At 50.0% G+C, this 63,302-nt stretch overlaps 2 protein-coding genes across 2 annotated transcripts; one reads left to right on the top strand and one right to left on the bottom strand.

The window, feature by feature from the left end:
- Positions 1-19,366: 19,366 nt before the first annotated feature.
- LOC102460270 (guanylin-like) lies at positions 19,367-25,785 on the top strand. The gene is made up of 3 exons (XM_006123637.4): positions 19,367-19,581; positions 21,606-21,795; positions 24,025-25,785. Exons 1-3 carry the CDS (start codon positions 19,507-19,509, stop codon positions 24,090-24,092), a joined length of 333 nt encoding a protein of 110 aa, XP_006123699.1. The 5' UTR covers positions 19,367-19,506; the 3' UTR covers positions 24,093-25,785.
- Positions 25,786-35,023: 9,238 nt separating this feature from the next.
- On the bottom strand, positions 35,024-40,031 carry GUCA2A (guanylate cyclase activator 2A). Its single transcript, XM_006123636.4, has 3 exons — positions 39,875-40,031; positions 35,980-36,166; positions 35,024-35,295 (listed from the first exon to the last, which is right to left on the bottom strand). Exons 1-3 carry the CDS (start codon positions 39,944-39,946, stop codon positions 35,231-35,233), a joined length of 324 nt encoding a protein of 107 aa, XP_006123698.1. The 5' UTR covers positions 39,947-40,031; the 3' UTR covers positions 35,024-35,230.
- Positions 40,032-63,302: the final 23,271 nt, after the last annotated feature.

The raw sequence follows: 63,302 nt of genomic DNA, 5'->3' as shown, positions 1-63,302 counted from the left end.
CTACATTACCCCGCTAGTTCGAACTAGGGTGGTAGTGTAGACATACCCTAACAGAGTTTAAAGAGACATTAGATAAAGTCATGGAGGTTGGGTCCATGGAGTGCTATTAGCCAGGGGGTAGGAACGGTGTCCCTGGCCTCTGTTTGTGGAAGGCTGGAGATGGATGGCATGAGACAAATGGCTTGGTCATTGTCTTCGGTCCATCCTCTCTGGGGTAGCTGATATTGGCCGCTGTCGGCAGACAGGATACTGGGCTAGATGGACCTTTGGTCTCACCCAGTATGGCCGCTATTATGTGCTTATGTTCTAAGCTCAGGGCTCAGGGTCGGAGGGTTTCACTGGACCACCTTGATTTTCATGCAAACCTGCTTCTGGGTTTGCATGTGGCCCTTGGTGGCCAGGCTGGCAGCTATTCTGCCCTAAACGGCCACTTTCCTGTGCCTAGTGCGGAGGTTGTGGACGTTGGAGGCCTCGCCCCTAACTTGGATGAGGTCCACAATCTCTGCACTAGACCAGGCGGGCGCCCACCTCTTGCGGCCCCGGGCAGGCTCCTGGGAGCTGCCAGCCTGGTCTCGGGAAGAGGCGGAGGGCTGGGTGGCAGCGGGTGGCTGGCTCATGCCGTGCCAGGTGCAGGGTCTGCAGGCAGGGTGCTGGCAGGCTTGCACCTGGCACGGGCACCGTAGCCCCTTTAAGGGCCCCGGGGCCGGGAGGGGGGCAGAAGAGTTTCCCTGGTGGTGCCCAGAGTGGCCACCAGGGCAAGCTGGGGAGGGCTAGCCTCCCACTAGTTCGAATTAAGTGGCTACACAGCCCTTAATTCCAACTACTTAGTTCGAACTAGGCGTTAGTCCTCGTAGAATGAGGTTTCCCTAGTTCGAATTAAGCGCTCCGCTAGTTTGAATGAAGTTCGAACTAGCAGTTTGCATGTGTAGCGCCTATGAAAGTTAATTCGAACTAACGGCTGTTAGTTTGAATTAACTTTGTAGTGTAGACATACCCAGATTGATTATTTCCCCCCCTTTTTTCCCCTCTGGGGCTCCTCACCGCCCGGTCCTGCTGGGCCAGCTCTGCTGGTCTCCCCCAGCCAAGGTCCCGAGCTCAGGTCCCTGCCCCCACCGAGAAGCAGCACAGACACTGAACCTCCTCAGGTCCAAGGAGAGTGCAGTTCAGGGCCCAGCCTCCTGAGAGAGCTCTCCCCAGATGGGATCAGGCCCCAAAGAATTAGGTGAGCCTCTTTAACAATGACGGGGGATATGCACACTGGTTGCCCACCCCAAGTAACAATTATTATCTCTGGGTTTGATAGAAAATAAAAATGGTTTTATTACATGGAAGCAGTAGGATTTAAGTGGTAATAAGCGACAACAGGCAGAGCAAAGTAGGTTACAAATCAAAAGCATAAAAACCACTTGGCTAATTCTCCACTGAAACCTCAGTACAAACTCTTCAAACTCACCCTAAAACCTCTTTTCCAGCTGCCCCTCCAAACCAGCGCTGTCTCTCCATCCTGGGGTCTTCGGCTCTTTCCTTCAGGTGCAACCCAGCCAAAAGACCCAGGCCTCTCCTTCCCTATTCGTTTTGTTAAAGAATTGAGGCCCCTCCCTACCAACCACTGCTCAGACTTAAGGACAAAAAAGATTGTTTTACATTTGTGGGTAACACCCTTCATGTCTCTCAATTACACATTTGAAACCCACAAAGTATTCCCCACTCCACGTGTCTAATTTTACACCCAAAAATGATCAGTACATCAAAGAAAAATAAACAGGACCAGTGGAGTGTGACATGAAGATTGGTGGGTTACATGAAATACTTCGCTCTAAGCACCTTTGAGTTATGTATCCACACTGATTGGACGCAGGGGGGCATTTAAGGGCGGCTGAAACCAGTTCCAGCAGGGCATCAGGTCAGTAGTTGCTTTGTGTGGCTGCTGTCTGAGGCTATCTGAGGCTTGTGCTTAAAGGGACCCCCCTGGACAGCCCGTTCTCAGCTTTCCTGCTTGCTTGCCAACCTCGCCGAGGGACAGCAAAGCGTTTTCCTCTCTGCATGCTTTGGTCACTCTCATTTGGGACACCACAGCACTCGGCACCCTGGAGCCAGAGCCACCCCTGGGCATCTTGTGCTCATTCTGAATGTGTTGCTGCAAGCCTGGAAGCAATTGCTGGAGGCTTCGTGGCACCATCTGCAGAACACTTTCCTGGAGCTCAGTAAGTGGCTCGCCCCTGCTCTGTGGCAACGGGACACATGCATGAGGCCCACCATTCCCCTCCATAAGGGTCTGTCTACACTACAGCGCTAATTCGAACTAACTTCGTTCGAATTAGTTAATTCGAACTAAGCTAGTTCGAATTAGCGAATCTCGACGTAAAAACTAGTTCGAACTAGCGTTTTGCTAATTCGAACTAGCGCGTCCACACTGATTGGATGCAGGGGGGCACTTAAGGGCGGCTGAAACCGGTTCTGGCAGGGCATCAGGTCAGTAGTTGCTTTGTGTGGCTGCTGTCTGAGGCTATCTGAGGCTCGTGCTTAAAGGGACCCCCTTGGACAGCCGGTTCTCAGCTTTTATGCTTGCTTGCCAACCTCGCCGAGGGACAGCAAAGCGTTTTTGTCTGCGCCCATCTGTGTCGGTGCTTCCCTTCGGGGACACCGCTGCAGGTGGCAACATGGAGCCAGAGCTCACCCTGCACTTTCTGGTGCAGTTTCTGGACTTGCTGCTGCAAGCCTGCCAGCAATGGCTGGAGGCTGCCTGGCACCACCTGATGCACGTCAGCCCCCCTGCCTCTCTGCCTGGCCGCCCTGAGGGCCATGGAGCAGCTGCGGCGGTGCCCGGGCGCCGGCATGCCCGGCCGCATCTGGCGTCTGGACACCAGCAGCGACTGGTGGGACCGCATCGTCCTGAAGCGCTGGGGAGACAGACAGTGGACCCAGAACTTCAGGATGAAGAAGGACACCTTCCTGGAGCTCTGCAAGTGGCTCGCCCCTGCTCTGCGCAGAAGGGAAACTCGCATGAGGCCTACCATCCCCCTCCAGAAGCGTGTGGCCATCGCCCTCTGGAAGCTCTCCACGCCGGACAGCTACCGATCCGTCGGGAACCAGTTCAGCGTGGGGAGATCCACCGTCGGAGCAGTGCTCATGCAGGTACGGCACTCGCCGGCCACTGGGCCGGGGACGAGGGGGGCTGCAAGGAGGGGATGGGCCACCCCAGGGAAAACAGGGGGAGAGAAGGGAGGAGACGAAAGTGCCCCGCACCAGAGGGGCCGGTATCTCCCGGCCGTACTACTCGCTGCCCGGGGGGGTTGCTTCCGGGAGTGGGGCACAGGGCACTGCCAGGGTCCCGGGAAGAGGGGGAGGGCTGGGTGGCATCGGGTGGGTGGCTCATGTTGTGGCAGGTGCAGGGTCTGCTGGCTGGGTGCTGGCAGGCTTGCAACTGGCACAAACACTGTAGTCAGCCTGTGGCCCTTTAAGGGCTCCGGGGCCAGGAGGGGGGCAGAAGAGTTTCCCTGGTGTTGGCCAGAGTGGCCACCAGGGCAAGCTGGGGAGGGCTAGCCTCCCACTAGTTCGAATTAAGTGGCTACACAGCCCTTAATTCGAACTAGTTAATTCAAACTAGGCGTTAGTCCTCGTAGAATGAGGTTTACCTAGTTCGAATTAAGCACTTCGCTCGTTCGAATTAAGTCCGAACTAGTGTAGCGCCTATCAAAGTTATAGTTTGTATACGGCTGTTAGTTCAAATTAACTTTGTAGTGTAGACATACCCTAAGTGGGTTGCCATCACCCTATGGAAGTTCTCCACGCTGGACAGCTACCGATCCATGGGAACCAGTTCAGCATGGGGAGATCCACCGTCGGAGCAGTGCTCATACAGGTACAGTAGTCACCGGCAACTGGGCCAGGAGTGGGGGGCTGCAAGGAGGAGATGAGCTGCCCCAGGGAAAACGGAGGGGGAGGTGGTGTAAGTGCCCTCCCCAGGAGGGTTTGGTCTGTCCCGGCCATGCTACACGCCGCCCGCGGTGGCCAGGATCGCAGTGGGAGTTGCTCCTGGGAGTGGGGCGTGGGGCAGTGGCGGGGAACAAACACTCCTAGCCACCTGGGCACCCCAGTGACCCTCGGTTTGTGTGTCTCTCTGCAGGTGGTGAAGGCCATCAACAGGGTGCTGCTCCACAGAGTCATCCGCCTCACCAACCTGGACGCCGTCATTCTGAGGTTCGGCGGCCTGGGCTTCCCCAACTGCGGGGGGGAGGGGGCAATCGACAATATGCACATCCCCATCCGTGCCCTGGAACACTAGGCCTCCCAGTACATCAACCGCAAGGGGTACTTTGTGTTCCTGCAGGCCGTGTCTGACCACCGGGACCAGTTCACGGACATCAGTGTGGGCTGGTCTGGCAAGGCACATATGCCAGAGGCTGCACGCCGGGACGTTCTTCCCTGTGGAGGATGTGGCCTACCCCCTACAGCCCTGGCTGATGAAGCCCTACAAGGGACACCTGAACTCCTCCCGGCAGGCCTTCAATGCCAGGCTTAGCAGGGCCCACATTGTGGTCAAGGGGGCCTTTGGCCAGCTGCAGGCCTGGTTTAGATGCATCCTCACCCGCCTCGACCTCTTTGAACACAATATTCCGCACGTGGTGGCAGTGTGCTGTGTGCTCCACAATTTATGTAAGAGGAAGGGGAGGCTTTCCTGCTAGTCTGGATGGCAGAGGCTGACTACCTGGCTGGCCAGTACGCACAGCCCTGCATGGCTGCCATCTGGGAGGCCCTTCGGGGGGCTGTCCGCATCCGGGAAGCCCTGTGGGAGAGGAGGGGTGAAGTTCCCCGGCATGCCCCACTGGGGCCTTGTGCCTTACATTCCACCCCCACCTGCTTCCCCTTTCCCCTCCCTAACCCCCCTTCCTGATGTAAAATAAAAACACCCGTGTTGCCATGAAAAACTCTTTATTTAACATAACTGGGGTGGAGGGAGGGGGGGAATGAGGGCGGGAGAGGAGAGGGGGGAAACCTGGGAGGAGGGAGCTGGAAGGGGGAGGCAAGGGGGGAAAGGGGGAAGGGAAGCTCAGGGTTGGGGGGTCTTGCTGGCCCTCCTGTCTCTCAACACTGCGGGTGCGGGGGCCTTGGCGTCCCCGAGGGGGAGTGGGTATGGAGGGTGGGGCAGGAGGGGGGCAGGAAGAAGCAGGAGGGGTGGGAGGAGGAGCAATAGCTGGGGCAGCCGCAGGGGCTGGAGCAGCAGGAGGCAGCAGTCTTTGCACCAGGGTCTGCAGGTGCTCGCGGAGGGCACGGCCCTGCTCCCACAATTCCCGCAAGCTCTCCCGCCGCAGCTGCAGGTCTTCTTGCACCCAGTGCTCCTGGCTGTGGACCTGCCTTCCCAGTAACCCCAGGTGCTGCTGGTGGTACTCCTCCTGGTTCCTGGTGCGCCTGCTGGCCCGGGTGCGGGTGGATGTTCCAGGCGGGGTGGTGTGCGCTGCACTCGCAGGTGCTGCGGCTGTGGTGAAACGAGCAGTGGTCAGTTCTCCCTGGGGACACAGTGGGTGAAACCCAGCCCCCCTCTGCAAGGTGAGGACGGCAGGTCTCCACACCATCACGTCCTGCTGTCCCCGGGAGTGTGAGCTGGCCCAGGACTGCACCCCAGGCTCTGTGCTATCTACAGTGTGGTGTGTGTGTGGGGGGGGAGATGTGCCCTGCCTCTGTGTAGAGGGGGCATCTGGAAGGAGGGCAGTGAGCAGTGTCTCCCCCTGGGGTCAGGAGCCTGTCATGTGCCTTCATGCATAGACACGTGTGGGGAACAGGCCAGGGCCCCTGCATGGCACCCAGCTGGGGCCACATGTCCCGGCTGGCACGGCACATGCACGGGTTGCCGCCTGTTCTGTGCTCATCAAGGCCGACGCGCACTGTCCCTGGGCTTCACCTCCCCCACCCCACATAAGCGGACCATGATGGCACTCACATGTGGAGGCCTCCCTGGCCCTGGATGAGACCGCTGATGGGCTCTCTGGGATGGCTTGGGGGTCTTGGGTGCAGGGCACGCTCCATGCAGGCTCCTGTGGTTCCTGGCCATCGTCCTCCTCCTCTTCCCCTTCCCCTGTGTCAGGGGCAGGGCCCTCTGCCTCGGGGTCCATGACCAGTTCTGGTTCTGATCCACCAGGATGTGGTCCAGGGCCTCATAGAGTGGGCAGGTGTCCGGGTCGGCCCCTGGTTGGGAGCCCCTGGCATAGGCCTGCTGCAACTCCTTTATTGTCATCTGCACCTGCTCCTGGGTGCTCATGTGGCCTCTGGTGGCCAGGCTGGCAGCCATGCAGCTGTATAGGGCCGCATTCCTGCACCTAGTGTGGAGATCGTGGGCATTAGAGGCCTCCCCCCAAACCTCAATGAGGTCCACGATCTGTGCACTGGACCAGGAAGGCGCCCACCTTTTGCAGCCCCTGGCAGGCTCCTGGGAGGTGCCAGCCTGGTCCTGGGGAGCAGTGGAGGGCTGGGTGGCAGTGGGTGGCTGGCTCATGCCGTGCCAGGTGCACAGTCTGCTGGCTGTGTGCTGGCAGGCTTGCAACTGGCGCAGGCACTGTGGCCAGAGTCTGTCCCTTTAAGGGCTCCAGGGCTAGGGGGGAGCAGATGAGTTTTCCTGGTTGTGCCCAGAGTGGCCACCAGGGCTCCCTGGGAAGGGCTGGAGGCCCCCTATTTCGAATTAAGTGTCTACCCTGCACTTAATTCGAAATAGCTATTTTGAATTTGGCGTTACTCCTCATAGAATGAGGTTTACCAAATACGAATTAAGCACTCTGCTATTTTGAATTAATTTCAAAATAGAGGTTTGCATGTATAGACACTATTAAAGTTAATTCCAAATAACGGCTGTTATTTCGAATTAACTTTGCAGTGTAGACATACCCTGTTTTATTCTCTAACTCTTTTCCATAGAAGGATAAAACATTAGAACTGGAAGGGACCTTGAGAAGTCATCACGACCAGTGCCCTGCCCTCACGGCAGGACCCAGCACTGTCTAAAGCACTGTTTCCCAATTTTATTTCACTACGGAACCCTTTTAAACTTGGAAGAATTTCAAGGACCCCTGCCGCCAGGGGAAAAGTTTGTCGAGCAAAAAAACAACAACAAAAAACCCACCCATACACATGGACCAGAGGGTGACCTTGATTTTGACATAAGTCGCCCCAAAATGTAATCAGAGAAACTTCTTTAAATATTTCTATTAATTGTCCGTCTGAAGTGATTTCGATTAGGTTTTCATAATCTTGTGTAGAAAAACTGACTGGCTTTTCTGTTAAACTTAATGGATTTTGAATCTAGTTATTGTTGTCATTTATGGTTGGAAAATACTTAATGATGTTTGTGTATAAATCACAGAGATGATCTGCAATGTCGCTGCGAATATCTTCATCAAGTTTGCATCATTTTCTTCAAGGAAATCATTCAGGATTGGTAAACAATCCAAATTATTTTGTCCTACAGACGAGATCCAAAACTATAGCTTCCGTTACCAAGACAAAATTTTATCTTTCTCATTACAAATATTTACATTCTTTCCTTGCAGCGACAGATTTACTTCATTTCCTTTTGTAAAGATGTCTGCAAGATACGCAACTCTTGATAACCACAAAAAGTTTGTTAAATGATCAGACAGTTGGAATCAAATATGCAGAGAGCTCATGACACACCTCAAATAATCTAACCAGCACTTGGCCTCGCGATAGATACCTGACTTCTGTATGTAGAAGCAGGGATGTGCGCTGACTCCCCATATCTTCCAACAGTTTTGAACAGTCTTGATTGTAATGGTCGAGTTTTTATATAATTAATAATCTGTACTGCCTCGGTCAACAGTTTTAAGACAAGGAGAAATATTCTTAACTTCCAGAGCGTGTCTGTGGAGAATGCAGTGACTGCTGGTACACTTTGGTGCTACATTTTTTATTCGTGTTACAGAGCCAGCCACTGTTCTTACCATTGATTTGGTGCCATCACTGCACACATCACATTTCTTTCAGCTTATTTCATGTGTTTTCACAAAGATGTCGATACAATTGAATATATTCTCACCAGTCGCATTGGTTTGCAAAAATTCACATAAAAGTAAGTCTTCTTCAATAGAACTATTAAAATCATAATGGACAAACACAAGCAAAACTGCAAGACCTGCAACGTCAGGGAACTCGTCTAATTGTAATGCATATGCATCACATAAATGCAGCTGAAAAGTAAGCTCCTTCTCGATGTCAGCAGCAAGATCATGAATACGACATTTGACAATATTGTTTGATAGTGGCACAGCCTCAACTTTTTGACAAGACTCCTGATCCAACATACACATTACAATATCTTTTGCACATGGTTTTATGAGTGATTCCCCAATAGTGTGTGCTTCTCTGGCAAGCGATATATGATAGCTAACTTTGTAAGATACCTCTGTTGCATTTTCATTATCAGATTTGGCAATATTTGACATGAAGAGTTTACTTTTTTCAAGCAATTCAAGCTTCTGCTTAAAAAAAACTAATGTTTTGATCTCTGTATTCTGAATGATTTGTTTCAAAATGTCTTCGCAATTTATCAGGTACTAAACAATGATTAGATAATATTTTGTTGCGTGGTACACACTGGGCACCTGGAGCATTTTCATTTCCATTGCTTGTGAATCCAAATGACAAATAGTCCTCAGAATACTTGTGTTTCTTATTAGCTAGTTGTTATTTTTCATAATTAACTTGAACTGCCTCAGTATTTTCCTTTCTGGTTTCAGTAAAAATATGGGAGTTTGAAGTAATCACTTTTTTTCTGTAAAGTTCCTTCTTTTAACCAGAATAGTGATAGAAATGTAGCCGTGTTAGTCTGGAGTAGCTGAAACAAAATACAGGACTATGTAGCACTTTAAAGACTAACAAGATGGTTTATTAGATGATGAGCTTTCGTGGGCCAGCGTCTGGCCCACGAAAGCTCATCATCTAATAAACCATCTTGTTAGTCTTTAAAGTGCTACATAGTCCTGTCTTTTGTTTCTTTTAACCAATGATCCATGGGGAATTTTGATATTAACTTGTATTCTTAAAGTCACACACATGAGCCAAGCATCCTCACAGTGAGTATGGGGATTTCCGGTGTTATACACCATGGCATGTGATCACACCACGGACTGATAGCACCCTCCCCTCCACACACTCTGCCTTTACAAAGGGACCTAGCAGCGGCAACAGCTGCTGGTCCCGCTTCTATTGATCAGCACAAGATTTCTCATCCCCTGCTGCCGCTCTGCATTTACAAAGGAACCTAGTAGCAGCAGCAGCAGGAGCAGCTGGTCCCTTTGTAAATATAGAGCGGCAGCAGAGGACAGGGGGGAGAGAAATCTTGTGCTGATCAAAAGAAGCGGGACCAGCAGCAACAGCTGCTACTAGGTCCCTTTGCTTTTTGTCCTATCCTCAGAGCCCAAGGAGAACAATTTTTCTCCCTCCTCCTTATGACACCATTTTAGATACCTGAAAATCATGTCTCCTCTCAGCCTTCTCCTTTCCAAACTAAACAAGCCCAAGTCTTCATAGCTCATGTTCCAGTTTTCCTTCATAGGCCATGTTCTTTACACCGTTCATCATTCTTGTTACTCTTTTCTGGACCTCCTCCAATTTCTCCACATCTTTCTTGAAATGTGGTGCCCAGAACTGGAGACAATACAGCCTCTCTCTGAGTTACGAATGAGTTATGGACCAAACACTTGGCCATAACTCGATCTTTTCGTAACTCGGACCCCATTGAGTTACATAGTGGCCACGCTGTTTGTAAGCACGGGTCGCATTTGTAACTTGGGGACCACTTTTATGACCGCTCCCTGGGAGCTTTGGTCATAAATGTGAATGGTCGTAAGTCGACCATTCACAACTCAGGGACCAGCTGTACTTCAATTGAGGCCTAAACAGCGCAGAGTAGAATGGAAGAATGACTTCTCGTGTCTTGCTCACAAAACCCCTGTTAATGCATCCACAAATTATGTTTGCTTTTTTTGCAACAGCATCACATTGTTGACTCATAGTTAGCTTGTCATCCACTATGACCCCTAGATCCCTTTCTGCTGTACTCCTTCCTAGACAGTCGCTTCCCATTCTGTATGTGTGAAAGGGATTGTTCCTTCCTAAGTGGAGCACTTTGCATTTGTCCTTTTTAAACTTCATCCTATTTACCTCAGACCATTTCTCCAGGTTGCCCAGATCATTTGCAGTTGCATCCCCTCCCAGCTTCATAACATCTGCAAACTTAATAATCATACTCTCTATGCCAATATCTAAATCGTTGATGAAGATATTGAACAGAACCAGTCCAAAATCAGACTCCTGCGGAACCCCACTTGTTATGCCTTTCCAGCATGATTGTGAACTGTTAATAACTACTCTCTGAGGGTATGTCTACACTACCCCCCTAGTTCGAACTAGGGGGTAATGTATGCATACCGAACTTGCTAATGAAGCCCGGGATTTGAATTTCCCGGGCTTCATTAGCATAAAGCCGGCGCCGCCATTTTTAAAAGCCGGCTAGTGCGAACCCCGTGCCGCGCGGCTACACGCGGCACGGGCTAGATGTTAGTCCGAACTATCTAGCCCGTGCCGCGTGTAGCCGCGCGGCACGGGGTTCGCACTAGCCGGCTTTTAAAAATGGCGGCGCTGGCTTTATGCTAATGAAGCCCGGGAAATTCAAATCCCGGGCTTCATTAGCAAGTTCGGTATGCATACATTACCCCCCTAGTTCGAACTAGGGGGGTAGTGTAGACATACCCTGAGAATGGTTATCCAGACAGTTATGCACTCACCTTACAGTAGCCCTATCTAAGTTGTATTTGCCTAGTTTATTGATAAGAAGATCATGCAAGACCATATCAAATGCCTTACTAAAGTCTTGGTATACCACATCCACCACTTCTCCCTCATCCACAAGACTCATTATCCTATCAAAGAAAGCTATCAGATTGGTTTGACATGATTTGTTCTTTACAAATCCATGCTGGGTGTTATCTACCACCTTATTATCTTCCAGGTGTGTGCAGATTAATTCCTTAATTACTTACTCCATTATCTTTCCTGGCACAGAAGTTAAACTGACTAGTCTGTAGTTTCCTGGATTGTTTTCATTTACCTTTTTATAGATGGGCACTAGATTTTCCCTTTTCCAGTCTTCTGGAATCTCTCCAGTCTTCCATGATTTTTCAAAGATGATAGCTAAAGGCTCAGATACCTCTGTTACCAGCTCCTTGAGTATTCTAGGATACATTTCATCAGGTCTTGGTGACTTAGAAAAGTTAGATGTCTGTAAGTGATTTTTAACTTGTTCTTTTTTATTTTATCTTTCAAACCTACCTTTTCCCCCCCACTAGCATTCACTATGTTGGGCATTCCTTCATCATCACACTTCTTGGTGAAGACCAAAACGAAGAAGTCATTAAGCACCTCTTCCATTTTCAGGTTTCCAGTTACTGTTTCTCCCTGCTCACTGAGGAATGGACTAACCCTGTGCTTGGGCTTCCTCTTGCTTCTAATATATTTATAGAATGTCTTCGCATAACCCTTTTATATCTCTAGCTAGTCTGAGCTCGTTCTGTGCCTTTGCCTTTCTAATCTTGCCCCTGCATACCTGTATTGTTTGCTTATATTCATCCTTTGTAATTTGTCCCAGTTTCCACTTTTATATGACTCCTTTTTTGTTTTTAGATCACGCAAGATCTCCTGGTTAAGCCAAGGTGGTCTTTTGCCGTACTTTCTATCTTTCCTATGGAATGGAATAGCTTGCTTTCGGGCCCTTAATAATGTCCTTTTCAAAAACTGCCAACTCTCTTCAGTTGTTTTTCCCATGCTAAGCCCAGTGCTGATTCCCTGCCCTTCCCTTGAGTCCAGTGCTGGGTTCCTGGCACCTTCCTCCTCCTGCATCCCAGGTGAGCCCAGTGCCCTGCACCCTCCCCTTCCCCACCGGAGCCCATCCCTTCCTCTGCTCCCCCCTCCCTACGCCTCTGCCGGGAGCCCGGAACACCCCGGCAGCCATGCTGAGACCTGGTACTTTTTTCCAGCTGACTGGTACCAGGCCACAGCCCATAGTTTGGGAAATGCTGCTCCACACCACTCACGATTTTATAGACCTCTATCATGTCCCCCCTCAGTCTCCTCTTTTCCAAGCTGAAAAGTCCCAGGGTATGTCTACACTACCCTCCTAGTTCGAACTAGGAGGGTAATGTATGCATACCGCACTTGCTAATGAAGCCCGGGATTTGAATTTCCCGGGCTTCATTAGCATAAGCGGGGAGCCGCCATTTTTAAATCCCCGCTGCTTCGAACCCCGTGTAGCGCGGCTACACGGGGCTCGAACTAGGTAGTTCGGACTAGGGTCCTATTCCGAACTACCGGTACTCCTCGTTTCACGAGGAGTAACGGTAGTTCGGAATAGGACCCTAGTCCGAACTACCTAGTTCGAGCCCCGTGTAGCCGCGCTACACGGGGTTCGAAGCAGCGGGGATTTAAAAATGGCGGCTCCCCGCTTATGCTAATGAAGCCCGGGAAATTCAAATCCCGGGCTTCATTAGCAAGTGCGGTATGCATACATTACCCCGCTAGTTCGAACTAGCGGGGTAGTGTAGACATACCCCCAGTCTCTTTAGCCTCTCCTCAGATGGGCCCCATTCCAAACTCCTAATCATTTTAGTTGCTCTTTTCTGAACAGTGTTCTGGGTGGGGCCTGTGGCTGAGACAGGGGTTTGAGAAGATTTGGGAAGGGCTGAGGCTGGGGGGTGGGGTAGGGAGCAAATCTTTTAGGGTTACAAGGTTGGTTCCCAGAGACAACCGATACCAACCTCCATTTCCCACTTGTTACAGCTTCAAACAACCCTCTTTGTGCCTTCTCCCTAGTCGCCCCTCATATGGGGGGGGGGGTGCTCCCCACAAATATCTGCACAAGCTCCTTGGCTTCCTTCAGAGCCGTTCACAAAATGCCCCTGTGCCCTGAAGCCCACAGAAGCCCAGAGGGGCTCGGCTTCCAGTGTGCTGGGTCCATGGGGACTTTGCTTGCCCTCATCCCAGCCTTCCGGCTTTGTCCCTCTGTTTCTTGTCTTCTGGTCAGAGAGTCAGTTCCCAGGGTATGCACAGCACTGAGGGCTCCTGGAGGCCCCAGCCATAACATGTGTTGATGTGAGTTGTCAGTCTTGAGGTAGCCATTCAGGAGACTTTGCCTTTCATTTCAGAGATCACCATGGGCCCCTCCTATCCCCACAGGAACTGGCAGGACCCTGATGGGAATGCTCACCTTGTAGGGATTGTGGGGGTTGACTGTCGGCAGCAGCAGTCCTGCTGGATGGTCACAGCGGTGGAAGGAGGCTTGCCATGATCTCGTCCTTGATAGGGACCATGAGAAATTCCTGCACGAAGCCCTTTGAAGTCTTTACATCCTGTATCATTCCCACTGTCTAGGACCTGTTGGGCTCTTTTAATATCTAGAGTCTTCCCAAGACTGTGTTACAGTTTTAATTGTAATGGACTAGTGATGAACTGGGAGAAAAGAACTAGTTCATGCTTTTGACCAGCACAAAGAATGCCTGAGATACATTCAGCCAATTAACATCTGATTTCTGGCCCCCTAGTTTCCAGTGGCATAACAGTATTGCAGGACAAGTGCTCTACCTCGGGCTGAGCCAAAGTCCAGGCATGCTGGAGATCTCTTCAGAAGGTCTGGTCTCATCTACCATCTCAGCCCAGTTCCAGACCAAAGGGGCAGCAATGAGTGTGGCTACGAATCACACAGATTGTTCCCCAAACCAAGTCATTCATCTTGAAATTCTTCCATTTCTTTGGATCTCTGGTGCCTGAGAGTATGTCTACACTACCCTCCTATTTCGAACTAGGAGGGTAATGTAGGCATACCGCACTTGCAAATGGAGCCCGGGATTTGAATTTCCCAGGCTTCATTTGCATAAGCGGGGAGCCGCCATTTTTAAAACCCCACTGGTTCAAACCCCGTGGTTCGAACCTCATTCCACGAGGAGTAACGGTAGTTCAAATTAGGAAGCCTAGTTCGAACTACCTAGTTCGTGCCACGTGTAGCCGCACGGCACAGGGTTCGAACCAGCTGGGATTTAAAAATGGCAGCGCCCGGCTTATGCAAATGAAGCCCAGGAAATTCAAATCCCAGGCTTCATTTGCAAGTGCAGTATGCCTACATTACCCTCCTATTTCGAAATAGGAGGGTAGTGTAGACATACCCTGAGAGTCCAAAAAAGTGAGAGTCTCAGACTTACATGGGTCATAGAATCCTAGAATCCCAGGGCTGGCAGAGCCCTCAGGAGGTTATCAAGTTCAATCCCTGCCCAAAGCAGGACCAATCCCAACTCAATCATCCCAGCCAGGGCTTTCTCACTCTGAAATCTCTCTAGGGATGGAGATTCCACCCTCTCCCTAGGGAACCCAGCCCAGTGCTTCACCACCTCCTAGGGAAATCATTTTTCCTAATATCCAAGTGTGGGGGTGCATACTCACCACCTTGATCCACTGCCAGTCTTCATCTAGCCCATCTCAGGGCAAACTTCAGTCTGTACGGGCTGCTCATCACCAGCACAGGGTGTGGATCTGCTACCCTGCTTGCCAGGGACACCTCGCTACCACCCTCCAAGCCGCAGGCCCTACAGCCTGGGAACAAACTTGGCCAGAGCTCCCCTAGCTCTGCTTTGTTGCCCCAGTACTGCTCTAGCTCCTGGGCGCCTCCTGCTTCCTCAGCTGCCAACTCCTTACTGCTCTCCCCACACAGCAGCAAACTGTTCTTCTTTATATAGCCCCCAGCTGGGCCCTCATTAGCCCTAGTGGCCTCAGCTGGGTCTTTGCTTTCAGCCCTTGCTCGGAGCCTAGGTTTTCCCTTAAAGGGCCAGTGCAGGGCGTGTGCCCTGTCACACACCCTCCCTTTTGGTCCGGGCTTCCCTCCCCCAGCCTGCCCCCGTTCCAAGCCTCCGGTGTGCTTTCCCTCCAGACCTGGCTTTCCCGCAGGGCCCTAGCTACCCTCAGGTTCTCTCTAGTTGCCTCTGAGCATGCGCAGCAGAGTTGGCGTGACGGCCGGCAGGCTCCCCAGAGAGTTGTGCACAGCTGTCAGAGTGGGGCCACGGTGTCCCGTCACACCAACCCAGACCTCCCCCACTGTAACTTGAAGCCATTGCTCCTTGTTCTGCCACCAGTCACCACTGTGAACAGCCTCTCTCCAGCCTCTTTGGAACCTCCCTTCAGGAAGTTGAAGGCTGCTCTCAAATCCCCCCTCACTCTTCTCATCAATAGACTAAACAAACCCAAATCCCTCAGCCTCTCCTGGCAGGTCATATGCTCCAGCCCCCTAATCATTTTGGTCGCCCTCCACTGGACCTTCTCCAATGTGTCCACATCCTTTTTGTAGTGGGGGGCCCAGAACAGGACACAATACTCTAGATGTGGCCTCACCAGTATTGAATAAAGGGGAATAATCATTTCTCTGGATCTGCTGGCAATGCTCCTCCTAATGCACCTAATATGCCATTAGCCTTCTTGGTTACAAGGGCACACTGTTGGCTCCTCTCCAGCTTCTCATCGACTGTAATCCCCAGGCTATTTTTTGCAGAACTGCTACTTAGCCAGTCGGTCCCCAGCCTGTAACAATGTTTGGGATGCTTCCGTCCCAAGTGTAGGACTCTGCACTTGCCCTTGTTGAACCTCATCAGATTTCTTTTGGCCCAATCCTCTAATCTGTCTAGGTCACTTGGGACCCTATCCCTGCCCTCCAACATATCAACCTCTCTTCCTAGCTTAGTGTCATCTGCAAACTTTCTGAAGGTGCAATCCATCCCCTCAGCCAGGTCGTTAATAAAGATGTTGAACAAAACTGGCTCTAGAACCAATCCTTGGGGCATTCCACTTGAAACTGACTGCCAACCTGACATCGAGCCTTTGATCACTACCTGCTGGGCCCGAAAATCTAGCCAGTTTTCTATCCACTTTACAGTCCATTTATCCAATCCATACTTCCCTAACTTGCTGGCAAGAATGTTGTGGGAGACCGTATCAAAAGCTTTGCTAATGTCAAGGTATATCACATCCACTGTCTTTCCCATATCCAGAGAACCAGTTACGTCATTGTAGAAGCTAATCAGATTGGTCAGGCATGACTTGCCCTTCGGGAATCCATGTTGACTTTTCCTGATCACTTTGCCCTCTTTCAAGCTCTTGAAAATGGATTCCTTGAGGATCCTCCCATGATTTTTCCGGGGAGTGAGGTAACGCTGACTGGTCTGTAGCTCCCTGGATCGTCTTTCTTCCCTTTTTTAAAGATGGGCACTACATTTGCCTTTTCCCAGTCATTTGGGATCTCTCCCGATTCCCACGACTTTTCAAAGATAATGGCCAAAGGCCCCGCAATGATATTTGCTACCTCCCTCAGTACACTCGGATGCATTAAATCCAGGCCCAAGGATTTGTGTATGTTTAGCTTTTCTAAATAGTTCCTCACCTGTTCTTTCCTCTCCAAGGGCTGTCCACCTCCTTCCCATGTTGTCTAGTGCATTTTTCTGGCAGCTGACCTTGTCTGTGAAGACGGAGGCAAAGAAAGCATTGAGTACTTCAGCTTTTCCCACTCAAGTGGAGTGCCCCAAGGATCGGTTCTTTTCCCACCACATCTGTCACTAGGTTACCTCCCTCATTCAGTAAGGGCCCCACACCCTCTGTGATCACCCTCTTATTGCTAACATGCCTGTAGAAACCTTTCTTGTTCCCCTTCACATTCCTTTCTAGCTGAAATTCCAATTGCGCTTTCTCCTTCCTGATAACTCCCCTGTATTCTTGACCAATATATTGATACTCCTCCCTAGTCATCTGTCCAAGTTTCCACTTCTTGTAAACTTCCTTTTTGTGTTTAAGCTCACTAAGGATGTCACTGGTAAGCCAATCTGGTCACCTACCATATTTGCTTTTCTTGCTGCACATTGGGATGGTTTCTTCCTGTGCCTTCAATAAAGCTTCTTTAACAGGGCCTGTTAACAGGGAGTTTGGAGAGGGAGTTCTCCAGATAAAGAAGGAAGCTAATACAGGACCGTTGAGGGAAGTGGCTGTATGTAGTGTATGTTTGTGCTTGTGTTTGGGGTTTTTTTGCTGCATGCTGAGCTTTTGTTTGGCTGTTTGGTGGTCAGTGCGGTAGTCTGGACGCTCAGCGGTCGACATCAAAAGCCTTTGTTGACTGCTCCATTATGCCTCATGAGATGAGGTTTACCGGGGCAGCCGACAAAGACTTTTGATGTCGACCACCGAGCGTCCAGACTACCGCGCTGAGCCGACAAACAGCTGATCAGCAAAGCTCGGCAGCCATTTTGATGTAAATGAAGCGGCGATTATTTAAGTCGCCGCTTCATTTTGTTATGTCTACAAAGCTCATCTACATGGCTCCGTCGACAGAGCCATGTAGTGTAGATGTACCCTTATACTTCAAATTCCTTGATCCTTCTTCCCAGCACTACATAATCTGCAGTGACCTGTTCGAGGTCATTCTTCTCCATATTATTAGTTCCCATATGGAGAAGCAGGAAGTGGTAGCGATCCAAAGATTTAATCAGTTTTGGAAACTCTCTGTCATATCCTGAATGCTAGCTCCTGGTAAGCAGCACACTTCTTGAGATTGCAATACTGGACGGTAGATGGATGACTCTGTCCCTCTTAGGGACCTCTGTCCCGTCTTCTTCTTTTGGGGGTGGAGGTCATGGAACTCCCATCCCTAGGGCTACGCATCTCATGCCTTCCAGTAGATGGGGTCTCCCTCTGATTTCTTCCTTGAGAGGTCCCTGCCAAAGCATTCTCCATCATACTGCCTGTACAGAGAACCTGAAAGCGGTTACTTACCTCTACAGGAATAGGGGATACCTGTGTTGGCCTTCTTCTTCTAGAGGTTACATGCTGCCAGTTCTCTTCCTTGTTCTCACTTGCTCTTCAGCCTGTTGTGCCTGCAGGATTAAACGCTGCCTTCTATCGAGGAAGTCTTCATCCTCTCTGATGGAACGTAGGGTTGGTTCTTGGGCCTCAAGTCCTGCAATTTTTTCTTTCAAAATGGTGACCAGCTTGCACTTGGTGCAGATGAAATCCGTTCTTTCTTCCAGGAGGAAGACAAACATGGCACACGCTGTGCAGGTAACAACAGCAGACCTATCACCATCCATCCCTGCCTTCCTTCGGAGAGATTCCTCAGCTATTATGAAATGCCTCCTTGAAAGGCTGGAGAGAAAAAAACACACGAAACACTATGAGACTCCTCCCAGTGTGAACTCCCAGGCCAGGTTCCCTGTTGGCTGCTGCTCTGTTCGCTGATTGTGATTATGATTGTGTGATTGATTGGGTGATTGTATTTCATGATGATTAAGCCACTGGGACTTAGGGTGCATTTACACAGAAGGGCTTAACTCAAAATCAGCTACGCAAATTGAGCTACGTCAATTGCGTCGCTTATTTTGAAATAGGGAGCGTCTACACAGCTCTTATTTCGAGGTAAAGCCCTCTTCCTCTGACTTTCCCTGCTCCTCCTACGAGGGATACAGGAGTGGAAGTCAGAAGTCCTCTAGCTTGACAGTATTTTTACACCATTTTGAAATAACTGCCTGCTGTGTAGACACAGTCTACGTTATTCTGGAATAGCGCTAGATATTCCAAAATAGCATTGCAGTGTAGACGTGCCCTTATAAGGCTCTATCCCCAGCAGAGGAATAAAAAGGAAACGAGAATACAATGAGTGCATCTTCGTGCCCGTTGTGTGCGCCATTCATGGCTCTGGCTATCACACTGTCTCTCTGGATGAAGGGCCTGATCTGGGAACAAGAAGTGCCATGCATGAGAACAATCTAGCAAGGTGCTTCAAAGAGCAGCAGCAAGATCCTCCCACGGCAGGCACCATGTGTCCTGAGTAGATTCAACTCTTCTCCTCCCCCTGCTCCATTGCTGCATTCCTTACTCGCTGGAGTTCCTGGAGGGAGTCGAGTGACCAGCAGTTACTTCAAATCGCCAAACACTTCTCATCGCATTCCTAGCCTCCTTTTGTCTTAGAACCTTGCAAACCCATGAGCTGGCTTGGAAATGAAGAAGGACCCACGGCCTGGGGGACCTGGGCCCAGTGTGTTTGACTTAGGTATGCAAGGGCTGCGATTTTATGGTCCCTTGGATTATAGCTACTTTCCCAGGACTGAAGAGACTCATAAAGTCTGGGACCTGCATAGGGTGGGGCTGATATGCTCTGTTGGCCAGTGGTTAACCATTAGTCCCTGCAGCCTTTATTAACTGCCATAAATTTGCTCTCTAAAAGGTTGGATTAATGAGTTACCAAGTGAGCTCTGTATGAAGGCATTATAAAGCCCCCTTCACCTCGGGCAGAAACAGGCCTGGCTGCTGGAGGGACTGAGCACTCAGAGCACGAGGGAGCCGAGAGGAGAGAGAAGAGGAGCCAGAGAGGCCCAGGGCAAGGCAAACACAGATCAAGACAGCGTGCAGCCAGGCAGGGAAGGTGCCATGAAAGGCGTCATTTTCCCAGTAGCTATTATGCTTCTGATGCTGGCACACAGCTCCCAGCCTGTCTATGTCAAGGTGAGATCTTGGGCTCTCAGACCTCGTTCTCTTCTTATTACAAGGGGTAGCTTGGTGCAAAGGGAGGGGTCATGCCGTGGTCTCCTGGGTTCTAAGCCTCACCTTGGCACTGGCGTGGGGTGACTTCATTTCCCCATCCCCCATTGATGGGTCAGCACAATGGGGCTTGTGAGGCTTGATCATTTGCACCATGATTTGGAGTCCTTCAGTGCGAGATGCTCTGACGCTACATGCCGAGCGTATGCCTGAGGAAGCCTGCAGCCAGGCACCTCCAGACTCCACCACTAGCGAGAGCTTCTCTTTCAAAGAAGGGGTGCGTGAATTGTGGCCCACCTGGCTAACCAGCCTTTGGGCTGAAGGAAGTCACTATTTCCCTGAAAATAATCCTCTATTTTTTGTGACGGAGCCTGAACAAATATCACGTAGGAAGTAAAAAATAGTCCTAAAAGGGGGATGGTAAATAAGGCCAGATTATCATCACCCCCTACTGGCCCTTTGGGAACATTGGGGTGCTGTGGTATTTGCAAATGCGGGCCAAGGGGTGAGTGTGTGAGAGAGAGACAGACAGACAGAGGCAGAGAGGGTGAATTCTGTCTGTGCTTAGACCTCATTAGGAGCCTGTGATCATTCAATTTCATTGCAATTGCCCAAGCTTCATGGGAATGTCAGCTGCTCATCAAATCTCTGTGTGGAGGGCAGGTTTCCCAGGGACTGTTATACACAATCTCAGCTTTGCTCTACTTTCTCCTTCCCGTTTTCAGGCAGAGCGTTGCTGTTTAGGAGTCTCCTCTTCCTTTTTCCCTAAGCTGTCCCTGGGCCCAGTGAGTAGGGGTGAGAACAGATGGTTTCTATGAAAGGAAAAAAAAATCTCCAGCTCTTCCCATCTGCCTTGCGGCTGCAGCAGTAGCTTCTATTCAAAACAAAGCCACAGCTCATTGGAAAATTGGTTTTGCCTTTCTAATGTCTTTAATGTGCTGTTGGCCCCTGGTTCTCTTTGCTTACTCTACTGCTAGTAACAAAGCAAATGCATTTTGTGCATGTGCACAACGGCACACAGGCAGGGGTGAAGGTTCCAGCTACTTGCACTTTGAGCCCAACTTCTTGGGGAAGAGCTAGTCCCAGTGGCTGCGCGGAATGGGAAGTATCTTTGCATTTGTGAGCCCTGTGTTGACATTCATGCATTGCAGCTCACCCAGAGCTCGCACGAATCACTTGTGAGCAGTATTCTAACCCTTTCACGTGGGCTAGTTCAGGATCCCCAGGTTTTAAACCCCACCGAGCCTGTCGGCCTGTGAAATCCCTCTGCTCTCGTTCCACGCGGCCTACAGCAAGACGAGCAGCAGAGTGTCTTCGCCAAGAGGGTGACAGACAGCCATGTGTCTTTGCAATGTGTTTTCAGGGGCTGTGTATAGTAAACACAATACCTTCCATATGGCACTGAGCTGGGTGGCACATTGCAGAGATGCACGAAGGATGCTTTGTGGGGCATGTAGCATCTCCAGAGTGTAAACAGAGAAATCATTGGCAAAGAAATGTTTCAGCTTCCGTTATAAAATCTGGCAGCTCTACAGCTCAGGAACAGCCATGTTCTCTGGTGGGAAAGGGAGTGGGCTCTGCCTGCTCCACCTGATCGATTCCTTTCTATGCACCCATCCCTCTCCCGCTGGACTGCCAATATGACAGTGTTGCCCTGGTGGTGGCACCAAGCCCCATAGAAACAGTAGTTACCACCAGCTTTGACATCAATATACAGAACGCTTTGTGGCGCACACAGAGGGGAGGGCCCTGTGGCACAGTTCCGTTCTTGATTCTCCAGGAGCCGACAATGCCAATGAGATTTTTAGCTGAAGGGCTGGGGAGGGCGGTGTGTGTGCAATGCGTGCTGCGGTTACTGTCCAGAGTGTTAGCTAGGGAACCTCTGTCTGGTTGGTTGGCCGAAATGGAACAGTGTGCAGCTTCTGGTGAAGCAAGAGGGATCTGCGTAATGACTTTTCCTGCCGTATTGCCTTGCTTTCTCTACGCAGGAGGGGGAATTCTCGTTCCCGCTAGAGGCTGTGAAGAAGCTGAAGGAACTCTTGGATGTGGATGCCAGATCCAAGCCCCATATGATGGCTAGGACAAGTTTCATTCCTGTGTGTTCAAGGCCCGAGCTGCCCAAGGAATTTCAGGATGTCTGTAAGAGGGAAGATGTGCCCCTCATTTTTCACAGGCTGAGTACGTAGCGTAAACTCTCAACCTTCCCACTTTGCCTGCGTGGCTGTGAATGTTAGAGAGAGGCAGCCACAGAGCTCCTGCACGGGTCCCTGGAGGCTCTCAGCCTGTCCTGAGAGCAGCTCAGCGTGGCTAGCCCCTCGCCCCTTCCAGTAACCGCAGATAAGCCAGTGTTCCCATGCGCTTGCTGCAGCTGGCAGGGGCCCTGTAGCAATGGCAGTGTGGAGGCTGATGATAGCTTGCACAGCCATGCCTATACTGACAGCTGGCCATGCAGGAATGGCTGGGACCAAGCTGAAGGGGCTATGGGACCGCTTTCTGTCCATGCTACTACTTAGCTGGGTTTAAAGCCCAAAGGGACTTTTGTGGTGATCTGGTCCCATGGTGCCCATGGGAGGGCCACCTGAACCTAAGCACACGCTTGTGTTGGCCAAACAGAGTCTGTAGATTAAAAGCAGATGTAAAGGCACCTATTTTATGTTTGACTTGTGTTGCATGTTTGAGATAGAAACAACCTATGTCCAGTATTGTGTGTTTACACACGTGGGTAAATGACAATGATGTAAACACAATGACAAAACACTGATGAGTTGGCCTTTAGTATATTGTACTGATACAGGTGGCTGGCCTTACACAATGCCCATGGGCCCTAGACTGGGCTTTCCAATCTAGTCTGACCTGCATAGGTCAGGGCGGAAAATTCACAGTGATTCCTTCATGAACCTCTGTAATGTCTGATATTTTATTTTGTTTATTTGTTCTCTGAGCTGGGCGGGGCGGCGGATTCAAAAACCACAATTCACTAGGGCTACGTCTAGACTATAAGCCTCTTTTGAAAGAGAGCGTCCAGACTACAAACAGATTTTTCAAAAAAGCGAGCTGCTTTTTCAAAAGAGAGAGTCTAGATCTCTTTCAAAAAAGCACAGTTTGCATTCAATAGTGCCTTTTTTCAAAAGAGTACATTCGAAAAAAGGCGTTATTCTTCGTAAATTGAGGTTTACTGAGATAGAAAAAGCTGTCGCGTTCTTTCGATTTACTTTCAAAAGAACATGGCTGCAGTCTCAGACGCAGGTGACATTTTTTGAAAAAAGTCTACTTTTTCAGAAAAATAACCTGTAGTCTAGACACACCCTAGGTCAAGACAAGCATCGTCCAGACTAAACACCCTGGCTGTGTCTACATTGGCACCCCTTTCCGGAAAAGGGATGCTAATGATACTGGTTGGAATTGCAAATTCTGCGGGGGATTTAAATATCCTCCACGGCATTTGCATGAACATGGCTGCTGCTTTTTTCCAGCTCAGGGTTTTGCCGGAGAAAAGCACCAGTCTAGATGGGATCTTGCGGAAAATAAGCCCTTTTCCGGAAGATCCCTTATTCCTACTTGTAATTAACCCTTGAAAGTAGGAATAAGGGATCTTCTGGAAAAGGGTTTATTTTCCGCAAGATCCCATCTAGATTGGCACTTTTCTCCGGCAAAACCCCGAGCCAGAAAAAAGCGGCAGCCATGTTCATGCAAATGCCGCGGGGGATATTTAAATCCCCCGTGGCATTTGCAATTCCGAAGTGTCTCATTAGCATCCCTTTTCCGGAAAGGGGTGCCAATGTAGACACAGCCCCTCAGTCCAAGGGAAAGACGTGTACCCTGCACCAGAACTAGCCTGGCCTGCCAGAGCACTGCAGCTGCTTGCTCAAGAGACAGGCCCTATAAGGCTCTTTCATTTTGCTGGAGAAAAGCAGAGCAAGAACTGAGTTCATTCAAATTAGAAACAGAGTCCAACTGTAATTAACCCTGGGAACAAACCTCCCAAAGTCAGGGAGGATTCTCTCTCACCTCTTGGCTCTTTTTTGGAAGACGTTTTAGTGAAACACAAATGAGGAAGCTCAGTACAGACAGAACCGGGTGGAACTGAACGGCCTCCGGTATCCAGGAAGTTAAGTTACTTGTGGTCCTTTCTGGCTTTAAACTTTGGGAATTAATAAAGCTGGGTTGTGTACAGCCCAGCTCTGTGCTGCCAAGTGCACCCGGTCAGTCACTGAACACCAAGCTCCTCTGCACGACTTTCCCCCGCTCTGGAGGAAAAGGTGGCTCTTCTGTTAAGACTTTCCAAGGTGCAACCTTCCAGGGTGTGTTGTGGGGTGACCAGTACAGCTTCCAATGCACAGTGAGAAGGAGGCCCTATGGAAACACCCTGCCAGGGTCACTGACCTACTCTCTTTTCTTCCTGAGCAGACTTGGCTGTCCAGGACATAGACATTTGTGAGATCTGCGCCAATGCAGCCTGCGCTGGTTGTCTCTAGGAAGGATGAAACCAAGAATGTGAGGCCAGCCAACCCCTGCAATCCCGGCATGTATCCTGCAGCATCGTTTGCACCAGCACTGTCGTTTGCTCTTTTAGGCTTCCCATCCACCTGCTTTGTTTCTAACTTATGTGGCTCAGGGGAATGACTGAGCCGTGCTCCTGGGGGACGCAAGTGCTGGTGGGCAGCACTGTCAGTGGGAGAGCTTTGCATGCCAGCACAGCTCCTGCCTGGCACTCAGGCAGCTTTCTTATGCTGACAGGAGAGCTCTTCCCCCGAAGCTCTCCAGGGGAGAGTCACCCTGAGACTCCTGAACAACGTTTCCTCCCAACCTGGCCCATGGATGGGGTGAGGGGAGAGAACGGGGGCTGTTGTTCTGGGGCCCGATGATACAAAGGTGCCTGGAGCTCCTGGCCACCGCTACTGTGGGAGTGGCCGTGGCTGGAGCCCGGGCCTTTAATGGAGCATTGTGGAGCCCCGTGCTTCTTGGCCTGTCCTCAGAGGCCAAGGAGAGCAATTTGTTTCCCTCCTCCTTGTGACACCTTTTTAGACACCTGAAAACCGCTCTCGTGTCCCCTCCCGGCCTTCTCCTTTCCAGACTAAACAAGCCCAGTTCTTTCAGTCTTCCTTCATAGCTCATGTTCTCTAGACCTTTCATCATCTTGTTGCTCTTCTCTGGACCTTCTCCAATTTCTCCACATCTTTCCTGAAATGCGGTGCCCAGAACTGGACACAATGCTCCAGTTGAGGGCTAATCAATGCAGAGTAAAGTAGAAGAATGACTTCTCGTGTCTTGTTCACAACACTCCTGGGCTGTGTCTACACTGGGCCACTTATTCTGGAAAATCAGCCGCTTTTCCGGAATAAGCTGCGAGCTGTCTACACTGGCCCTTGAATTTCCGGAAAAGCAACGATGCTCTACTGTACAAAATCAGCCGCTATTCCGGAAAAACTATTCTGCTCCCGCTAGGGCATAAGTCCTTATTCCAGAACACTGTTCTGGAAAAGGGCCAGTGTAGACAGCCCAGTAGTCTTTTCCGGAAAAAAGCCCCATCGCGAAAATGGCGATCGGGGCTCTTTTCCGGAAAAGCGCGTCTGCATTGGCCATAGACACTTTTCCGGAAAAAGGGCTTTTCCGGAAAAGCAGCCTGCCAATGTAGACACTCCTTTTCCGGAAAAACTGAAAACGGAATAGTATTCCGTTTTAAGCAATTCCGGAAATTCATGCCAGTGTAGACACAGCCCTGTTATTGCAGCCCAGAATCATGTTTGCTTTTTTTGCAGCAGCGTCACACTGTTGACTCAAACTTAGATTGTGGTCTGCTATGATCCCTTTCTGCCGTTCTCCTTCCCAGACCGTCGTTTCCCATTCTGTGTGTGTGAAACTGTTCCTTCCTAAGTGGAGTACTTTGCATTTGGCCTTATTAAACTTCATCCTATTTACCTCAGACCATTTCTCCAGTTTGTCCAGATCATTCTGAATTATGCCTTTATCCTCCAAAGCAGTTGCAACCCCTCCCAGCTTCCTGTGATTGTTCTTCAGTATATGCATTTGCAGTTGTAATTGTAAAACTAATAGTTGTTTTCTGTTCAGTTTAATGCGTGTTACTTCCCACTTACAGAAAAAGATGCAAAGAAACATTATAGTTGAGCGGTATAGTACGGAAATAAATAAAAATGCTGAAAGACACAATAGTCTGCACATTCTTATTTGTCAGTGAATATTCTTTGTCTTTAAGTGGTATTTTGGTTACGAATTCTAGAAAATTGACACTGTTTCATGCGCATAGTAACTGTACTGTTACAAAAGTAACTAATGTCGGGGACTCGATCCCGGACAGCCTCCGTTCGTTGTCTGACCGCGAAGAGACAGGCAACACCAGCAAGGTTCAATCACAAGCTTTTTATTGGATAGTGCGCACTACAATAGAGAGCGGCCCATCTCCCAAGTGAACCAGCCACGATTTCAGTAACAAGTAAGTTTATATAGACAGTTCCATTGCATCATAAAACATTTGCCCAAGCATCTCAGCCCCCCTTAATTAGTTAGAAGCTTCTAGTGTTAATGCGTATTCTTCATGGCTACATCTACATTGGCCCCTTTTCCGGAAGGGGCATGGTAATTTTTGAAATCGCAATAGGGAAATGCGCAGGGGATTTAAATATCCCCCGCGGCATTTAAATAAAAATGTCTGCCACTTTTTTCCGGCTTTTAGAAAAGCCGGAAAAGAGCGTCTACACTGGCCCCGATCCTCCGGAAAAAGCGCCCTTTTCCGGAGGATCTTATTCCTACTTTAAAGCCGGAAAAAAGTGCCTACTCTAAAAGCCGGAAAAAAGCGGCGGACATTTTTATTTAAATGCCGCGGGGGATTTAAGTATCCCTATTGCGATTTCAAAAATTACCATGCCCCTTCCGGAAAAGGGGCCAATGTAGATGTAGCCCATGGCTTTAAGCAATTCATAATGCGTCAACAGCTTTCTTATCAGCCCAGAAGGCAAGTACCAAACAACAAGGAGACGGAGTTAAAACAAACAAAGGGCAGAGACAGTTCGTTAAGATCAGGGTGAGAACAGAAACAGGGAGTTACTTTATCAGTTCTCAAACTAGCTGTTCCCATCACTACCGGTATAGGAATGCAGCCTTTCACTTATTTTACTTCTGCAACTCAAGCAAGTATGTAGGGAGCGCCCCTTGCTTGAACCATGTCTCCAGTTCTGCTCAGGGACTACCCAGAAACCTTTGTTAACCTCTTTCCTTGATCTGTCTTAGCATAACTTCACTAGGCCCAATTCTCTAGGGCCTAACACTAACATTAAAGTTAACTGATGGCATGTTGTGGCAAGTCTAAGGGTACATCTACACTGCAAGCTTCTTTTGGAATACAGCCACTCCCTGACTTACGAACACACTGACTTATGACCATCCATTCTTACGACCAACCTCCCATTAACCCCATTATAATATTTTTGAGTTGAGAACCATGTACGTCAAGTTTTTCGAACGGTGCGGGCAGCACATTTAAGGGTATTTCCGACTTACGACCAAATTGTAAGCCGGGGACTGACTGTAATTATTTTGAAATAGAGCATCCACACATAAACAATGCTACAGAATAGTGATTTGCTATTTTGAATGAGAGCGTCTACACTGACTAGATGCTCTCTTGCATTTAAGGCCACTCGGAACCAGTTCAGGCAGGGCATTGGGTCAGCAGTTGCTTCCGGTGCTGCTGCCTAAGGCTAGATGAGACACGTGGTTAAAGGGACCCCCCTGGACAGCCATTTCTCTGCTACTGCTGCCTGCTTGCCTACCTCTGCGAGGGACAGCAAAGCATCTCCTTTGTGTGCTCTGGTTGCCCTGTCTTTGGACACCACAGCACACTCCTTGCCATGCAGCCAGAGCTTCCTCTGGGCATGCAATGGCCCCACACAGCCATACTGCAGTTTCTGCAGCAGATTCTACAGGCTGCCTTCATGGCCATTCACGAGCTCGACTCCCAGCTCATCTTTGAGACCTTCTGTCTGTGCGCGGGAGCAAGGCCCTTACGAGCGCACCCCACACTGGAGAGACGGTTCTGGAGGCTGGACACCAGTTCTGACTGGTGGGACCGGCTGGTGACGGAGCAGTGGGACGACCAGCAGTGGCTCCAAAACTTCCATGAGGAAGGAGACGTTCTCGGAGCTGTGTGCCTGGCTCTCCCCTGCCCTCCAATGATGTGATACCCGAATGTGACCCGCCATCCCTCTGGAGAAGTTGTTACCACACCTGACAGTTATCAGTCCATGGGCAACCAGTTTGGCATGAGAAAGTCGACCGTTGGGGTCCTCCTCGTGCAGGTATGGTGCTCCTGGGCTGCAGTTCCTGGATGGGGGGGGGAGTATTGGAAAGGGGGACCTTAGAGAAAGGGGGGTTTGGAGGAGTGGGGGTGGGCTGGGAGTAGTGGTGGGGAAGCCCCATCTCCGGGAGGTTCTGCAGTCCTGTCCTCACACAGCTCTGGTGGGGAAGGGAGACAGCTTCATAGGGAGTGGCTCTTGTGGTGTTTGTGTGTGGGGGAGGAGGGCTCAGGGACCTACAAAGGACCCCCCTTTGATTCTCTGTTTTGTTTCTTTGTTTGTCTCCTTCTTCAGGTGGCAAGGGCCAGAAACACCACCCTGCTGCACTGGGTCAGCTGCCCGGGTGATGTGGACCCCATCGTGGCTGGATTTGCTGCCCTATCTATAGCCCCACAATTAGGGGGGAGGGTGGAGGCTATAGATAGAACCCACATTCCCATCCTTGTCCCTGACTGCCAGGCAGCACAGTGTACAAATCGGAAGAGATACTTTTTGATGGACCTTCAGACACTGGTCGACCAGTTCACAGACAACGCCCGTGTCTTCCACAACTCCAGCCTCTACCACAAGCTGGAGGACGGCATTTTCTTCCCTGAATGCAGTATCAAGGGTGAGGACGTGGACATGCCACTGTGCATGGTGGGGGATGCAGCCTATTCCCTCATGCCGTGGCTGATGAAGCCCTACGCCAGCCACCTGGCCCCTAGCAAGGACCGGTTCAATGGCTGCCTGGGAAGGGCTCACATGCAGGCCGAATGCACCTTCAGGTGCTTGTGGTTCAGGTGCCTCCTGACCCACCTCGATGTGGGGGAGCACAACACCCCCCAGGGGATCTCCGCGTGCTGTGTGCTCCACAACAATGTGAAGATGAAGGGGGAGGCCTTCTTTCCAGGATGGGGTGGCAGACGCTGGCCAGGAGAGATGGGCCTTTGAGCAGCTGCCATCCGCCAGGCCCATCAGGTCGGGATGCGCAGCTGGGAGGCCCTGAGGGAGGGTTTCTCTGAAAGTCCCCAGCAACTCTCCCCAGGACCTCCCCACTAGGGACCTGTGCTTTGCCCCTCTCTGCCTTTGCTCCAACAACCCCTCCCTTCCCCCTACAACCCCTCTTCCCTGCACACACAATAAAAAACATGTTTGGTTTTGAAAAAAGAACGGTGTGATTTTTTATTTGGGATAAATGTAAGTGGGGAGGGGGGCTGAGAAACCTGGAGGTGGGAGGAGAGGCTTAGAGCTGAGGCTGAGACTGGTATGTGGCTCAGCTGCTTCTTCCACCTCGTGTCCAGGGACCTCGGCGACCTTGAGCTTGGGTCCTGGGCGGATGGGGGATACGCAGGAGGGGGCCTCGATCAGGGTCAGGCATGGAAGGGGCGGCAGGGGCTGGCATGGGAGGGGGAGCGGGTACGAGCAGGGACTGGGACTGGTGCCGAGAAGGTCATCTTCTCCCGGACGGTCGCACTCATGTTGCAGCCCCGCTGCAGTAGCTCAGTCCACATTGTGCATCATCCCAGGCCTTCTGGGCCAGTGTCTGCAGCATGTCCCGCAGGATGGACACGTGCTCCCTCATTAGGTCTTCCTGGAACCTCTGGTGCCTGTGGCTTTCCCGGGGCCAGGCGGCTGGCTCGGCTGCTGGTGATCACCCCACAGTCAAGGCTGGTCCGGCTGGGGAAAGTAAAGAGAGGTGCTCAGTCATCCCTGGAGACACTGTCCCTGAGGCCTTGCCCTCATCAGTGAGCTGAGAGCAACAGTGTTCAGGGCGCAGGATGGTGATGTCCCGGAAGCAAGGTCATGTGTGGCCTGGAGAGCAGGTCCTGCCTCAGAGGGGCCCAGAGGTCCCCAGGGGACCATGCTTCCCTCTCCCCACATCCCACGGACAAGCAGGCAAGGGAAGTGTCTGGCCACACTGGGCTCCAATGGCGGGGAGGGGGCCTCGAGCTACCTGGGCTTCCATGGGGGCCGCACGCACACCGGCACCTAGCAGTGCTGTCCGCAGAAGCAGGTGGTGCCGTGAGTGGGCAGGCGTGTCCGTGTGCTGTGCGGATGTGTGTGGCCTTGTCCCCAGCCTCCTTCCAGCAGTGGCTCATGGTGGGAGGGTGTGGGTGGCCTCCCCAGATTCTGTGAGCAGGAGCCAGGGGTGCCCCAGGGCTGTTTCCTGGGTCTGTGTGCTGCAGATTGCTGCTGCTCATGCATCCACATGTACATGCTGCAGAGCGAGGGCCAGGCCGAGACGGCCGAGCGATGATCGCACCAGAGCCCCTCAGCTCCCGCCAGCCCCACCCTGTGCATGTGAGAAACCAAGAGCACTCACCTGATGATTCCGCCCCCGCCCCCAGCCTCGGAGGATGCCTGGAGCCCTGGGGTACTGGCTCCCATGTGAGTGTGGTCACGGTGCTGGCCGTTTCCTCCTGCTCCTCCTCATGCTACCAGGCTGGGACCCAAGCCAGGTGATGATGGGTGTGTCCAGCCCCGAGCCCAGCACCAGGTGGGGAAAGGGCTGTGCCACTCCCCAGGTGCGGTGCAGGGCTTGCCGTCCTCCCTCACCCCAGACCAGGATGGTGCACGCTGGCAGGCTCCTGGGAGCCCTCTGAATGCCCCTGGGATGGGGAGTGGGCTCTTGGGGGGCTTGTGGATGGGACATGGTGCCCACATGTCAGTCACTGGCAGCCGTGTGGTGTCTGGAAGCTCCCTGGGCCGGCTTTCTGCCACAAGCTCTGGCCTCTGTGTCTGCAGCTATAAGAGCTGGCAGGGAACTAGACTGTGATGAGTGTGGGTGGAGTAGCCAGCAAGGCACCTGTGTTAGTGCCAGATGTGAATAAACCTCTGGCTTCCTGAATAAATGCAAAATAGGGCTGTCAAGCAATTAAAAATGTAATCATGATTAATCACTTAATTAATCGCATGCAACTCCCCTTCGAAATGCCGCAGCGATGTTTCAATGGGGCAGCACCCCATGGAGCACAGGATCAGCTGGAGTCCCCAGCTGACCCCATGCTCCATGCAGAGCTGCCCCTTTGAAGTGCAGAAGTGGCATATTAGGAATATTACGGTGCATTAGGAGGAACATTGCCAGCAGATCTAGAGAAGTGATTATTCCCCTTTAGTCGGCACTAGAGAAGCCACATCTGGAGTGATGCATCCAATTTTGGGGCCCCATTACAGAAAGGATGTGGACGCTTTGGAGAGGGTCCAGCAGAGGACAACCAAAATGATTCGGGGGCTGGAGCACATGACCTATGAGGAGAGGCTGAGAGATTTGGGTTTGTTTAGTTTGCAGAAGAGAAGAGTGAGGGGGGATTTGAGAGCAGCCTTCAACTCCCTGAAGGGGGTTCCAGAGAGGATGGAGAGAGGCTGTTCTCAGTGGTGACAGATGGCAGAACAAGGAGCAATGGGCTCAGGTTACAGTGGGGGAGGCCTAAGTTGGATATTAGGAAAAACTATTTCCCTAGGCGGGTGGGGAAGCGCTGGGATGGGTTCCCTAGGGAAGTAGTGGAGTCTCCAACCCTAGAGGTGTTTATGTCCCGGCTTGACAGAGCCCTGGCTGGGATGATTGAGTTGGATTGGCCCTGCCTTGGGCAGGAGGCTGGACTCGATGACTCCTGAGGTCTCTTCCAGCCCTGGGATTCTAGGGTTCTATGAAAAAAAGGTGAAAGCCTGGTGAATGCAAAGCAATTAGATTGTTCCACGAGGCATAAGGGAGCAGTTGACAAAGGCTTCCCCTGTTGACTGCTCCACGTCTTGACTCACGCACTGTGTGGATGATCAGCTGAGCTGGCACAGCGTGGCGGCCATTTTTATTCTAATGAAGCTAGGGATATTTAAATCCCCACTTCATTGACTGTCGGGTAGCCTATTGTACATGCCTCTGTCAGCAGAGGCATGTAGTCTAGACATACCCTCCCCAGAGTAGCCTGCACCTGTCTGGACTTGATCATAATAAGTATAAAAAATAGGATTTAAGAGCGTCCAAATGAAAACAGTTAGATCAAAATAAATTACTACATTAAAATAGACAAAAAACACCATCTCATCCTAATCCACTAAGAAACTTGTTACATGAAAATTCCTACCGTAAGCAGTGGTTCTAAACATCTTTCACAAGCTAAGCAACCTCCTAGCTTGGGACTGATCCCCCTGTTCAGTCTTAGGGTGTGTCAACACAGCACTGTTATTTCAGAATAACTAGCGTTATTCCGAAATTACAATGCGAGGGTCTACACAGCAATCCCGTTATTTCAAAATAATATCAAAATAACGGGCGGCTTATTTAGATTTCTGTAAACTTCATTCCACGAGGAAAAACACTTCTTCTGAAATAGCTATTTTGGAACAAGACCTGTGGACGCTCCACTGCTGCTATTTCGAAATAGCCCCTCCCCAGGGCCATTGTAAGTTAGTCCTCCCCAGGGCTCTCAATCAAGGCTGCACGTCTATTATGGAGGCCTGTCTCGGACTCAGTTTGAGGCCTCCCTGCAGTGTAGACGTGCTATTTCGAAATAAGCTATTTTAGAGTAACTCTTCCAGAACAGTTTATTCCAAAACAAGCGTGCAGTGTTTCCAACAGGCATCTTAGGTGGCAAGTGTGCATGTGTGTGTGAGGGGGTCTCTCCTGGTGTGTGGCAACTGCCCCTATGTTTGGTTCCTACCCCCCCATGGAAGCTCTTTGTGCTCAGTTCCAACTTTTCTCACCTTCAGTGGAAAAGTACAGGACCCACAACGAGTTTCTGCATCAGGTGGCCTGGCCACTGGTCTTTCTGAGACCAACAGTAGTTTGGGCTTGCAGGACAAACCAGGCTATTCACAGGTCATGAGTATGAGAACTGAGTCATTAAGATCCCAAAGTATCCCTAATGGCGCTCGTTAGCACATTTAGAATCATAAGCAGATTCACACTTCATATTTCTAACTTCACATGCAAGAAAGATACATCCACACAAATAGGAGATATGGATTCAGTGGGTTACGACCTTTCAAACGGCATGTCACATGATCTGTTTTGCATACAGCATCTTCAGATCATGCATTCTCATATTCATAAGCCAATTTCTGTAAAGTAGGGGGGGGAGGGGAGCAGTGACATGACATTTTCTGCACATGGACATAAAAATTGGAGGAAATACTGTGCCTACCTTGCGTACTTTCGTTTGAGCTGCCTTCCTTTCTGCCTGGGAGAAACCCTGTTTCTTCTTGTGATTGGTCATTGAGTGTCCATACTTTTTCATACAATGTTAATAAAACCCTGGAATCCCAGGGCTGGCAGAGACCTCAGGAGTCATCGAGTCCAGCCCCCTCCCAACCCCAACTCAACCATCCCAGCCAGGGCTTGGTCAAGCCGAGACATAAACACCCCTAGGGATGGAGGTTCCACCCTCTCCCCAGGGAACCAGCCCAGCGCTTCCCCCTCCTAGCAGGGTTCTCTCTACGCTGGGTGCCTGCGCACAAAAGCTGTGAGGCTCGCCCACCTCACCAGCAGAGCCGTGCAGCAGCACTTGCCTTCCTGCTGCCTGGAAGGTGAGTGGAGGTGGCAGGCGTCTGCCCTGCCCCGGTTGGTCCGGCTGGAGCCAGGGTGAAGTGAGGCTGTCCCTGCTGGATTCCAGCTTCAGCGGGCACGGCACCATGGCCCACTGGCAGGGCCGCTGGGGGAGGGGAAGAGAGGGGAGGTGGGGGCTGCTCAGGCTGCCACGGCTGGGGATGGAGCTGGAGCTGCCACATAATGGATGGTGGTGGTGGCTGCTCAGGTGGCCCCAGGGGGGTGGAGCTGCCACATGGCTCCCAAACCTCCCCCTGGCTCTCGGCTGCACTACCGGCCAGGCGGGCCCCTTACCCCAGGAGCTGCTCGTCCCCTAGTTGAGGGAGCTGGGAAGCACATCCCAGCCCCTCCTCCCATAAAGAGCTGCCAGCTGACCAGGAGTCTGGCAGCCCGGCTCGGCTCTCCCACATCCACAAGCAGCTTTCTGGGGAGCCAGGCAGCCCAGTCCTGGGCCCACCCCCTGCAAGGAACCCCAGAGGAATGGGCAGCCCAGCTCCAGCCTCCCCTCAGCAAGGAGCTGCCCCCTATCCGACCTCTCAGACCCCTATTCTGAGCTCCCCCTGAATCCTGCGCCCCATGGCCTGAGCCCCACATGACTAACTAATTAACTAAGTTAGCTAGTTAGTTAGTAAGTAACTGCTGGGTTCCACAGTGGTGCAGGAACACATGGCGTCAACGTCGGTGCACAAGACAAAACTCACTCTGCTCACGGATGAGAAATCTTGGAGGGACACTGCCTCTCAGTGAAAGAGTCTTTTCTCATATTCAACCTAGATCACCCACGCTGCAACCTGAGACCATTTCTCTTTGATCAGCCGTGTGTCTCTGTGACAGGGTGCTTGCCCCACACTGGCCCTTTAAGAGCGCGACCCCAGCCGGGAGCTGGGACTAGGAGCAAAGCCCCAGCTGAGGCAACTCTGGCTGAGAAGGGCCCAGCTAGGAGCTATAAAGGGGAACTGCCAGCGGTTCTAGGGGACAGCAGGGAGGGCCTGGCTGCTGGGGAAGCAGGAGGCTCCCTGGAGCTAGGGCAGGGCAGGGCAGGGCAGGGCAGGGCGAGGCGAGGCGAGGCGAGGTGATCAACTGGCGTGATCATGAGAACAGCTTTTACGCAATAGTTAATTTTGGCCCTCATGGTTCTCTTCTTGGTCATGGCGTAAAATTGGAATGAAAAAATCCCCGTCTAAAGTGTTTGGAATGCCCAATGAAGGTTTAATTTCAAGCTTAAAAAAATCACAAAATAGATGGTTTGAAGTGTACGTTTCAGGAAAAATAGCAATTTCTGTCTTTAATCGATAAATGCTGGTTTGAGAGAGGCGAGCAGGCCTGGTGGACAGATAAGGACGAATGCTGCTGCATCTTGAGTGTTTGCCAGTGTTGCCAACTCTTGTGAATTCATTGTGCATTTTGTGACATTTGGTGTTTTTTAAAGCTCCAGCTCCTGGAGTCAAGTGATGATGTGATTATCTTTCATTTAAAACATCTAAGTTTTTGTTCCTCAGAGTAATGGAGAAAATCTCTGAAACACACCCTGAGTGTTCCCTGGAGGCTCAGAAACCAGAAGACAAATACAAAAGCCAATTTATTCATTTTATTTGTATGCGGAATGGGTGGTTTGGCTGCTGGTGTTCAGTGCTGGCAGGAGGGAGCAGTGCTGAGAGGTGCAGGAGTCAGTGTTGCTGTCTTGTCTTCCCAGGCCAGTGAAAGGAGAGGTGAAAGGGCTGTGGGGAGCGCTGGAGCATGCTGCTGTAACGCCTCCTGGGGCTGGAGGCTGAGGAAGACTCTAGCAGCCAGCACAGGCAGCAAAAGCACAAATCTCACAGAGCTCAGGAGACCTAGCGATGGGTTCTAAAATCAAAGACAACAGATACGGTTAGGACCAGCTTCTCCTTTTCCTCTAATGCCGGAGCTGTCCGCCTGCACCCAGACCCGTCCCAACTGAGTGTCTGGGCCGTGCACACCTTCCGGCAGAGCCGAACATGGAGATCCCTGTGCTCTGAGGGCTGGCACGTGGGCCGCCTCTGAGGGGATGGACAGGAGCCACGTGGGGAAGGATGTACAAGAGCTGCACGCTCTCGGACCACACTGAACTTCTCCCAGGAGAAAAGCTCCCACAGGAGGGAGAGAGGAGAAATCAAACCCCAAAGCATCCTGAAACTTACAAGGTACTAGGGCTTTGGGGCATGGGGAGAGTGGAGTGGGCTGACCAAAGGTGCCATTTTGGGGGGCTCTTCTTCCCGTTCCCCGGATGCTAGGGGAGTGAGGGGAAAGTGCTTGCACTCCATGCATGAAGGGAGCTCACCAGCCAGGCGTGAGAGACATGTGCGCAATGCAGGCACTTCCTCTCATCCCTTAGGGTCCAGGGAACGGGATGAAAAGCCAGCGGTGTCCTGGAGCACACAGCTGCTGCGCTGCCTCCACCTCCCAGGCTCCCAAAATTCTGCCCTTGAAAGGCAGAGCTGTGGGATGCTCAGGGCAGTGGTTCCCTACTGACCAAGGCTGGTTTCTGGGGCACCAGCAGGAAACACCTACTTAGATCCTGGAAGATCATGTCTGCGTTAGGAGCCGCACACAGGCTCTGGAACTCCGTGGGCAGGTCCGGGTTGTCACACGGAGGGGTGAAGCTGGCACTGCGCAGCTGAGGGTTCTTGGCCACAGGACTGTCCAGGAGGCCTTTCAGCTTCTTCACGGATTCCAGGGGGAACGAGAACTTTCCCACCTGCCATTGTAGAGACACACATTGAAACAGTCTGTCCATCCTTAGCCTACAGCAGTTTGAGTGCCCTCAAGCCGTCAGTGTGGACGGTCTTTATTCCAAGAGCTACCTTGTTAGATCATGGATTAGTCCAGATCCCAGCATCCATCTCCATACAGTCCCCTGTGCCTCCACTGAGCAAGAAATGCACCATTTCCAGGGGCATACTATTCAGCAGGAGCAATGACGGCAGAATCTAATTCCCAACGCCAGCCCGTCGAAACATAGGGACAGCTTAAATCACAAGTAACTTCATGACTTGGTCCTTTCCCTGGGCTTTACACCCCTTACTGCCCCTGTATAAAACTATGGTACTCCCACATCTTGAATACTGTGTACAGATGTGGGCTCCTCAGCTCAGAAAAGATATTTTGGCCTTGGAAAGGGTTCAGAAAAGGGCAACTAAAATGATTAGGGGTTTGGAACGGGTCCCATAAGAAGAGAGGTTAAAACGGCTGGGACTTTTCAGTTTAGAAAAAAGAAGACTGAGGGGGGATATGATAGAGGTCTATAAAATCATGAGTGGTGTGGAGAGGGCGAATAAAGAAAAGTTATTTATTAATTCCCATAGTAGAAGAACTAGAGGACACCAAATGAAATTAATGGGTAACAGGTTTAAAACTAATAAAAGGAAGTTCTTCTTCACACAGCGTGTAGTCAACCTGTGGAACTCCTTGCCAGAGGAGGCTGTGAAGGCTAGGACTATAACAGAGTTTAAAGAGAAGCTGGATAATTTCATGGAGGTTAGGTTAAAAGGCTATTAGCCAGGGGATAGAAATGGTGTCCTGGCCTCTGTTTGTCAGAGGCTGGAGAAGGATGGCAGGAGACAAATCGCTTGATCATTGTCTTTGGTCCACCCTCTCTGGAGCACCTGTTGCTGGCCACTGTCGGCAGACAGGCTACTGGGCTAGATGGACCTTTGGTCTGACCCAGTACGGCCATTCTTATGTTCTTATGTAAGCTATGGACAGCCTCGATAGTTCGTGTACAGTTGGATAAACACTGGTGCAAATGGGAGAGCTGAACCTTACAGCTGTCTTTGAACCATCTGGCATTGGGCTCTGCTCAGTTCAGGCTACTAGAGTAGCTGGAGAGTTGTCTGGTTATGGAAATCCCCTCCCCATGGGCACCAAAGGTGAAGGGCTCCATTAGTAACGCAGGGTGAGATGGGACAGAGAAGGGGGTGATATTCTCCCACTGAGTGCACGAGTCACCTTTCCAGAGTCCCTCAAAGGCTGCACTCACATTCCCAGCAATCTCCACTTGCCTGGGCCCCTGTCCCAGCATCGCCTCCCGCCTCACCCACATCTCCAGCGCTTGCTATTTGCTCAGAAGCTCTTCCTTCAGCTCTTTCAGCTCAGCTGGCTGACGCACAAATAGGTCCAGTGACTGCCCTCCTTCCTAGAGTGAGCTGGCATTAGCATCTCCTGGCCCTCAGCCCCCCTTTCTTCAATCCGTGCTCTCCTCTGAAATAGCATGGGAGCCTGGACTTTGCAGGGTACACTTAGAAAACAAAGTCTAGCAGCACCCTAAAGACTAATTATGGTTATGACCCCTGTGTTAGGAGAAACCAGGCTCAGGTCTTCCATCTGCTGCAATGTATTTACAATAGTTTCCATTCACCTTTCGGCTGCTGTTTGCCAAGCATTAAAAATGATGCAGTTCTGACACTTATTGTTGTCACTGCTCTACTGATTGATCTTTCTGGCATTTTACTTTTACTTTTTCTGAAGATAACACCACTGACTTCCACGAGGCTCTAGTATCTCTCAGTGGGAAGCATTTCGAAGCACTTTGCAATGGGATAAGAGCGCCTAGATTTCAACCTTGACAGTGGTATATCAAAGCTATCTAATCTGTCCATCTCTCCATTTTTATGTTTATATTATGTCCCTCCCTCATTATGGAGCTCTATAAAAGGGTTCAGAGCAGGGCCATGAGAATTATTAAAGAGATGGAAAATACGCCTTTTGTAATAGACTCAAGGAGCTCAATAGTTTTAACATAGAGAAGAAGTTAAGGACCCATTTGATAAAGGCTATTAGTACCTACATGGAAGCATAGAAGATAAGGTTTGGAAGAGACCTCAGGGGGTCATCTATTCCAACCCCGCTCAAAGCAACCTCAACTAAATCATTCCAGCCCCGGGATTTGCTCTCACATGGGGAACAAATACTTAATAGGGTTTCTTCCATCTAGCAGAGAAATCCAACAGCTGGAAGCTGAAGCTAGCTGGACAAATGTAGAAAGGAAATAATCTAATGTGTCATTCGACATTTTCTGACCGGGCTTTATGACATGGGTCATTACACTAGTGTGTTGTATATGGGTCTTTCCTAATCTCCAATTCTTTACCCTTCCCACCTCTTTCCTAAATAGCTGTGCCCCTTGTTAGAGACACAGGCTGCTGCTGCGTTTGATCTCACTCTGCATCTTTCCGAGTTCTCAGTTATTTCCCAAAAATCCAGGCACTGGTTTAAAATTAAACACAGTGGTGCTACGTCTAGACTGGCAGGATTTTCCGCAAATGCCTTTAACAGAAAAGTTTTTCTTTTAAAAGCATTTGCGGAAAAGAGCGTCTAGATTGGCACGGACGCTTTTCCGCAAAAAGTGCTTTTGTGGAAAAGCATCTGTGCCAATCTAGACGTGGTTTTGCACAAGAAAGCCCCGATCGCCATTTTCGCCATTGGGGCTTTTTTGTGCAAAACAATACCACGTTGTCTACACTGGCTCTCTTGCGCAAGAGGGCTTTTGCCCGAACGGGAGCAGCATAGCATTTCCGCAAGAACACTGGCAATCTTACATGAGGTCGTCAGTGTTCTTGCGGAAATTCAAGCAAGTGTAGACAGCTGGCAAGTTTTTCCACAAAAGCAGCTGCTTTTGCGGAAAAACTTGCCAGTCTAGACACAGCCTGGCAGTTTTAATGTATGTACTGCAATACCAGGGGCACCGTTGTATGGAACTGATGGGGACACCACCTGGCAGAGGATGAGACTTATGATTATTTTATAAGTATTATTTGTATTCTTGACTGTAGCACCAAGAAGGTCCATCCTGATCAAAGCTCCATTGTACTCGGTGCTGAACACAGGAAGGAGGCGTAAGGAGTGGGAAGGGATATAAATGCAGGCAAAGTGCACTAGGTGGCAGCTTGCAAATGTCACCTTAGATCTATGAGGCTTTTTTATTTGTTAGTTTAGTTTGTTGATGTAGTATGGGGCTGTTTCGAGGCACCCCAAATTCCCAGCAGAGTACACGTGGTCCAGAGTTACTTGGACTTGTTTTAACAATCTCGGCCTTCCCTGGCCCCTGAGGACAAGCTGGTTTATTCCTAAGCTAGCTGAAGTTGGGCTGACCTTTTAGTTAGGAATGTGCCCTGCTCAGCTTTGTAGTAAGTGGGGGGTAATTCCCACTCCAGTCAGTGGCAGCTCTGGGTGCTCCACTCCTATGGGCTTCAGGCCACTTTGGAACGCCCACCAATGGAGTTAGGAACTAAATTTAGTTGTTCACGTTTGAAAGTCTGGGTCTTAATTTTCCTGGGCCTCAGCTCCCAGATTTGTTCACTTGGCATCCATGCCCAGGGGACTCTGATCCTTGGGTGACATGCAGGTTACTCCTGCTTAGCTCTATGTGATGCCAGTGACGCTGCAGGAAGAATGAAAAAACTCTTACCTGGACCGTGACACAGTCCGAGAAGGCAGCCAGCGTGCATAGACACAGAGCTGCAGTCAGGAGAGTCTTCATGGTGACCAGAAGTCTTGGGAAGTGCCTCTCAGCTCTCTGCTTGCCTAGACTTTTAAAGAGTTCCCCGCAGTTACTGTGTAACAAAGACACCACTGTCACTGGCTAGGGTCAATTATAATCTCCTTGGCAAAGAGCCAACTGAAGTGCCCGGGTGGAAACAAGACCAAATAAAAGATAACATGCAATATGCCGTAATCAACCTGGTTGAAGTTTTACATCTGTTGCTTTGCATTCATGTTTTAAGTCACCACTGACAAGCGCTGTGACGGGGCCCAGAACTGCCAGCTGCTCTGTGCTTCCTGGGAGCTGCCAAATGCTCTAGCTACTAGTGCCTTCAGCGGACTGGAATAGCCAGGGCCCAGAAGTGCCGAGGATGCACGTCACCCCCTTGCAAAGAGCCAGCACGCGACCGAGGCATCTCTGAGCTCCACTTAGCCCTTCACAACAGGGTCTACGGGACATTTCCTTGGGCCCTCTGTCACCCAGAATATGAAACAAATTGCAGTGAGTTTCCCTAGGAGATGATATCCAGGCACCAGGGTCACTGAGCTGCTGAGAGAATGGAGTGATTGGAAGGGAGAAGTCTGTGTCAAGGAAATGCAGACTCCTGGGAGAGCATGCTGAAAGCAGTGGGAAAGGCAAGTGAAATTCAGGGTGTCTGAATGTGGATTTAGGTGCCTACATCAAGGCACCAGCATTCCCATTCGAATGTTTGGCAGCTCAAATTTTAAATGAAACCAAGAGCCACTTTTTTTGCTTGTTCTAAGTGGGGATCGTTCTGTTATGCTTTGCATAGTCCCAAACTAATTCTGCCACTTAACCAAACCAGTGATGTGTTGTGTCCATACACAAAAACTGTCTGTTGTTCTGTTGCCTAATAGGAGCCAGCCATAATTGCAGCTTGCACAAGCAGACTCATGCGCCAGTACAGCAAAGCGCTTATGCTCATCCTTAACTTTACACACTGGCAAGGGTGCCATTCACAGGGCTTACAGGGGCAGTCCCCCCTTCTGAAATCAGAGCCCTTGGATTTCATGCTTGAGGTCTGCTTAAGGTCTAAGCCCTGGCTCCAGAGGCAGCTCTTAAATGCAACAGAGTTTGAGCTGCTTGCAGCTTTGCCGTTGGGGCAGGGAGTTTGTTATAAACAGAGGGAGGCAGGTGATTAAAATAACAAAAGGCTGGGCACTCAGGTGATTGATGGATTGTTAGATGATCATGAAAACATTGCCGGGTACTCCACTAACAAGACGGGGGAGAGGTGAGAGAATAGGAATGAGTGTCGGGCAGCTGGGATTTGCATAGACACCACTGCTGTTAAACTTTTACCATCAACATGCTTTGTTAGTCTATAAAGTGCTACCAGACCATTGGTTGGTTTTTAAGTTTTCCTGTTCAGAGCTACCCCTGAAACTGCCAGACTTTTAAATGTTCTTAAAAAAGGGATGAACAGGGACTAATCCAAAGCTGACTGCAAAGAGTTACAAAGGGATTTCCCCAAACTGGGTGTTTGGCACAGGGGGAGATGGAATCCAGTGTTGATATAAATGCAGAGAGATGCACATGGAAAAATAGAATCCCAACTATACATTCAAAAATGACGGGGTCTAAGTTAGCTGTTACCATTCAAGAAAGATCTTGGGCTCACTGCAGACGGTGCCCAGAAGACATCTGTTGAATGTGCAGTTGGGGTACGTCGACGGAGCCATGTAGATTTGTTTGTTTGGCAAAGTCAAATGAAGCCGCGATTTAAATGATCGCGGCTTCATTTAAATTTACATGGCTGCCGCGCTGAGCAGACAAACAGCTAATCAGCTGTTTATCCGCTCAGCACGCTAGTCTGGACGCTCCCCTGCCGACATCAAAGCCCTTTGTCGGCAGTCCCGGTAAACCTCATCCCACGAGGAATAACGGGGCTGCCAACAAAGGGCTTTGATGTCGGCAGGGGAGCGTCCAGACTAGCGCGCTGAGCGGACAAACAGCTGATCAGCTGTTTGTCGGCTCAGCGCGGCAGCCATGTAAATGTAAATGAAGCCGCGATCATTTAAATCGCGGCTTCATTTGCCTTTGCCTATGTGTCTAATCTACATGGCTCTGACGACAGAGGCATGTAGTCTAGACACAGCCTACCAGTCTAAAAACTAAAAATCTAACAGAATATTGGGAATCCGTAGGAAAGGAATATTTAATAAGACAAAATACCCTATTGCCCCCATGAAGCCATCGTATTCCCACACCTTGGATCCTGTGTGCCGGGGTCCCTCCCCTCCCCCCTGTGCAGCCCATGCTGGGCTGGAGCCTAAGTGGCACAGCTGCAGATTTGGGCGTGCAGCTCCCAGGAGCTCAGGGGTTAACTCCCCCCCCCCACCACAGGGGGTGGGGCTGGGCCTGTTCTTCAGAGCTGGGGCTGGGTGGCTGCACACGTGATGCGCCAGGCTGCTCCTCACGGGGTGTATGCAGGGTCAGGGAGCTCCTTTCCCATCATCCCTCTGAGCCCAGCCAGGCTGGAGCCAACCCCAGGCAGCCCTGGGCTCTGCCTGCCCCAGCCCTAGAGCGGCAGCCTGCAGACAAGGGGCCAGTGTGGTCAGGGAAGAGACTCTGCCCCCCCTCGGCCCAGTGCTGCTGCCCTGCCAGGCAGTGTGCTGGGGGCACAGGAGTGTGGGGGCAGCATGGGAGGGGCAGGTGTTGCAGTGAGGGGAATGGGGCAATGCAGGGGATCAGGTGGGGGGCAGGACGGGAGGGGCAGGGGTTTCACTGAGGGGATGGGGCGATGCAGGGGATCAGGCAGGGGCAGGACGGGAGGGGCAGGGGTTTCACTGACGGGATGGGGCGATGCAGGGGATCAGGCGAGGGCAGGACGGGAGGGGCAGGGGTTGCAGTGAGGGGAATGGGGGGATGCAGGGGATCAGGCGGGGGCACGATGGGAGGGGCAGGGGTTGCAGTGAGGGGAATGGGGGATGCAGGGGATAAGGCGGGGGCAGGATGGGAGGGGCAGGGGTTGCAGTGAGGGAAATGGGGGGATGCAGGGGATCAGGCGGGGGCAGGATGGGAGGGGCAGGGGTTGCAGTGAGGCGCATGGGGGATGCAGGGGATCAGGCGGGGGCAGGATGGGAGGGGCAGGGGTTGCAGTGAGGCGCATGGGGGATGCAGGGGATCAGGCGGGGGAAGATGGGAGGGGCAGGGGTTGCAATGAGGGGAATGGGGGTTGCAGGGGATCAGGTGGGGGAGGATCATGGGGCTGAGGGGAGCGCGGTTGGAGCAGAGGGAAGAAGTGGGGGGGTTACAATTTTACTTTGCAGAAGCTGCACTTGCCTTTACTCCCCAACTAGCTATTTGCTGCATTCTCACCCTCTCACCTTTTCTGTGTTACTGTCCCAGCCCCCTCCAACCTCCAAACTGCCTCTCATACCCCCACCCCCTCCTGCTGCTAAACTCCCTTCCAGTCCCTGCCCTCCTCACCCCCTCCTGCACCCTGTCCCACTCACTGGCAGCCCTGCCCCACACATTCCACCCCCTCATTTTTGCTCCCACCCCAGAGCCTAAGGGGATTCACAAAATCCACTAACTCCAGAACCCCAGGAAAGTAAATCTGGCCTATGGGAAGCCTGGGACCTCAGTCCCCCCTTCCCTTCCCTTCCCTTCCCTTCCCTTCCCTTCCCTTCCCTTCCCTTCCCTTCCCCTCACCCTGTGGGGGCTGGAGCCCCAGGGGAGTGAGGTGTCTCAGTTGGGGACCACATCAGTGAGGATAGGGTTTTTTTTTTTCTGTGGGTCAGTAAATCCCGACCAAAAAAGGTTCCCCACCTGTGCCATAAATACCGAAAACACGGGAACCGTTTGTGTTGGGCAAAATGTTTTACTTCATTTAAAATGAAGTTTGATTAACTCCATTGTAAAGTTAAAACATTTCATCTGTTTAATCATTTAAATTAAACTGTTGTCCCCAGCGTCAGCACCAGCAAAATGGCTTGGGCAGAATGATGTCATTAACAGTGAGTTTTCATCAGCAACTGGCCGTCCGCGGAAAGGCTTGAATTGACCCAGATGGTCTACAGGGCGTGCAGTGGAGAGAGTCCCTCCCCCGCTTCCGGGAGAGCCGTATGGCCCAGGGCCAGAAGGTTAAATCTTGCTGACCCCTGCTGTGTGCAGATCTGGTCACCCCATCTAAAAAAGGTTTTGGATTTGGAAAAGGTACAGAAAGGGCAGCAGACGTGATGAGGGGTAAAGAACAGCTTCCATGGGAGGAGAATTTAACAAGACTGGCACTTTGCTACTTGGAAGAGAAATGACTAAAGAACGGGAGAGAATGTTAGAAGTCTAAAAAAAATCACGAATCCTCCAGGAGGCTAACACGAGGGGGAAAGGAGTCCAGGATAGCTAGTTGGATTTTAAAGAAATCTTATTGAAGGTGCAGGAACAAACCATCCCGATGCGCAGAAAGAAAAGCAAATACAGCAGGCGACCAGCGTCACTTAACTGCAAAAGCTTTGGGGAGCTCGAAAACGAAAAGGAAGCTGACAAAAAGTGGAAACTTGGACAGATGACTAGGGAGGAGGATAAATACAGTGAGCATGCAGGGGTGTGCTCAGAAAGTCCAAAGTGCCATTGGAATTCAAGCCCATACAGGATGTGAAAGGTAACAGCAAAGATTTCTACAGCCACGTTAGCAATAAGAGAGTGCTCAGGGAGGATGCGGGGCCGCTACTGGACAAGGGAGGTAACCTAGTGACAGATGATGTGGGGAAAGCTGAAGTACTTAATGTTTTCTTTGCCTCTGTATTCACAGACAAGGTCAGCTCCCAGACTGCTGCACCAGACAACACAATATGGGGAGAAGGTGAACAGAACAAGGGTATGTCTACACTACAAAGTTAATTCGAACTAACAGACGTTAGTTCTAATTAACTTGATAGGCGCTACACAGGCAAACGGCTAGTTCGAACTTAATTTGAACTAGCGGAGCGCTTAATTCGAACTAGGTAAACCTCATTGTACGAGGACTAACGCCTAGTTCGAATTAAGCAGTTCGAATTAAGGGCTGTGTAGCCACTTAATTGGAACTAGTGGGAGGCTAGCCCTCCCCAGCTTTCCCTGGTGGCCACTCTGGGCACCACCAGGGAAACTCGTCTGCCCCCCTTCCGGCCCCGGACCCCTTAAAGGGGCACAGGCTGGCTACGGTGCCCGTGCCAGGTGCAAGCCTGCCAGCACCCAGCCAGCAGACCCTGCACCTGGCACGGCACAAACCAGCCACCCGCTGCCACCCAGCCCCCCACCTCTTCCCAGGACCAGGCTGGAGGCTCCCGGGAACCTGCCCAGTTCTGCAAGAGGCGGGCGCCCGCCTGGTCTAGTGCGGAGATCGTGGACCTCATCCACGACCTCCACACTAGGCACAGGAAAGTGGCCATCTAGGGCAGGATAGCTGCCAACCTGGCCACCCAGGAGCAGGTTTGCATGAAAATCATGGTGGTCCAGTGAGACCCCCAACCCTGAGCCCTGATCTTAGAATGGCCGTACTGGGTCAGACCAAAGGTCCATCTAGCCCAGTAGCTTGTCTGCCAACAGTGGCCAACACTAGGGACCCTGGAAGGGATGGACCGAAGACAATGACCAAGCCATTAGTCTCGTGCCATCCATCTCCAGCCTTCCACAAACAGAGGCCAGGGACACCATTTCTACCCCTTAGCTAATACTACTCCATGGACCCAACCTCCATGACTTTATCTAACTTCTCTTTAAACTCTGTTCTAGTTCTAGCCTTCACAGCCTCCTGCAGCAAGGAGTTCCACAGGTTGACTATTTGCTTTGTGAAGAAGAACTTTCTGTTATTAGTTTGAAGCCTGCTCCCATTCATTTCATTTGGTGTCCTCTAGTCCTTCTATTATGGGAACTAATGAAGAACTTTTCTTTATGCATCCTCTCCACACCACTCGTGCTTTGAGAGACCTTTATCATATCCCCCCTCAGTCTCCTCTTTTCTAAGCTGAGAAGTCCCAGTCTCTTTAGCCTTTCTTCATATGGGACCTGTTCCAAACCCCTGATCATTTTAGTTGCCCTCCCCTCTCCCACCCTCTCTCTTCCCCTCTCCCACCTCCTTTTCCCAGTCTCCCCGAGTTTTGTGCAATAAAGAGAGTTTCTATTTTTGAACACGTGTCCTTTATCAGGAAGGGAGGTCTAGGGAGGGGTAAGTGGAAGGAGGTGAGGGAGGAATGGGGTACGAGCCCCCAATGGGGAGGACTGGGGTGGCTCTGCGGGCTCCTCGGGGTGGAAGCTCTCCTGCAGCCCCCCCAACTGACCCCCCCCCCCCGGATGGCAGCCTGCAGCAAGTGCAGCCGGGCTGATGGCCGAGTGCTGTGATGTGCTGAGTGTGGGCACTCAGGGCACTCCAAGCCAGGACTGCTTTGCAAGCGGAGAACCCTGAGAACTGTCTGTCCGGGGTGGGGGTCGGGTCCCTTTAAGCACAGCCCTCAGCTAGCCTGAGACAGCATCTCCACGCTCTAAGTCCTAATCTGATGCCCTGCTGGCACTGCTTCCGGCCAGCCTTAACCCCGGTTCAGGATCCACTCAATGTGGACATGCTAGTTCGAATTCGCAAAACGCTAATTCAAACTAGTTTTTAGGTCTAGATGCACTAGTTCGAATTAGCTTAGTTCGAATTAACTAATTCGAATTAAGTTAGTTTGAATTAGCGCTGTAGTGTAGACATACCCCAAGTTAGGAACTATTTAGAAAAGCTAAACATACACAAATCCCTGGGTCCGGATTTAATGCATCCGAGGCCACTGAGGGAGCTGGCAAATGTCATTGCGGAGCCTTTGGCCATTATCTTTGAAAACTCATAGAGATGGGGGGAGATCCCGGATGACTGGAAAAAGGCAAATGTAGTGCCCATCTTTAAAAAACGGAAGAAGGACAATCCAGGGAACTACAAACCCTCAGACCCTGGAAAAATCATGGAGGGGATCCTCAAGGAATCCATTTTGAGGCACTTGGAAGAGGGGAAGGAGATCAGGAATAGTCAGCATGGATTCCCCAAGGGCCCATAATGCCGGGAAGGCCACCGAAGGAGCTGCAACGCTCAGCAGCCGTCAGTGTGGGGCAGAGCTCAAGGTGAGAAGACTGTGAGGGTGGGTGAAGAAGTTTTCTCCGGGAGGGGAATTGGCAATACCTCCCAACTTCATGTCATCTGCAAACTTTATTAGCACACTCCCACTTTTAGTGCTGAGGTCAGTAATAAAAAGATTAAATAATAATGGTCCCAGAACTGATCCCTGAGGAACTCCACTAGTAACCTCTCTCCAGCCTGACAGTTCATCTTTCAATATGACCCGCTGTAGTCTCCCCTTTAACCGGTTCCTTATCCACCTCTCCATTTTCATATTGATCCCCATCTTTTCCAATTTAACCAATAATTCCCCATGTGGTACTGTATCGGATGCCTCACTGAAATCGAGGTAGATTAGATCCACTGCATTTCCTTTATCTAAAAAATCTGTTACTTTCTCAGTGAAGGAGATCAGGTTGGTTTGGCACGATCTACCTTTTGTAAAACTATGTTGTAATTTGTCCCAATTGCCATTAACCTCAATGTCCCTAACTACTTTCTCCTTCAACATTTTTTCCAAGACCTTGCATACTACAGATGTCAAACTAACAGGCCTGTAGTTATCCGGGTCACTTTTTTTCCCTTTCTTAAAAATAGGAACTATATTAGCAATTCTCCAGTCAAATGGTACAACCCCTGAGTTTAGAGATTTATTAAACATTTTTGCTAATGGACTTGCAATTTCATGTGCCAGTTCCTTTAATATTCTTTGATGAAGATTATCTGAGCCCCCTAATTTACTCCCATTAAGATGTTCGAGTTTGGCTTCTACCTCAGTTTTGGTAATATCTACCTCCACATCCTTATTCCCATTTGCTATGTTGCCATTATCCCTGAGCTCTTCATTAGCCTCATTAAAGACTGAAGCAAAGTATTTGTTTAGATATTGGGCCATGCCTAGATTATCCTTAACCTCCACTCCATCCTCAGTGATTAGCGGTCCCATTTCCTCTTTTTTTGTTTTCTTTCTATTTATATGGCTATAAAACCTTTTACTATTGGTTTTAATTCCCTTTGCAAGGTCCAACTCAGCATGACTTTTAGCCTTTCTCACTTTGTCCCTACATGACTGAACCCCAATAAGGTAGTTTTCTTTGCTGATCCCTCCCATCTTCCACTCCTTATATGCTTTCTGCTTTTTCTTAATCACCTCCCTGAGATTCTTGCTCATCCAGCTTGGTCTAACACACCTGCTTATACATTTTTTCCTCTTTCTTGGGATACAGACTTCTGACAGCTTCTGCAACTTTAACTTAAAATAATCCCAGGCCTCCTCCACTTTTAGATCCATAAATTCTTTAGTCCAATCCACTTCCCTAACTAATTTCCTTAATTTATTAAAATTAGCCCTTTTGTAATAAAAAACCCTCGTCTCAGATTTATTTTTGTTTATTCTTCCATTTAATTTGAACTGAATTAGCTCATGATCGCTCGAGCCAAGGTTGTCCCCGCAACCATTTCTTCTATGAGGTCCTCGCTACTCACCAAAACCAAATCTAAAATGGCTTCCCCCCTTGTTGGTTCAACAACTACTTGATAAAGGAATTCATCAGCTATCGCATCTAGGAAAATCTGAGCCCTTTTATTATTACTAGCACTTGTTCTCCAGTCTATATCTGGAAAGTTGAAGTCTCCCATGATTACGCAGTTTCTATTAGTATTTACTTCTTTAAAAACATTAAAGAGGTCTCTATCCATATCCAAATTAGATCCTTGTGGTCTATAACACACCCCAAGCACTATCCCAGGGGAGGATCTAATAGCTTTCTTCCCCAATGTGATTTTTGCCCAGACAGACTCTGTCTTCTCCATCCCTTCACTTTTTAATCCTTTGCAATCTACGTCATCATTGATATACAATGCTACTCCACCACCTTTACCTTTATTTCTGTCTTTCCTAAACAGCACATACCCTTCAATACCTGTACTCCAGTCATGCCTAGTATTCCACCATGTTTCTGTTATTCCTATAATATCTGGTTTCACTTCCTGGACCAATAGCTCTAGTCCTTCCATTTGTTACCTAGGCTCCTCGCATTGGTGTACAAACATCTTAATTTTTGCTGTTTCACCTCACTCACATTCTTTACCCCATTTGGCCCGGACATTGTACCTCCAATATGACCTATTAGACTAGTATCCACTCTGCCCTCCCTCCTTATGTACAATCTCCTACCCCCGGCTATATCCTTTCTTACTTCGTTTTCCTCCCTCTCAATGCTAAAATCCGGCGTAGAGATTACCTGGACATCTCCCAACTGTCTCCCCCAAATTCCTAGTTTAAAGCTCTCTTAATCAGTTGATCCAGCCTCCATCCTAGAAGTCTGTTTCCTTCCCTACTTAGGTGAAGTCCATCCCGAGAGAACAGTCCTCTGTCCGTGAATGCCTCCCAGTGGCCATACATCCCAAAGCCCTCCTTATAGCACCACTGCCTGAGCCACCTATTGATCATCATAATCCTATCACACCTTTCTTGCCCTTCTCTAGGAACAGGCAGAATCCCACTGAAAATCACCTGAGCCTCGATTTCCTTAAGCGTCCTCCCCAACCTGGCAGAGTCTCCCTTGATTCGTTCCAGCGAGAATCTAGCCGTATCATTTGTTCCTACATGAAGGATGATCAATGGATTCTTTCCCGCCCCCTTTAGGATCCTCTTCAACCTTAGTTCCACATCCCGTATCTTAGCACCTGGCAGGCAGCACACCCTTCTGTTCTCTGGGTCAGCTCTGGTTACAGGCCTGTCTGTTCTTCTCCATAAGGAGTCCCCAATCACATAGACCTGCCTTTTCCAGGTGACAGTGCGATTCTCTAGTCTATCTCTTGGTTCCTCTGGCTGCAAGTCCTTTCCATTCCTATCTTCCCTTGTAATCCTCTTCAACCCATCCTGTATCCTTCTGGTGCTCGTTACTGGTGTTGTCTCTATCGACTCTTCCCCTTTATGGTGGGGGGGGGGGGGCACAGTCGTACCCAAGTTCCAGAGCTGGGGCCACCACATGGCTCCCAAGCCTAGCCCCCTGGTTCTTGGTTGCAGTACTGGCCGGGGGGCAGCCTCCAGGAACGGGAGTTGACCAGGGGTCTGGCGGCCCTGTCCCAGGCTCACCCCCTACAAGGAACCCCAGAGGAATGGGCAACCCAGCTCTAGCCTCCCACCTCTCTGACTTCTCAGACCCCTATCCTGAGCTCCCCCCGGCCTGAGCCCCCCATGCCTAAATCTATCTATCTATCTATCTATCTATCTATCTATCTATCTATCTATCTCAGTATAGATATAGATCTGGCCTGAGCCTCCCATGCCTATATAGTTAGTTAGTAAGTAACTGCTGGGTCAACATTGGTGCACAAGACAAAGCTCCTTCTGAGGGGAGGGATAGCTCAGTGGCTTGAGCATTGGCCTGCTAAACGCAAGGTTGTAGGCTCAGTCCTTGAGGGAGGACATTTAGGGATCTGGGGCAAACCTGTCAGGAATGGTACTTGGTCCTGCTGTAAGGACCCTCTCAAGGTCCCTTCCACCTATACGAGATGGTGTCTCTCCACTCATGGATGGGAAATCTTAGCGGGAACACAGGTGGTAACAGGACACCTCATTAAGAAACATCTTGGTACCAACACACAATGCACAAATAACATGTACACCAAACCAGGTCTAAATTGACAGGAAGATGGATAGTAATGGAAGCTCCTAATGTGAGGTAAGGGGTGGTATCTAGCTAATAGAGGGTGGCAACCTGGTACACCAGGAGAGAGCGGTCTCTTGTTTGTACCTGTGTATAAAAGTGCACTCCAAAGGGCGGGCATTGACTGACCGGGGGGACACTAGAGTCCAGAGCGTTTAGTTGAATGTTAGTTCATTGTCATGGCAGACATATGTCGAGTGGTGCAGCAGCGAGCGAGTCTGTTCACTGACAACTATTATTGTACCTCGCTTGGAAATAAATCTACTCGGGTGTTTTCGATCCTGATCGATTTGTGGTCTTTGGGGCTCTCGGAGTCTGTCGTGTTGACTAATTGCTCATGGTTAATGCATTAGACAGGGGGGCACGTGCACAAAGCCAAAAGTTTATCATCAATGGCAGAGTACAGGCCCTGCCAAGAACCCGTCAGGATGCCCCCGCCTGACTGACAACACTGGTAACCCCGCCCGCTAATCCGGTTAGCAAACAAACGTATCCTGTGTTGGAATCACGATCTGACCACGAGTGAGGTAATCCCCTTATCCCTTCCCTTCAAATGTAGTTGCATAGAACTACAAGTTGGGTAAACACATTTAGCACTAGTCATAATCTGGATCAGTGACATTGCACCCTAAGGGTACGGCTACACTGCAAGATTATTTTGAAATAACCAGCACTGTTCCAGAATAACTTAGTTCGTGTCTACGCTGCCGGCAGTTATTTCGAAATAGTATCAAAGTCCTATCAAGCTGGAGGACTTCTTCCTCCAACTCCTGTCACCCCCATCGTAGCAGGAGGAAGGGAAGTCGGTGGAGAGGGCTCTACCTCGAAATAAGTGCTGTGTGGATGCTCCCTATTTCGAAATAAGAGACACAATTGATGGAGCTTATTTCGAGTGAAGCCCAGCAGTGTAGATGCGCCCTAACCGAGGCACACGTTGTTCAGCATCTGGCTACCAGCACTAAATACCTGATGCCAAAAGCAGCTCCCAAGTCCAGAGAAGGTGCAGGTAGAAGGCTGGCAGTTCGGAGAGGCCTTGCCAAAGACCTCTTGGATGGCAGCAAAGGCACCGTACGTCATATGGGAGCCCCGGAAGCAGCAGAGGAAAGCGTGTGCCCCATCTGGGAGAACAGCAGTGCAGCGAGTTAGCTCAGCAGTCTGCATGCTTTCCAGCCTGCTGCTCCCAGCGGATGGGACTCACAGCCGGGGGAGCAGCAGGAGGCAGTGCCTTCAAACACAGGAGCTGTGTCTAGACGGGACAGTTTTTCCAGAAAATTCGCCGCTTTTCCAGAAACACTTGCCTGCTGTCTACACTGGCCGATTGAATTTCCGCAAAAGCACCGACTTCCTACTGTAACGAATCAGTGCTTCTTGCGGAAATACTATTCTGCTCCCGTTCAGGCAAAAGTCCCTTTTGCGCAAAGCTTTTGTGCCAAAGGGCCAGTGTAGACAGCTCAGATTTGTTTTTCGCTAAAAAGCCCCAATTGCAAAAATGGCAATCGGGGCTTTTTTGCACAAAAGCGCGTCTAGATTGGCCCTGGATGCTTTTGCACAAAAGCATCTGTGCCAATCTAGATGCTCTTTTCCGCAAATGCTTTTAACGGAAAAGCTTTTCCGTTAAAAGCATTTCCGGAAAATCATGCCAATCTAGACGCAGCCAGTGGCTTTAAGCCAACTGTGACTCTCCTGGAGCTGCACCAAGCAACTCCCCAATATCCTGCTCCCTCCTGCAACCTCCCTTCTGCCCAGAACCCCCACCCCTGGCCACTCCTGCACCCTACCTCCTGTGCAAACCCTACACACCCAGTCCCAGAGCGCTTTCTGCCAGCACCCTCCTGCATACTGAACCCCTCATTTTTGGCCAGAGCCTAGGGGGCCTCACAAAATCTAACCCTGGGCCTCCAAAAGACTTAATCCAGGGTGGGGGTGAAACCCCTGAGCCTCAGCACCTGCCCCCTCCCCTGCGGGGCTGGAACACAAGGGGAACCCTGCTGTCCCAAGTTTCAGGAGTGAGCTGAGTTTCTCTCTTTTTTCCCCTGCTTCGCATTTTGGGGCCATGTCAGGGAGGGCTCTTTTTCTTTGTGTATGGCCCCAACTGATTTTTCAGCAGGTCAGTGGCCCTGACCCTCCCCCCCCCCAAAAAAAAGGTTCCCTACCCCAATGTACATGAACATGATTTGTTGGGGAGGAGTCAGCCTGGCTTCTGTAAGGGGAAATCCTGCCTCACGAATTTACTAGAATTTTCTGAGGGGGTCCACAAGCATGTGGACAAGGGGGATCCTGTGTCAGTTAAACACGTAAAGAGAATGTGAGGAATCATTAAGAAAGGGATACTTAAGGAGACAGTCTATATCATATTGCCTCTGTATAAATCCATGGGACACTCGCATTTTGAATACTACAAGCAGATGTGGTCACCTCATCTCAGAAAGGTTGTCTTAGTGTAACCTATAAACCTAGCAGCTGTGTCTACACTGGCAAGTTATTCCGGAAAATCAGCCGCTTTTTCGGAAAAACTCGCCAGCTGTCTACACTGGCCGCTTGAATTTCCGGAAAAGCACTGAAAATCTAATGTAAAATCATCAGTGCTTTTCCAGAAAAACTATGCTGCTCCCGTTCGGGCAAAAGTCTTTTTCCAGAAAACTGTTCCAGAAAAGAGCCAGTGTAGACAGCACAGTACTCTTTTCCGCAAAAAAGCCCCGATCGCGAAAATGACGAGCGGGGCCTTTTTGCGGAAAAGCGCGTCTAGATTGGCCACAGATGCTTTTCCGGAAAAAGTGCTTTTCCGGAAAAGCGTCCTGCCAATCTAGATGCACTTTTCCAAAAATGTTTTTAACGGAAAACTTTTCCATTAAAAGCATTTCTGGAAAATCATGCCAATGTAGACGTAGCCCGCAGGTGTGGGTGACTGTCCCATGGATGATGAGCTTTCGTGGGCCAGACCCACTTCCTCAGATCAAATAGTGGAAGAAAGTAGTCACAACCATATATACCAAAGGATACAATTAAAAACATGAACAAATATGAAAAGGACAAATCACATTGCAGAACAGGAGGGGGATGCGGGGGGGGGGGGGAGGGGGAGGAAGGAAGGTAAGTGTCTGTGAATTGATGATATTAAAGGTAGGGAGAGTGGGATGTTTGTGAGTTAATGGTATTACAGGTGATAATTGGGGAAACTGTCTTGGTAATGGGTGAGATAGTTCAAATTCTTGTTAAGTCCTTGTTGGCAAGTGTGGAATTTTAACATGAATGACAGTTCAGAGGATTCCCTTTCAAGTGCAGATGTAAAAGGTCTTTGTAGCAGAATGCAGGTGGCTAAGTCATTTAGAGAGTGTCCTTTCTGGTTAAAGTGGCAAGAAACTGTTTTCTCTTTGTGATCTTGTCTGATATCTGTTTTGTGGGCATTAATCCTTTGGCGAAGTGTCTGAGATGTTTGTCCAATGTACATAGCAGACGGACACTTTCGGCACATGATAGCATAGATTATATTTCTGGATGCGCAGGAATATGTGTTCTTGATCTTATAACTCACTTGGTTAGGTCCAATAATGGTATCAGCAGAATGAATATGTGGACAAAGCTGGCAATGGGGTTTGTTGCAAGGGAAGGTACCAGGGTTGGTATTAGTGTGGTATGTCCTGTGGTGGTTGGTAAGAATCATCTTGAGGTTAGGTGGTTGTCTATAGGAGACTATGGGTCTGTCTCCCAGAGCCTCTTTGAGTATGGTATCCTGTTCCAATATAGGCTGTAGTTTATTGATAATGTGTTGGACAGGTTTAAGTTGGGGGTTGTAGGTGATGACAAGTGGTGTTCTATTGTTGGTTTTCTTGGGTCTGTCTTGAAGTAGATGGTTTCTAGGTATTCGTCTGGCTCTTTCAATTTGCTTTTTTATTTCTCTGGGTGGGTAGTTGAGATTTATAAATGCTTGGTAGAGATCCTGAAGCTTCTGGTCTCTGTCAGTGGGATTAGAGCAGATGCGGTTGTATCGAAGGGCTTGGCTATAGACGATGGATCGTGTGGTGTGTTCTGGATGGGAGCTGGATGCATGTAGGTAACTGTATGAGTCGGTGGGTTTTCTGTAGAGAGTGGTGTCTAATTTTCCATTGTTGATTTGTACGGTGGTGTCCAGGAAGTGGATCTCTCGTGTAGAATGGTCCAGGCTGAGGTTGATGGTGGGGTGTAGGTTGTTGAAATCTCTGTGGAATATCTCCAGTGTTGGCCATGCGTCCAGATCATAAAGATGTCATCGATGTACCGTAGGTAGAGGAGGGGTGAAAGGGGACGGGAGTTGAGGAAATGTTGTTCTAGGTCAGCCATAAAGATGTTAGCATACTGTGGGGCCATGCGTGTACCCATGGCTGTGCCGCTGATCTGGAGGTATAAGTTGTTCTCAAACTGGAAATAATTGTGGGTGAGAACAAAGTTACATAGGTCTGCTATCAGGTTGGCAGTAGTGTCCTCTGGGATAGTGTTTCTAATTGCTTGTAATCCGTCTTCATGTGGGATGTTGGTATATAGAGCTTCTACATCCATGGTGGCAAGGATGGTATTATTGGGGAGGTTATCGATGTTTTGTAGTTTCCTTAGGAAGTCAGTAGTGTCTCGGAGATAGCTGGGGGTATTGGTTACGAAGGGTTTGAGAAGAGTGTCTACATGGCTGGATAGACCAGTAGTGAGCGTGCCAATACCAGAGATGATGGGACGTCCGGGGTGCCCAGGTTTATGGATCTTGGGAAGTATCTGTTGACAGAACTTCTGTCGACAAAAGCCTGTAGTCTAGATGTACCCTAGATGGAGGCTCTCCTGCTTTTCAGCTGCGATTGCTATGGGCCACCAGGGCATCTGTGCTTTTTCCTCTTTTCTCGTCTTCCGAAAGAACTCCTCTTCCCCGGCCACACATGCCTTTCCCATAAGAGCTCTTTGGAAAAAGGCTTCTTTCTCATAGAAAGAGGTTTACCAATGTCAGGAAAATCCCTCTGTTCTTTCGAAAAACGCAGTTGCAGTGTGGATGTAAGTGAAGGTTTTTTTGAAAAACGTCTGTTTTTGTGAAAAAACCTCTAGTGGGCTTCACTGTCCCAAGCAGTGGTGCTTTGACTACTTGCAGCAAGAGCTAAGAAAAAGGGAGCTCTATAGCTTAAGGTTCCAGGTTCAAATTCTTCTGGTGGCAGTGACATTCGCACTGGAAAAAGTTCAGGAAAAAGGCAAGAAGAATCATTAGGAGTTTAGAATGGCTGCCATCTGAAAAGAGATTTAAAAAGCTGGGAATTTTCATCTTGGAAAAGAGGAGATTAAGGGGGGTATGATCGAGGTCTATAACCTCATGACTAGTGTGGAGAAAGTGAATAAGGAAAAGTTATTTACTTGTTCCCATAACATAAGAACTAGGGGTCACCAAATGAAATGAATTCATGGAGGATAGGTCCGTCAATGCTCACTAAGCAGGATGTGTAGGAATGGTGTCTGTTGTCAGAGGATTGGAATGGGCAACAGGGGAGGGAGGGATCACTTGATGATTCCCTGTTCTGTTCACTCCCCCGAGGGTATCTGGCACTGGCCACTCTCAGAAGACAGAAGACTGGGCCAGACCTTGGAGCTGACCCAGTATGGTCATTCTTATGTTCTAACGTATAAATCCAAGATCTGCTCATATCTGGAATACTGCATGCAGATGTGGTGGCCTCATCTCAAAAAAGATCTATTGGCATTGGATAAAATTCAGAAAAGGGCAACAAAAATGATTAGGGATATGGAACAGCTGATATATAAGGAGGGATTAAAAAGACTGGGACTCTACAGCTTGGAAAGGGGATGTCTGTGGTGAGGGGGTATGACAGAGATCTATAAAATCATGACTGGTGTGTAAAAAGTGAATAAGGAAAAGTTATTTACTCCTTCTCGTACCATAAGGACTAGGGGTCACCAAATGATATGAATAGGTAGCAGGTTTAAAACAAACAAAAGGAAGTATTTCTTCATGCAATGCATAGTCAACCTGTGGAACTCCTTGCCAGCAGATGTTGTGAAGACCAGGACTCTAACAAGGTTCAAAAAATATTTAGATACATTGGTGGAGGATAGGTCCTTCAATGGTTATTAGCCAGGGTGGGAAGGGATGGGAATAGACGACATGGGCAGGATCCCTCTGGGGTACTGGGCTAGCTGGCCCTTTGCTTTGATCCACTATGGTCATTCTTACGTTCTTATGTGGCAGGTCCCGGTACTCAACTGATTCTGGTCTTTGTATTGCAGGCATCCTCCCCCCTCCCAGGAAGAGAGGAGGATAGTGGCTGAGCCACTGTTAAGTGCAGAGGGGATTCCCACAAACACTAATCAAACGGCCATAAAAAACGTCATGACACATCAGCACAGAAAAGAGCAGACTACAAAATCTACAGGAAAATGATCACAGCGCACATGTGCCGCCCATGGGTTTGGCAGCACCTTATCTCTCAGCATTTATGTGCAGGGTAAACGACAAAGGTAGAGGCATGGCATTTGAATTACTGCACGTGGGCACACAACTGTGCAGTAAATGACCCGTGGGAAGTGGCCTGATGCCATGCTAGAGAACAGGGATCGGGTGGGCAGAACTGAGCTTTTCACGGCAGTGGTCTCATGGTCTCTCCCTGCTCCTTGAAGAGAATTGCCCCTGGAAGGGAAGTGGCTGCCAGTTAATGATTAGAGGATTGTAACTGGCTCTAATCTATGGAATCAGGGAGCCAGTGGAGTACACAAAGGCTTTTCAGTGGCATCTCTTCGGAGCATTCCGTGGTGGGATGCTCAGATGCATGGAAAACAAAAGGGCAGGGGAAAAAGTATTTTTTGTTAAATTGCCCTAAGCCAGATGTAACAATATAGGGATCATAAAACAGTATAATACAAAATATATTCACTTTTCCACAGCCTGGCAAAAGAGAAGCAGGGTTATCCATAGGGCCCCACCAAATTCACATTCTATTTTGGTCAATTTCATAGTCATAAGATTCTAAAAAATAATACAGTTCATGGTTTCAGCTATTGAAATCCGAAATGTCATGGTGTTGTAATTGTAACTGAACAAAAAGGAGTCCTGGGTGAGTCTAATTACTCCCCCAGCCCCATTTCCCTTCTTTTTCCTTCTCCCCCCATTCCCTATTTATTTTGGAACTGGACTTTTAATACTCCAGTCATCCGAAGAAGTGGGCGGTGCCCACGAAAGCTCACGATCCCATCGACATGCTTTGTTAGTCTGTAAGGTGCTGCCAGACTATTGGTTGTGTTCTAAGTTTTTCCAGGAACAGACTAACCTGGTTCCCACTCTGAAGGGTTTGGGGGCTTTCAGTGCTGCTACTCTTCTCTGCTGCTGTTGGTGGAGGCACTGCCTTCAGAGCTGAGCAGCTGGAGAGTGGCCCCTGACGGCCGGGAGCCCCGCTTGCAGAAGAGCGCCACCATCAGTAGCAGCACAAAAGTAAGAGTGCCATGGAATAGTCTTACCACCCTTACTTCTGCGCTGCTGCTTGCAGCACTGGGCCCTCAGTCAGCAGCTGCCACTGTCCAGGCACCCAGCTCTGGAGGTAGCCGTGCAAAAGGATGACACATTGCGCTATTGCTACCTTCACTTCTGTGCTGTCGGGGCTGTCTTCAGAGCTGGGTGCCCGGACAACTGCTTCTGCTCTCCAGCTGCCCAGCTCAAAATTCAGTGCAGAAGTAAGGGTGTCAATATCATGATTGCCCCCCAAATAAGCTTGTGCCCCTTGCAACTCCATTTTGGGTCAGAACTCCCAATTTGAGAATTGCTGGTCTTCCCCCTAAAACTGTATATAAGGGAAAGGCACAGAAAATGCCAGTTTTCAAATGGGAAGGCCAGATTTCATGGCCCATGACATGTTTTTCATGGTTGTGATTCTGGTAGGGCCCTAGCCAAAGAATTCAACTGGCCATACCACGTAGGACTCTTGACTGGGCCAGACGGGCATCCCGCTTCCAGTGCTGATGATAATACTTTGCACACCCCTTGCACTGCCCACCCAGTGATCTCCAAGCACTTTACATGCATGGCTGCTTCCTAAAGCCCTGCCCTAGCCGTGGCTGAGATCAGGCCCTGATCCGGCACAGAGAAAGTTCTGGTGATGCTAATGGACATCACCATCACTGCTAACACACTGCACAGTGCTGGGCCCAACTGACTTAACATGGTGCTTCAAGATTCAGACAAGTATCAGAGGGGGAGCCATGTTAGTCTGAATCTGCAAGAACAGCGAGAAGTCCTGTGACACCTTATAGACTAACAGATTTACTGGAGCATAAGCTTTCGTGGGCAAAGACCCAGTTCACCCGGATGCATGTAGTGGAAATTCCAGAGGCAGGTATAAATATGCAGGCATAAGAAAAGAGTTCCAAACAAGAGCAAGGCTAGAGATACCGAGGTCAGTTCAGTCAGGGAGGATAAGGCCCACTTCTAGCAGCTGATGTGGAGGTGTAAACACCAAGGCTATGTCTAGACTGCAGGCTTCTTTCGAAAGAGGCTCTTTCGAAAGATCGCGTCTAGACTGCAGGCGGATCTTTCGAAAGAGAAATCCGCTTTTTCGAAAGAGAGCATCCAGCGAGTCTGGATGCTCTCTTTCGAAGACGGCCTCTTTACATTGAAGAACGCCTTCTTTCGAAAGAGGAGCTTTCGAAAGAAGGCGTTCTTCCTCGTGAAATGAGGTTTACCGCCATCGAAAGAAAAGCCGCGTTCTTTCGAAATAATTTCGAAAGAACGCGGCTTGAGTCTGGACGCAGGGGAAGTTTTTTCGGGAAAAGGCTTCTTTTCCCGAAAAAACCTGTGAGTCTGGACACGGCCCAAGAGAGGAGAAACTGCTTTTGTAGTTGGCTAGCCAATCACAGTCTCTGTTTAATCCTAAAGTGATAGTATCAAATTAGCAGATGAACTGTAGCTCTGTAGTTTCTCTTTGAAGTCTGTTCTTGAAGTTTTTTTGTTGCAGGATGGCCACTTTTAAATCTGCTACTGTGAGTCCAGGGAGATTGAAGTGTTTTCCCAGAAGTTTTTGTTTGTTCCCATTCCTGATATCTGATTTGTGTCCATTGATTCTTTTACGTAGGGATTGTCCAGTTTGGCCAATGTAGATGGCAGAGGGGCATTGGTGGCACATGATGGCGTATATTACACTGTTAGATGTGCAGGCGAATGAGCCAGTGGTGGTGTGGCTGATGTGGCTAGGTCCTGCGATGGTGTCGCTGGTGTAGATATGTGGGCAGAGTTGGCACCGAGGTCTATTGCAGGGATTGGTTCCAGAATGGGAGTTACTGTGGTGCGGTGTGTAGTTGCTGGTGAGAATTTGCTTCAGGTTGGCAGGCTGTCTGCGGGCGAGGCCTGGCCTGCCTCCCAAGGTCTGTGAGAGTGGGGGATCGTTGTCCAGGATGGGTTGTAGATCATTGATGATGAGTTGGAGAGGTTTTAGCTGGGGACTGTAGGTGATGTCCAGTGGTGTTCTGTTATTTTCTTTGTTGGGCCTGTCTTGTAGCAGGAGGCTTCCGGGTACACGTCTGGCTCTGTTGATCTGTTTCCTCACTTCCTCAGGTGGGTATTGTAGTTTCAAGAATGCTTTGTGTAGATCTTGTAGGTTTTTGTCTCTGTCTGAAGGGTTGGAGCAAATGTGGTTGTACCTTAGTGCTTGGCTGTAAACAATGGCCGTGTGGTGTGTCCAGGATGGAGGCTGGAGGCATGTAGATAGGCATAGCGGTCCATAGGTTTTCCGTATAGGGTGGTGTTTAGATGACCATCACTTATTTGCACTGTAGTGTCCAGGAAGTGGCTCTCTTGTGTAGACAGAGACAAACACCAAGATCTACATCAAGCATTCTTGAAGATTCAGACAGTGGCAGTGGCAAGAACTACGTTCTTTCATCTTGAATATTAACATTATAGGTGCCGCAGTCAGAAGCAGAGCCCTATCGCATTGGACATGCATATATAAAGAATCAAGCTCTGGGGACCAACTGGCTAAATAGCAGTTCTGCAGCAAAGGACCCGGGGATGACAGTGGATGAGAAGCTGGATATGAGTCAACAGGGCGCCCTTGTAGCCAAGAAGGCTAATGACATATTAGGGTGCATTAGGAGGAGCATTGCCAGCAGATCCAGAGAAGTGATTGTTCCCCTTTATTTTGCACATCTGGGCTATGTCTAGACTAGCAAGATTTAGCGCAAATACTCTAAACACAAGAGTTTTTGCGTTAGAGTATTTGCGCAAGAGAGCGTCTATACTGGAATGTGCCTTTGTGCAAAAGATTTGCTTTTGCCCAAAAGCATCCGTGCCAATGTAGATGCTCTCTTGCACAAGAAAGCTCTGATGGCCATTTTAGCCATCGGGCTTTCTTGCGCAAGAAATTGATGTTACCTGTCTACACTGGCTTCTTGTGCAAGAACAGTTGTGCAAGAGGACTTATCCCTGAACGGGCACATCAGAGTATTTGTGCAAGAAGCACTGATTTCATACAGTAGAACGTCAGTGTTCTTGTGCAAATACTCGAGGCCAGTGTAGACAGGCAGCAAGATTTTGCACAAAAGCAACAGCTTTTGCACTAAATCTTGCCAATGTAGACGTAGCCCTGGAGTATTGCATCCAGTTCTGGGCCCCCCATTACAGAAAGGATGTGGACATATTGGAGAGGGTCCAGCAGAGGGCAACCAAAATGATTAGGAGGCTGGATCACATGACCTCTGAGAAGAGACTCAGGGTATGTCTACATTACCACCCTAGTACGAACTAGGGTGGTTAATGTAGGCAACCGAAGTTGCAAATGAAGCCCGGGATTTAAATATCCCAGGCTTCATTTGCATCTTGCCGGGCGCCGCCATTTTTAAAGCCCCGGTAGTTCGGACTCCGTGCCCACGGCTACACGCGGCACGGAGTAGGTAGTTTGAATTAGGCTCTCTAATCCGAACTACCGGTACACCTCGTTCCACGAGGAGTATACCTCGTTCCACGCCCCGGTACACATCATTCCACGAGGAGTAATGGTAGTTCGGATTAGAGAGCCTAATCCGAACTACCTACTCCATGCCACATGTAGCCGCGGGCACGGAGTCCGAACTACCGGGGCTTTAAAAATGGCGGCGCCTGGCAAGATGCAAATGAAGCCCAGGATATTTAAATCCCAGGCTTCATTTGCAACTTTGGTTGCCTACATTAACCACCCTAGTTCGAACTAGAGTGGTAGTGTAGACATACCCTGAGGGATTTGGGCTTATTTAGTCTGCAGAAGCGAAGAGTGAGGGGGAATTTGAGAGCAGCCTTCAACTTCCTGAAGGGAGGTTCCAAAGAGGATGGAGAGAGGCTGTTCTCAGTGGCGACAGGTGGCAGAACCAGAAGCAATGGGCTCAAGTTGCAGTGGGGGAGCTCTAGGTTGGATATTAGGAAAAGCTATTTCCCTAGGCCGGGGGGAAGCGCTGGGCTGGGTTCCCTAGGGAGGGGGTGGAATCCCCATCCCTAGAGGGTTTTATGCCCTGGCTGGGATGATCGAGTTTGGCTGGTCCTGCCTTGGGAAGGGGACTGGACTCGATGACTCTGGAGGTCTCTTCCAGCCCTGGGATTTTATAATTCTATGATCCAGCTCCACAAGTGTCTCCAGCTGCAGGAACCTCAGGCTGCTGCCCAGCCTTAGACAGCATCCTGCAGCAGGAGGAGGCACCCAGAGGGAGAATCTGTCTGGGTCCCCCTCCCACTGTCAGAGCAGTTTACAGGGAAGGAATAGGTCCTGTGCTTACCTCCCCAGTTGGAAGCAGGAAGCCCCCTTCATGGGGCACTCCCAGGAACAAGGAGATTTCACAGGGAAGGGCTTATTTCAAAGCCTATGACATGGCCCTAATCACCATCATCTAGTCTGACCTCCTGCACAGCGCAGGCCTTAGACTCTCACCTGATCAAGAACCTGTGACAGAATTAGCAAAGTCATCACGTCAAGGGTTAAAGTCTTCAGATTATGGAGAAGCTCCCATTTACACTCATTGAAAGCTGCGTGTAGTCCATGCCCCATGCTGCAGAGGAAGGTGAAATATCCCAGGGTCTCTGACAATCTGACCTGGGGGAAAGTTCCTTCCTGACCCCAAATATGGCCATTAGTTAGACTCTAAGAATGTGGGCAAGACGCGCTAGCCAGACACCTGTAGGGCAACTCCAGCCTCTGCCAGGGGCCCCATGTAGGGGAAGGTTGCTCCCATCACAAGTTTGAACCCTTCATTTCATGCTTCAAGTCTGCTTAAAGTCCATGTCCAGACTCCAAAGGCAGCTCTTAAATGCAACAGTTTGGGAGGCTTGCAGCTTTGGGGCAGGGAGTTTGCTCTCAAAAGAGGGAGGAAGGTGATTAAGAAGAACAAAAGGCTGGGCATTCAGGTAATTGAAGGGTCCTTAGAGCACCAGGAAAACATTGCCGGGTCCTCCACTTAAAATGTAGGGGGGAAAGGATACTAACCACTGTTGTGCTGCAGCGATTGGCATTTGGATCACTGCTGTTTTAAACTTCTCATAAATGTTCTTGAAAAAGGAGGGTACGTCTACGCCTGCTCCCTATCTCGAGATAGGGATGCAGATGTCGTGTACCGAAAT

Source organism: Pelodiscus sinensis, chromosome 23, assembly GCF_049634645.1.
Source record: "Pelodiscus sinensis isolate JC-2024 chromosome 23, ASM4963464v1, whole genome shotgun sequence".
In the NCBI taxonomy this organism is placed as follows: Eukaryota; Metazoa; Chordata; order Testudines; family Trionychidae; genus Pelodiscus; species Pelodiscus sinensis.
This window is presented reverse-complemented; position numbering and strand designations above follow the sequence as displayed.

Excerpts from the sequence above, each read along its gene's own strand:
- LOC102460270 (XM_006123637.4), top strand. The coding sequence starts at position 19,507 with ATGAAAGGCGTCATTTTCCCAGTAGCTATTATGCTTCTGATGCTGGCA. Across the intron at positions 19,582-21,605 it reads CCCAGCCTGTCTATGTCAAG|GAGGGGGAATTCTCGTTCCC; the intron begins GTGAGATCTTGG and ends TTCTCTACGCAG. Across the intron at positions 21,796-24,024 it reads CCTCATTTTTCACAGGCTGA|ACTTGGCTGTCCAGGACATA; the intron begins GTACGTAGCGTA and ends CTTCCTGAGCAG.
- GUCA2A (XM_006123636.4), bottom strand. The coding sequence starts at position 39,946 with ATGAAGACTCTCCTGACTGCAGCTCTGTGTCTATGCACGCTGGCTGCC. Across the intron at positions 36,167-39,874 it reads CGGACTGTGTCACGGTCCAG|GTGGGAAAGTTCTCGTTCCC; the intron begins GTAAGAGTTTTT and ends CTACAATGGCAG. Across the intron at positions 35,296-35,979 it reads CATGATCTTCCAGGATCTAA|AACCCATCGCTAGGTCTCCT; the intron begins GTAGGTGTTTCC and ends CTTTGATTTTAG.